Source organism: Arvicola amphibius, chromosome 9, assembly GCF_903992535.2.
Source record: "Arvicola amphibius chromosome 9, mArvAmp1.2, whole genome shotgun sequence".
NCBI classification, from domain to species: Eukaryota; Metazoa; Chordata; class Mammalia; order Rodentia; family Cricetidae; genus Arvicola; species Arvicola amphibius.
This window is the reverse complement of record NC_052055.2, coordinates 87,900,815-87,972,903: the sequence shown is the minus strand read 5'-3', so window position 1 is coordinate 87,972,903 and position 72,089 is coordinate 87,900,815.

Below are 72,089 nucleotides of genomic sequence, written 5' to 3'. Positions count from 1 at the left end.
CCCATGTTCCCATTTTTTGTCCGGCAATCTTGTCTGCTTCCAGTATCCAGGAGGATAACTATATGTTTTTCTTTGGGTTCACCTTCTTATAGCTTCTCTAGGATTTTTTACGAATTATAGGCTTGATGTCCTTTATTTATGGCTAGAAACCAATTATGAGTTAGTACATCCATGTTCATCCTTTTGGGCCTGGGTAACCTCACTCAGGATGGTGTTTTCTATTTCCATCCATTTGCATGCAAAATTCAAGATGTCATTGTTTTTTACCGCCGAGTAGCACTCTAATATGTATATATTCCACATTTTCTTCATACATTCTTCCACTGAAGGGCATCTAGGTTGTTTCCAGGTTCTGGCTATTACAAATAATGCTGCTATAAACATAGTTGAACAAATGCTTTTGTAATATGATTGGGCATCTCTTGGGTAAATTCCCAAGAGTGGGATTGCTGGGTCCTGGGGTAGGTTGATCCCAAATTTCCTGAGAAACCGCCACACTGCTTTCCAAAGTGGTTGCACAAGTTTGCATTCCCACCAGCAATGGATGAGTGTACCCCTTACTCCACATCCTCTCCAGCAAAGGCTATCATTGGTGTTTTTGATTTTAGCCATTCTGACAGGTATAAGATGGTATCTCAGCGTTGTTTTGATTTGCATTTCCCTGATTGCTAAGGAGGTTGAGCATGCCCTTAAGTGTCTTTTGGCCATTCGAACTTCTTCTATTGAGAAGTCTCTGTTCAGTTCAGTGCCCCATTTTTTAATTGGGTTCATTAGCATTTTAAAGTCTAGTCTCTTGAGTTCCTTATATATTTTGGAGATCAGACCTTTGTCTGTTGCGGGGTTGGTGAAGATCTTTTCCCAGTCAGTAGGCTGCCTTTTTGTCTTAGTGACAGTGTCCTTTGCTTTACAGAAGCTGTTCAGCTTCAGGAGGTCCCATTTATTCAATGTTGCCCTTAATGTCTGTGCTGCTGGGGCTATACGTAGGAAGCAGTCTCCTGTGCCCAAATGTTATAGAGTACTTCCCACTTTCTCCTCTAACAGGTTCAGTGTGTTCAGATTGATATTGAGGTCTTTAATCCATTTGGACTTGAGTTTTGTGCATGGTGATAGACACGGATCTACTTTCATTCTTCTACAGGTTGACATCCAGTTATGCCAGCACCATTTGTTGAAGATGCTTTCTTTCTTCCATTGTGTGCTTTTAGCTCCTTTATCAAAAATCAGGTGTTCCACCGCCACAGAGATACCGTCTCGAAAAACCAAAAAAAAAAAAAATCAGGTGTTCATAGGTTTGTGGGTTAAGATCTGGGTCTTCTATTCGATTCCATTGGTCGACTTCTCTATTTTTATGCCAATACCAAGCTGTTTTCAATACTGTAGCTCTGTAATAGAGTTTGAAGTCAGGGATGGTAATGCCTCCAGAAGTTCCTTTATTGTATAAGATTGTTTTGGCTATCCTGGGTTTCTTGTTCTTCCATATAAAGTTGTGGTTTGTACTTTTAAATAACAAATTTTTGCATGTTTTAGTGTACACCATTTTTATCTTTGCAGAAGCATTTTTCTTTCAATATCTGTCTACGCACTGTTGAACACTACATTTTTTTTTCATATTAGTGGACAAATATCAAAAGATTGAAGATATCTCTGATTTCACTACCTAGGATAATTTTCTAGACTCAAACACTACTTTTTTCATTGATACAGGTACAAGACACTCAAAGATACAGTTACCTTAATGCTTTCCAGTTTTCACAAAAGACTAATTCAAAGTATAAGTGATTTACACACAAGATTGAATGGTCACATGCCACCATCGTAGTGATGGTTTTAAATTGATATGAATATGATCTAACTCTCCAGGCAAGAGTCTTATGTTTCCATCTGTGTAGCAGTCCCAGATGAATCTTCAGTGTGAAGCATTACTTCAAGTGACCAGGAATCCTCCTTCAAATTAGTATATGAATCAATTAGTTATAATCATCCTCTAATGCTTGATTTCATGGAGACATCACTTTCATGACCTTTGATCATAAAGTACCAAAATAAAAATTATTCACTTCAGATCATTAGATAAAGGAGAAAATTAATCATTTTTTATCATAAAGTGACATTTTTATCTAAGTATTTTCAAATCCCTTTTGGAAATGTATTGGATTTAGCCGTTTGTCTTATGAAATAAATAACAAAATAAGAAATGACACAGAAAAAATGCCTTTACAATGTCTTATACAAAAGAATTTAACATTCACTTTCTAACAGAGTTGTGATTTGAGTTCAGTGATATTACTACTGGTACAAGGTCATCATTTAAACACAAATAAATGTATCTTAATTCATATCTTTATGTCTCCAAGGGAAACAATTTCATATATATATCACAGCCAAGTTCAATATTTTCAAAGGATTTAAATACCTACAAAAGGTAATTAATTCATCCGGCTAGTTATTCCAATTAAACATGCTAGTTAATCTGTTCATGTAAAAAAAATGGGTTTGTAGATGCATGTTTATTTTCCTAGGGCCAGGAAGGCAAAAATCTGTCACATCCCTGGCTGGGACTCACAAGCTATCCAGGCTAATTTAATCAATCAAGCTTCAGGCAAGTTTGAGACCCTGCCTCTGTAAATCAACATGGAAATGGCATTTGGGGACAACACCCAAAATTGACCATGGACGTCTGCATACACACATACAACTGTGCAACTACGCCTTCCACAGCGTACCCTCGCTAAACAGAAAAGGACCTTTCCTGAAATAAAATACATAAAGTCAAGTAAAATAGAGGGCATACATAACTGCCTATAATAAAAAAGAATTAATGTTAAAATTTATTATTACATTTCAAAATTTAGAACAATATTTATTTTTTAGTAATTTCTTGCCATGATAATCATGGCAATACACTTTAATATATCATTGATTATGCAATTTAGCTTGTTTTGTGAGAGCGTCATATTCAGTGAGAATGGTAGTAATGTTACTATGAGCAGGTTCAAGATGTTAATATTTGTTAATGTGTAAATCTTCTACCTCTTTAAGGAAGTAGATGATGTCATGCCCACAGCCTAAAGAAAGGAAACCTGGATGACATAGTGATGATGTAATCTGTCCTTGTTATAACTCTGGTTTAGAGAGATCAAGAAGAAAGCTAGACTACCCAGTTTCAGAGTGTACATTGTCAACCAACCCACAATATCATCTTCAAGTCATCATTGCATGTGAGATAAAACAACACGGATATTCTCTACCAAAGAATTCATTTAGGTGTTTATTTTGACAGTAGACATTTGACAAACTTCTATAAATAAACACTAGATTTTGTGGGGTCACATAGTCTCTCCTACACGCATATGCCCCTAGAACTGCAACTTAACTTTTACACTGTGAAAGGAGTGGCTCTGTTCCTAGCTTATTTTATTTACAAAATAGGCAATAGTTTGTATTTGGTCTATGAGCTTAAAGTTGCAGATAAAAATCAAGTAGACAAGTGAGTTGAGAAGGGAGAGGAGGAAGAGTAGGGAATTTTAAAGTAATTAAGGTAATTCTCAGGTGCATGGGAATTTTAAGGTAATTAAGGTAATCTTCACCTATGCAGAAAATTTCAGAACAGTCATCTCAAAGCAAATACACACAAACAAAATATTAATTAATAAACATAGCAGTAGTCGGAATGAGTGATTTGATGCATCTTGATGCTCCTATTCAAAATGCAGTGTGCCCCTAGAAAAATTAAGGTTTAAAGAATTGAGGGATCTGTCAATCTATGGAATGGGTTTAGTGTTGGAAACATCCTTCCTAATTCCTTGAGATTCCAGTGTTCCAAAAGATCTTTATCAAGCTGAAATTATCCCTTAAATTAGAAGCTTCTTAAGTTGGCATTATTTTCATGCAATTAACGTGAATACAGTTTAAGAACAATGTAATGTACCTAAAGAATGCATTCTGGGGAATTCTCACTAACTAAATACCAATATTCCTAGAATCAAGACATAAAATATTTATTTCACATCATAAAATTACTTTCTGCATCTTCTGCCTCCAGCACTGGACAATGACTGATTGTGCTATTTCCTGATCTCTTAGGCCTTTTCTTCATTTTCACACACACACACACACACGCACACACACACACACACACACAATCACACACACAATCACACACACAGATACACTCATACACACATAATGAATAACATATATATGAAATAAATTACATATACACGTATGAGTGCACATTCTTTTGCTTTCTTTCTGAATTATTTTAAATTTCATTTTATTTTAAATACAAATAATTATTTTTTCGGGAAATAAAATAAACAAATTGTATGAATAGAAAAGTTTATTTAGTAATTCCATCTTGAGATGAAAATTGGACTATTCTTAGTTGTGAATTTTGTAAGTAAAAGTGGTATTAATCTTCACACATAAATTGTTATGTGAATATATAAATCATCCCCTTAGGTGAAAACAAAATAACAAGAATTGACTGATGTTAAATTTAAAAGTAATTTCAACTCTTGTATATGTTGCTTCTTTCTCATTTTAATGAATTTTTTCAGAATTCCATAGGATGCGTTTTAAACACTCACCTGCCTCCCTCAACCCCTTTCAGAATCCTTTCTATACCTACCCTAGTAGTATCTTCTTTCAAAAACCACATTGAACACAGTGTGTGCTGGACACTTTCTGTTGCCTTCCACTGGGACAGTGTCAGCCCTATCCTAAAAGAAAATGACTTCTCCCCTCCTAGCAGTCATCAACGGCCATTTACATCCTCAGCTAGAAAAGGGACACCATGCCCTTGTCCACCGTCTACGGCAGTATTTTTGTCTTGCATGAGCTTGCGCAGATTTTGAGCCTGAGCCTGTGCAGCTTTTGTGAATACTATCCCAGGTGCTGTGAGTTCATGTGTCCAACTGCCCTGTGTGACTGGAAAATGCTCTTTCATTGCAGGCATCCACCTTTCTGCCTCTCTTCCAAGTAAAACATTCCCATCAGCTCCTCTGTATGCGTTTCAGCTTCAACTTCCCTCCTCACCAACCCTTTGGAACACACTCGGGTTTTTGTTTTGTTTTGTTTTGTTGAGGTAGGTTTTCTTTGTAACAGCCTTGTCTATCTGGAATTCACTCTGTAAACCAGCGATTCACGGGTCTCTGTCTCCCAGGTGCTGGGGTTAAAGGCTTGAGCCACCATCACCTGGATACTGTCAGCCCTTTTATTTTGCCTTTTTATAAAGTATGTGGAATTATCTTCACTTACCTTGACTTTAAGTTATTCTCACTCATTTTTTTTCCATTTGAGTATTTGTCCTTTACATATATGAATATTGTTTCAAACATTTCTGTATCTTAAGAATTAACTTTTAAAGAAGTTGAAATATGAAGGTTCGCCGATTTTCATGATTACCAAACCCATTTTGTTCGTATCTCCTAAGCCTCCCTTTTTTTTTTTTTTTTTTTTTTTTTTTTTTTTTTTTTTTTTTGGCTCTCAGGATCATGGCTTCAGAGTAACACAAGTTCTCTTTGCAAAAGCAAAATAACAGGAGGACTCATTTCTGGAACTCCAGCTTAGAACCTTTTTACAAATCTATGCTCTGGAGGCCCTCTGCATGTCCGCTGGAGTTTTGTTTTGTTTTCCTTCTTGCATACATTGGAGCACGGAAAAGGAATGCAAAATTGTATTTTCTTACCTAGTGGGACTCTAAAGTGACCGCAGGTTCCTCCTACCGAATGCTGTTTGCTTTCACCATCTCCTTCCAGATTACTTCAGAAGGGAAGACATGCTGTTCCCTGCTCTGTGTCTCTCTGTACAAAGAACATCTGCAACCCATTTTTATCCCGCTCTTGAGAAGAGCCAAATTTGAGTTTTATGTGCTTGCCATTGATAAATTTCAATAAATCTTTTTTATACAAAAAATTAACTGTTACAACATAACTGAGTTCTTTGAGGTCCTCTGTGCTCACTCCAGACCGTCTCCATAGACCTTTGCTTGTCAGGATCTTAGTTCAAATGTGCTGATAATATGTGATTTATTGGAAAGACTCTTCTCTTTTAGTTTTGGAAGGTATTATCTCTGAGTGGATAATTCTTGATGGAAAGTTGTTTCCCTTTCTCCAAGAAGCTGCCTCAGTATCTTTCCTCTTGTGTAGTTTCTCCCCCCCCCCAAACCTCTTATATCTCTGATCTTTGTTTATCTGCATATAATATTTTATAATCTACCTTCCTTTCTTTCCTTCCAGCTGATTTTATGGCTTTGTTTTTTACATTTGCCTTTTAGCTAACCGACTGTACCAAGGCTCTTGTGTGTGTAAGTGTACATGTGCGTTTGTGTATGTGTGGGTGTGTGGTGGTCATGATGGTGGTGCTTGTCTGTATGTGTGTGGTTTTCTCATTTACTTTTAGTTTCTATCATATTTGATCAGGATCTCTGATGTATTTCCAGGTTTGTATGAATTCTCGACTTTTATGATTTAATGTATTGAAATATTTTTCTTTCCTTTTCCAAACTTGGAATTTTATTTAAATTTGTAACTAACAGCTCAATACTCTTTTACAGCTCTTTTCTTCTATGTTCTTTGTGTGCCTCTGTCTCTCTTCTTCTTTCTACTTGACTAATGTGCATTAACTTAGAACATCCCCCCTTTTTAATCTAAGTGTCTCCTCTGCTGACGAAACTACAAATGCTATCCATGGTCTCTGTTGACATGCTTCCCTAGCATTTGTGTAAAATTACTTTTCCTGTAATTTTCTTCTATCATTTGATGCTACTTCTCTGCCATTGGCTGTTCTATCTTCTCTATGAGTGCCCTGGGAATATAAATCTTATTGATCTTAAGTTGTATGAATGATGGCCACAGCATCCAAGATATTTGTGGCATTGTGGGCACCCCTGTATACTTCTGTCTGTATTTCAGTATTATGTACACTGTGCTTTCTATTGTATTCATGAGAGTTGTGAATGGAAGTGGTTAGCTATTTTCTGATGAGGAAATATACACCACTTTATTTTTAAAATGTCATTAAAATATTTATAAATGTTTTCCCTGCATGTATGTCTGTATGTCACATGTGTGCTTGGTGTTCTCAGAGGCCAGAAGAGGGCCTTAGCAGCAGCCTTTAAGTTACCCACCTACTTGGGCATGGCCTCTTATACTATAAATGCTGATGTAAAGCTTGCCTCTGACCTCTCTCTGACTGCAGGATTTGGTTGCTGTTCCCGGTTTGAGCAGAGGACTGTGATCTGTGAATCTACCCCAAAATAAATAACCCTTTATTATACTCAATTCTGAGCTAGTGTGGGATTTCTTTTTAGCATCTGTCTTCATTAGACCCCTGAAACTGGACTTACATGTGTCTGTAAGTTGCCATGTTGATGCTGGAAATCAAACTTGGGTCTTCTGAAAGAGCAGAAAGCACACTGCTAAGGAATCTCCCTAGCTACCATATGTCGTTCTGTACTTGGCATCAAGGACAATAGATGGGTGACAGGTGACACTGCATCCACAAAACATGGGCTTCAATTTTGTTGTCTTCCTCCAGCTTCATGTTATTCTTTCCTTGCATTTAGCATAAGAACTTGTTTGCCAAGGGTTCTTGCTGCTATTCTATTCCTACTGCCTCATGTCCTGGCTCTAAGTTCTTGCTCTTCTCCAGCAAGAGGCAGATTATGATGGTTTTAATTGTCAACTTGACTCAATGGAGAATCACTCAGGAAGATAGTATCAATGAGGAATTTTCTAGGTCAGGCTAAGTTATGGGAGATTGTCTTAAACATATTAATTGATATGAGAAACCTGCCCATTGTGGGTGGCACTATTCCCAAAGTTTGAGTCCAGCAAAAAACCAAAAAGGAGAGAGAAAGCTTCTACTAGAATTCATGTATTCATTCCTTTTCTGCCCTCGATTGTGGACATTATATCAGTAGATGCTCAAGGTTTGCTGCCTTGGCCTCCCATTGGTGCTGGTCTGTAACATGGACATAGGAACCACAGTTAACCTTTAATTCCCTAGCTTTCTGTGTAAAGATATTTTATAACAGCAACGTAAATACAACTAATACACAAATAATGCTAATTCCTTGTGTTTTCCAGGCTGATTATGCAAAGCAGGTGAGGAGCTTTGTTATAGACACAGCCTCAGTCATAAAAACGCTCTTTCATCTTGATAAGTTTCAAAATGTATGGACTATTCAGCAGCCATCTGTCACATGGTGGTGATAGAAAGGAGAGGTTACAGTGAGAAAATAAGGTACAAATAAGTATGTTTCACATAAGTAAATTTATGTGAATATGTAAAGTAAGGAAACTGAGCTATATGAATATTAGTAGCCTTTGGCAGAGAGTAAGATACAGAGTGACAAAAATTTGAAGAGGCACTTTATATTATAATGATATTTCTTCCATGGAGATTTTGCTGGAAATTAAATAACATATATTTTCAAATGTTGAGCTCTTAAAATCATATATATTTAAATGTAGGTGTTAATAACTTTCATCAATAAAAAATAAAAGGATAGGTATAATTACATTAAATGATGACATTATTGTAAGGTCAATGGAGACTTTCACATCTACAACTATATATTTTGTTGTTGACACATTTTGAGATTGGGTCTTGATCAGCAGACCAGGCTTGTCCTTAAATTATTGTATATATTAAGTTCACCTGGGACTCATAATCTTTCTGCCTGAACACTGAGCACTAGGAATAATGACATATAGTACCATGTATAGCTTAATTTGAAAATGTTTTATTTTTAAGTGTGTGTGTATGTGTGTGTGTGTGTGTGTGTGTGTGTGTGTGTGTGTGTGTATGTGTGTGTGTGCTCACACATGTGTACCCACATGCTGGTCAGAGGACAACATTTAGGAGTTTGTTTTCTTCTTTTACTCTGAAATGTGGGGTTTCACATGGGACTAAAGTCAAACTTGGCACCCCAAATGACCCTAGTTTTAAAATATTTCACTGTGAACTACTCATTTAATCTTTACCATAAGAAGTATGTATGATTTCTTTTCTACTTTGCATATGATGATGTCTTCTGCCAAGCTTGGCAATGTGATAAAGTAGCTATAACATGAACCAGAAATGTTTCAAAGTTGAAAGAAATACCATGGTAACTTAACGCAATTTACAGACATCTGGGCAGCTTGCAACCATATGTGCATAACAGTAGAACTCCTCCCTTTCCTTCCATATCACAACGTGACAGTGAATCTCCCTGTCTTCCAAATGAACCAGTCTCTACTCTAAATTAATACACATTCTCTTTCTTTTAGTGTCTATAATGTAATGAATCATCATGTTTCCTCTATTCAAGTTAATGGGTAAGAGCATCTCTAGGCCATTCAACCTATCCAGGGTTTCCAGAATATATATGCAACAACGGTTCCATTATGTTAGTGGACAAAATGAAAGCTTTATTTTCTTGTTGCTGTGTTCTATTTTCACAGTGTTGCAATATTTTAATAGCACTGTTTCTTACAAATTATGAAAAGTCCTAAACCTATAATTTTTAGAATCACAGACCATAAAATGGAATGTATTATCAAATGAATAGGCTATGACGCTGGTCATAGAATATTTCATGTATGCAACAAATGCCATGCAGAATATTTACCATATAACAGATTTCATGGTATCTATGTCTGTGCCATCTTCTAGGACAAAATGTTATGAATGCTTACGTCACTTTTGATTCAATGTTGATACAGAATTCTGGTCTTTAATAATGATCTTAAATATAAGTGCAGTAAAATGACTGTTTGCAATTCTAAAGGTACAGAACCATATTCAAATTTCCATGTACTTACTGGAGCACATCTTGAATAACCTAAACTATGACCATTGCTGAGAAATTTTCACAAGTTTTACCTTTTTCCTTCCTACTCAAAGATACACTGTACTTAGAGGGGCAGCTTAATAACAGAAATGGCTCACATCACCATTCAGTGACTCATATTCAGATAGTGATGAAGGATATGTCTCCAGGATAACCAGAGAAGTTGGCTCAAAATGAGTTACTCATCTCCAGTTGCTATTCAAACTAGTCCTGGTTTGCACTGCTGTTATTTCTAAAGCATCATTTGCTTTGTATAGACTTCCTTTGCCATTTGCTCTTGTCTTTGCCTGGTGGAAAGATGGATCATTTGATGGGACAGCTCAAAGGGCTGTGAGCATTTGTTAAGTATCAGAATACTGACAACCTTCTGGTATGACATTATTTCAGAAGATTACTCTTGCATTCTGTAGTAAGTGTAGTCTCTAGAGTCAGTGGCAAATTATGTTTAGATAACTATATGGCTTTACCATCAAATTAAGGACTTATATATTAATTAGAAGATACCCTCAAATTTATGCAATAAAAATAAAATGTGTCTACAACTACCATATGAAAGCCTGTTGATTTGTAAGCTACTTTAAAGTACATAAATTATGGGTCTGAAAAAAGTGACCAAGCAGAGGTTGTTTTTTTCTCTGATGCTAATAATTGTATTTTAGCCATTTAAAAATCTGTCTTCTATTTTAGTCACATAATGGGAAAGAGAAATTTAAGGAAAGGATGTGATTCATGATCACAAAGTTGGTATTCCTAGCTCTAAAAATAAGTGGTCAGTGTTCACTTGAAGGCATAAGCCACTCTCTTGTGTCTGAATCAGAATCAGCTTACTGTGTTGTTCCTTTTCCTGCCTCTTCCCTAATCAGCAGAGTTCAGAGAGTACCATCCAGACAGTAAATCAAATAATAATATCCTTTCCTGATTTGTCTGTTTAGACTGTTAACTTCTAAAAGTCCCATTTTCTGGTGTTCTATATATAACCCGAGTTTCTTATTAACTCAAAGAAAGAAATTGAAGAGTCTGCAAGTAGCATACATGTCTCTTGAATTCTGTTTTTGAATTTTTGCCTCTGAGGCATCAACACATTCTCCCTTGACCACAAGTAGTAGCTACAAAACAGAATAAATTGGTTGTCTTCCAGAAATCACCACACATGTGACAGTCAACTTTGGTCTGGTTCTCATGTCAGTTATTGCTCTATTAAACCAGAAGTTGGAGGGGGAAAGGAAGGGACAAATATACATTGCATTATATACATATATGAAATTCTTAAGAATAAATAAATAAATCTTAATAAGTATTTCTTATATCTGCATATTTGTCTTTCTGGTTTGCTTTTGGTTTTGAGTCAAGGATACCTGCAAACTCATGGTCATCCTGTCTCAACCTCTCAAATGCTAGAATAAAAGTCATGTGCCATCACTCAGGGACATTGCCTTTATTCTCCTGTGTTTGTGTGTGTGTGTGTGTGTGTGTGTGTGTGTGTGTGTGTGAAAGTGCATGCTGATGTTTGGAAGAAAGGAACACAAAGCAGATAAAACTTACATCTTCCTCCATTGCTCTCCATCTCATATTTGGAGGCAGGGTCTATCATTTGAACCCACAACTTGCCAATGTAGCTTTTCTACACAGTTTTATGCTAACTTGACACAAACTAGAGGAGGTAACCTAAATCAAGGAAATGCCTTCATAAGATCTGGTGGTAAGATTTTCTTACTTAGTGATTGATGTGGGGGGGCCCTGTCTATTGTCAGTGGAAGCACCTCTGGGCTTAGATTCTATGAGAAAGCAGGCTGAGCAAGCCATTCGCAGTAAACTGGTAAGCATCCATCACTCAGTAACCCCTGCGTCAGTTTCTGCCTCTAGGTTTCTGAACTGTTTGAGCTCTCGTCCTGATTTTTCTCGATACAAGTGTAAACCAAATAACCCCTCTACACCCAATTTACTTTTGGGTTGTGGTGTTTCATTGCAGCAATAGAAACCCTAACTAAAACAAGTTAGTACAGGATGATAGGGAATCAGCTAGAACATGCTGATTTTGAGAGGACTGTGGATGGACTTTGAAACTTTGAGCAAGGAAAGTCATTAAGTGTCCAATGCTTGGAAAGTTGTTGAATAGGAGCTTGGAAGATAAGAATATTGAGGACAAAGAATATGGAGGTCTGTCTTGTGACGTTTCAGAAGGAAATTTAAAGACTTTATTGGGGCCAATTGTTATTTTGAGTTCAGAGATTAATTGTGCTGGGCAGTTTTATGTCAAAGCAAGCTAGAGTTATCTGAAAGTAGGGAGCCTTAATAGAAAAAAAAAATGGTTCCATAAGATCCCACTATAGAGCATTTTCTTAATTAGTGATTGATGGCAGAGGGCCCAGACCATTACGGGTGGTGCTATCCCTGGGCTGGTGTGCCTGTGTTTCTAAAGAACACAGGCTGAGCAAACCATGTGGAACATGCCAGTAACTAGCACCACTCCATGGTCTCTGCAACAGCTCCTGCCTTCAAGTTCTTGCCCTGCTTGAGTTTCTGTCCTGACTTCCTTTAGTTAACAAACAGTATTATAGAAATGACAGCTAAGTAGTTCTTTCATCCCCAAGTTTCCTTTTGGGTCATGACGTTTCATCACAGCAAGAGAAACCCTAAGACAGCAGCTATTCAAAACCAGCTTCCTTGGGTAATCCCCTCTTTCAGTTTCATGAGTGCTGGGATTATAGATGACCTCGAGGTCACCAGAAATTTACCCACGTTCTGGAAATCCTAGTTCTGATCCTGAATTGTGTGATGTGATGGTTGGTTTAATCTTCATCTTGATTTAATCCAGAATTTCCTAAGAAGAGACTCTCAATTAGAGATTTTGTACATTGGGTTACCCTGTGGCCATGTTTATGGAGGATTATCATGATTTTCTTAATTTTTCTGGGAAGATTCACCCTAAATCTGGACTTCGCCTTCTGGTAACAGCTCAGGCTAATAAGTAAAATAAAAGGATATGGAAAATGGAATTTTTTTAAAAACTATTTTTGCTTCTAAGCCTTCAGTCTTGCTAGATAGTTCTTCTAATACCCTTGGGTTTCTTATGATTTCTTTGTTGATGTTAAAAATCATCTTTTCCATCTTCCAACATACATTGAAGGCCAGTGGTTCTCCAGATGTTCTCTAAGCCTTGGGTGCTAGATTGGGGGCAGCTGAGACATCGAACTCATGGACTGAGCATCTATTGGCTTCTCAGTTTCTCCATGTGAGACAGCCATTTTATATTGGTCCAACCATACATTATAAGCCAATATAATAAATATCCTTTAAAATATTAATTTTATGGATACTGTTTCCCTAGAGATGATTGATAGGAGAAAAAAGTATATATCCACTGAGATATCTCCCAGTCCTTTTTTGATGATGAGTTTATATGAGTGTCTCCTCAGTGATACCAGTACATGCTTTTCAATGTCTTCAAAATTATATGCTCAAAACCAATATATTACATGCTTGTGAGAGTTCAAGCCCTATATCTGAGTTCGATTAAAGCATTAGTACATACTTACATCCTACCAGACTGCTTCCCTTTCATGCTATAGAAATGACTGGTATACTGGAACGTTTGAACTTGTGCTATGCTGGTTAGTTTTTGACAACTTTCCACAAACTAGAGTCATGTAGGAAGAGCAAACTTAACTGAGGAATCTCTTCCCTCAGATTGGCCTCTGAGCATGTCTAGGGCTAGAATTTTCCTAATGAATTCTTTAAGTGGGAGAGGCCGACCCGACCCACATGTGCAGTGTCATCTCTGTACAGTCCTGGGGTGTAGAAGAAAGATAGCTGAACAAGCCAAACACAACAAGCTAGTAAGTAAGCAGCATTTCTCCGTGATCTCTGCTTCAGTTTCTGCCACCAGGTTTCTTTGAATTTCTTCCTTGGCTCTCTTTGATCATGGACTATGACATTTTTGTCTCTGTGGTATAGAATAAAGTGACCAGTGTGAATGAATCTCAGTCCCTTCCTTATCAAATGCAAAATATCTACCTCACCTGGTTATTTGGAATGCTGAATGATGAAGAAAACTGTAGTTTGAAATTAGTTATATATTACTTATATATAAAGTGTATTAAAATGGGATTTAATTTACAAACAATCTTATAATAAAAGAGTTTCCACTGCAGCTACAAGAATTTGACTGATCATGCAACTTATACTATGTTTATGCATTTTTCTTTATAAGCAAAGAACTGTCTGAACTCTCAGTACAAAATACATCTGCCTTATTTTTTGCTTTTTTATTAAATTTATAGTGCTGATTCAATATGAACACCCCAAATATCCACTGCTGATTACAAACCACTCCTTCATCAGGAGAGGATGGTCCAACGGAGCTCCACTTCTCGCTGCAGTGAGCCGTCAGCTCAGGATGTGTTGCCGGCAGTAATTTAAGATGGTGTCACTCCCCCAGTGCCTTTTCTTAGAAAATTATAAGATGTTATGTTTCACTTCTGTCAAGAGATGGCATAGATGTGAGTGTTGCCCCCGGAAAACTAATTTTCTACCACGTGGCAACGAGAAAGCCAACCCTGCTCCCCAAGGGTATTTGTGTAGCAGTGAGAAAATGTCAATCTAAAAAGTTAAGAGACTATTCAAAGCCCAAACCTGGTGTATTTTTCTCACTTTGATTATAACTTTTAAAGACTTTCCTTTGCTTAACTCATAGTGTGGTTCTTTGTAAAAACTCACCTTAGTTGAAATAAACTTTTAAATTTACTATCACAAAGTATTTCTAATAAGAGAGTTACAACATAGAGAGCAATCATTTAAGAGACTTCATGGGAAACAACTAGTACAATGTCTATATTTTGTAATTATACAGCTCCTTCCTTGTTTTTCTCAGGAGGTTTTTATATGAGATAATAACTTAGAGAATGATATTAATATACCTAATGCCAGAACTCCTACCAATCTTAATTCACACCTTTTCTGCCAGTTTGAATATTTTATTTGTGCTTAAATATCAATTATGCAACTGAAAATGTGCTCAAAGGGGTATTAGCCATCCATCTCTTTAGAAAGAATTTCAAATTAATCCCTGACTGTATTAAGTGAGCAAAGAGATACACTTGCATTCATTTCATGTCTGAAGATGATTAGAAAAACAAAAATCCCACAGGTTCCTTCATATATCCCTGAAACAAAATTACTCTTGTCAAAGTGTATTTAGGATGGTAAGATTGCTCATTAGATAAAGAAATATGACCTAAGGATTCTCTGGATTTCTTACATGTCTATTGTTATGTCCCCCTTTTCATTTCTGATTTGGTTAATTTGGATATTCACTGAATATCCTTTTTGTTAGTTTGGATAAAAGTTTGTCTAATTTTTTTTATTTTCTCAAAGAACCAACTCTTTGTCTCATTGGTTTTTTTGTATTGTTTTCTTTGTTTCTATTTTTTTGTATCTGTTAAGGTTTGTTTTGTTACCTAGTATGTGGTCAGTTTTTGAGAAAGTTCCATGAGGTGCTGAGAAGAAGGAATATTCTTTTATGTTTGGATAAAATGTTCTATAGATGTTTATTAAGTCCATGTGAGTTATAGCATGTGTTAATTCCCTTATTTCTCTGTTATTTTTTTTTATCTGACAGACCTGTCCAGCGCTGAGTGGAGTGTTGAAGTCTCCCACTATTAATATGTGGGATTTAATGTGTGGTTTAAGCTTTAGAAGTGTTGAGAATTTCTTTAAAATTCTTGATGGCGTACAATATACTAAGCTAGTTACATTCTCTACAGACTTTTAATTTGCTAATGATAAAATAGAATAAACACTAGTATCATTGATCATTCTTTGAAAGATTTAGATTAACTGTACAATATGGCTAATACCAACACTGATTTATGTTTTTACTACTGATTCTTAATATGTAGATCAATAAGAAAATATGCACATGTGATTACCTCAAAATATTAAAAATTTTTATATCTCACAAAATTTTCCATAGTCTCTAAAACTACCCAAGCAAATTAATCAAGACTTCTTTGACCTAAGAGATGATGTAATGCTTCAGTTTACTGTATTGATGCTCATGTCTGTGCCTGTGAGACAAATGCAAAACATTTTGTGTTTGGATTAAAATAATTATCTGAGATTTTAAAAAAGCACCAGTGCATCGAAAGCCATTTACTGAAACTTTAGTATACTCTGCATTTATTTATTAGGATCAACAAGCAGAAACCAAAAATAATTGTTACATGCCCTCTGGTATTACAAATTAGTTATCATCATGAAGCAATAGATGTTAACAAGAACCACATTCCAAGCTGAATCATGAATTATAAATTCAAACATTGATTTTCCTCTACATCTCTACTGACTTGAAACTTAAGAACACACCATTGATTATGCAAGTATTCTATTGTATATGATGATGAGAAAGCTAACATAGCTGAAACAAAAAAATAGTGATTAATTTATCCCAGTAGGAACTATTAGTGGGGAAATCTATTCTCATTTTTTCCACCAATCAAATTATTGAAATTCTTTATTTCTACCATGCTTCAATATATGGCAGGCTCCTAGAGACCTGGGGAAGCAGAAGAAGCCTAAGACCTTAGCATGAACTGTAAATTTATCCCTTTTCTTTGCAAAGGTTACAGACAAGGGCACTGCTTAAAAACCTTCTTTATAAGAACTCTGTGTGAGGTATAGCTGTGCCTCACTTTCTCCCTCTGTATCCACACCATTTCCCCATTCTTTCATTTATGCCCTATTCAAAAATGAGCTGAATTGTAATACAATACCTCAAAGCATGCTGTCTGTTCAATAATCAGAGATGAATACATAATAATAGCTCCTTTCAATGAATCTATAAGCTATTAGAGAAAAAGTGATAAGAAAATAAATTATTGGAACAATACATACACAGTGCTAAAATTAAAGAAATGCACAGTGAGAACAGAAGAAGATAGTGTATTTTTCTCAGGTAATGTCTTAGTGAAAGGAACGTATATCCCAGACATTGTTAATAAATACCCAAGAGTTAAAAAAATACTCTAGATACTTAGAGAAAATCATGTTCCCGCATTATAATATAAAATGAATATATAGAAGCTGAACCTGGCTGGTATCGGATGGGAATAACAGAAAAGCATATGCATATCAGTTACCATCTGATGTTCTGATAAAACACCATGATCATGTACAACTTGAAGAAGAAGGAGTTTATTTTATCTTGTGGTTACAAAGGGCTAAGAGTCCATTGTGTTGAGAAAACATGGCCAAACGTGGCAGACATGAAACCAGGAAAAGAAAGTTTAAAGATCACATCCTCAAGAGAATAAATTGTGTGATACAAGACTTTAAACCTTTAAAGGCTTTCCACAATGATGTACTTCCTCTAGCAAGGCCACACAATCTATACCTTACCAAACAACAATGACATCCAAGGACCAAGTGTTCAAATATTTAGCCTCACTGAACTACATTAGATGCCAGGAAATCTACTTAAGAATAGAGCATGCTATATGATGAAAGCAAACCTAGATATAAGATAGGTCAGGAAGTAAAATAAGCAAGGCGATGTAATTGATGTGAATTCTTGAGAGCTCAAAGGTTGTATCCTGTCCTTGTCAAATTCATCTTTTAGTTTGCATGGTGTATTTGTTTTATTTACTCACTTGAAATTCAAATAAAAACAAGGAACTATTTTTCATAAAGGAATCTCCCACCAGGTACTAATATTTTTTTCTTTTTTTTTTGACACTTCATGATAAAAACCATGATTCTTCTATCTACACTCTGTTAGCACCAGAATTAGAGGCACAGCAGCTGTCTGACTTGGTGTTTATTTGGCAAACACTTCTTCTTCACTTCTCTATGATCTGAAGGAAGAGACACAAAATATGGGCATTGTCATTACAGAGACCCCCTGAGGATCTACTATGTTGTTTAACGTAAATGGCTGGTGATATTGCATTGAATTGAAGGGTATATATTTTTAGAGAAACAGAGAAATAATTGTTCTGACAACAGAATTAAATTTAATGATTACTAAGAAGATTCCAGTTAGAACACATCCATTTTATTATTCTTTTATGCAGAGAACTGGAAGTTTCCAAAATGTTGATCAATACCTTTTATATAGGTACAACACAGTAGCTTGAAAAAGGCCTGATTGAAAATTGAATTTCATGAATTTTCCTCTTTTTTTTTTTTTTTTTTTTTTTTGGTTTTTTGAGACAGGGTTTCTCTGCAGCTTTAGAGCCTGTCCTGGAACTAGCTCTTGTAGACCAGGCTGGTCTCGAACTCACAGAGATTCGCCTGCCTCTGCCTCCCGAGTGCTGGGATTAAAGGCGTGCGCCACCACCGCCCGGCGAATTTTCCTCTTTTACAAGAATTCAGATACCACTTTTCATAAGTACTTCTTACAACATGTAATTTTATTTGAATTAAAGGCATAGTGCTTAATTAATGCAGAATGATTCATATGCAATTTAAAATGTAGGTTCCCTCTAAAGTAGGATATAAAAGAGACAGAATATTCCAGTAAGTAATTTAAGCAAGTATTTGTTTCTTCTATATTTATGTAATGTTTAAAAATATTTTAAATTTTAAAAGTTCACCTTAATGTTGAGCAAAAGGTAAAGTAGATATAAATGCTGAATATTTAGGAAGAGTAACAGTTTGTCACTTGGCAATAGAATCAATGCAATTGTATGGATTTTTCTTAAAACTAATATTTTGCAATGAGTATTCATTTTCTCTAAAATTATTAACTTGAAAGAATTCTAGCTGTAGTTCTTATGCACATTATTTCTGCTTTCTCATTTAACAAGTGGCGTGGATATACTGATATGAAGAGATGTTATTCCTGTCTAAATAGAATATTTTCAGCTATTGAAGTACCTCTATATCTGTCAGAAAAAAGCTCAAAACAAAGTAAAGTTAAAGTGAAATTCATAAAAGAATTTAATAAAAAGCAATACTAGATAAAAGAAGTGATCATTAACAATAGTATCTTTGTGATCCTAAGCATCCTGAAATTTACTTCTTACAAAAGTTAATTTGCAATTTTATGAGTTATTATTTCACTTCAATGGCCTACCATTAAATCAAAACAAATTCAAAAGGTAAAAAATTATTTGTTTATTGAGATCTACACTTTTCTCTTCTCATCTCCCTGTCTCTTCTACTCTCTTCAACCACCTCCTCCAGCAAGGTCCCCAGGCTCCCAATTTACTCAGGAGATCTTTTTGTTTTCTGTTTCTCATGTAGATTAGTTCTGTGTAAGTCTCTCTTAATGTCCTCATTGTTATCTAAGTAAATACCCCTTGACTGAAGAATGGATAAGGAAAATGTGGTACATTTACATGGTGGAGTACTACACAGCAGAAAAAATAATGGCATTTTGAATTTTGCAGAAGCTAGACAACATTATTTTGAGTGAGGTAACACAGACAATTATCACATGTATTCAGTCATAGGTGGTTTTTAAACATAAAGCAAACAAGCCTACAAACCACAACCCTAGAGAACTTAGGAAAAAATTCTAACAGTTTATATAAGACTCATCTTTTAAAAATACCGTATACATGTACCTAAAAAGCCCATCTCGAAGACATTGCTTGCCACATGCATTTAGTATAGATTACATTTGTATTTAAGTCTTGTTGCACTTTTACATTACAAGAAACAGCTCACGAATGAGAAAACAAGAGCTATCAATTTCCTCATACACCAGGCACATCTGCATCTGTGATGATATGGTCTCTCTCTGAGTAGCAAGCCTTTCCATCCCCTTGAGAGTGTGCAGAAATCACCAGGAGTGCCACTACTTCTGTTCCTGGGATATCTCTAATCTGATTTATTCTCTTATTGTCATTACCGGTTCTGCTACTAGTCCTTTAAAAAAGAATAGACATTTAGTCCCATAGAAACTGTAATAGTCTTTTGTGATTTGAATATGAAATATACATCACAGGCCCCTTTGTTCAATTACACTGTCTCTAAATGATAACCTATTTTGGGAGGCTGTGGAACCGTTAGCAATTCTTTAAGTGCTGAGTGGTGAAAGCAGAACACTTGGGAAAGGTTTTGGAAGCGTATAGCCAGCACTGTTTGCCCTCTGGCTTTATATGTCAAGAGTAAAATAATTATGATGTCAGCTCCAGCTTCCACAATCCATGCCTTCCTTACCTTGAGGGATGGTACCTTCTGATACCAGGCACCAAAATAAGGCCACAGCCATCCTAGAGTTACATCTGTCAGCCAATAAGTCTGTTTCTAAGGCTTCCCTGTAGAATGATGAATTTCTAGCACTTGGAATACTTTTCCAAGGTACATAATTAAATAGTTAGTCACGCTTTCCCCTCTTACTACACTTGGGATTATCCTTACCTGCACATGACAAACTAATGTCCCAAGTATTTTAGCTCCATCTTGCCTAAGGCTGATTATCTTTCTGACATTCCCTTGGACTACTAAGTAACAGAGCTTTAATTAACCTTATTTCTTTATGAATTTTAGCAATTATATATGGAATATATTCATGCCAAAGTCTTATACTGGAAGTACATTTATTGACATCCTTATACTTTGTCTTTATGGTTGAATCTTTCTTTTTAAAAAATATTTTTACTTTTTTTGAGAATTCTATACATTTTGATCATATTGCTTTCCTCCCAAATTCTTCTCAGATTCTCTTCTCTCCCTCTTCACTCAACTTCATGCTGTTTCTTTCTAAAGCACACACACACACACACACACACACACACACACACACACACACACACGTGTGTGTGTACAAGCACAGACACATGCACATATGTAGATGAATGAAACTGATAATAACTTTTCTTTTTTTGCTGGCAATATTAGCACCTTATATATAAGAGCAATACTTGGTAGTGGTGAAACTTCCAATTGGTAATCAGTTCTCTTTCTCCATGTTTTATGACATAAGTATGTGATATGTTCAGCAACAGGATCTTACTGTCAGGTTTTGGAAGGTAAATAATAGCTTTGGAAATAGCTGCAATATTAGGTGGAGGACTCTATGATCTATTATCTACATTTAAAATTATGTGTTTTAGTTGGTAAATTTGCTGTTATACCTAGAATTAATTGTATAAGCAATCAGCATAGTCCAGTCCTAGAAGCAAGGTCAGAGAGGAAAAGATGACTACTACAATGGTATAATCTAAGGCTGTTGGCTTCAGTGGAGCCGTGAAAGATCATTGATACTGGTCTCAATATCAAAATGCCTAAAATAACCAAACCACACACAATAAACTCATCAAAAACAGGAATTCTAATGTCTAAGAGCAGGAAAGTAACAACGTCTGACTCCAGAAGAGAGGTACTTCTCCCTTATTCTATTTATTTATTCCATCTGGAACCACAACCAACTGGATTATTTCTAAATATATTGACATGCATTATCCACTATATCATTTTTCTTTAAATCAACATAACAAGCTACCCACTGGCAGAGGCTTACAGCCATCTGGGCTCCATCTATGTATTCAAGTTGACACCTAGTGCTGATCATCTCGTGGGAATAGGCACACAAATTTAAAAACGGTGTATTTTAGCTATTTCCATTTTGTTCCATTTTTATGTAACCAGACACAAAATTCCATTTCAACCCAGGAACCTCTTGGCACAAGTAACTTTATTGTCTATGAGATGAGACTCCATAACAGTTCTTTAGCTATCAGTAAAGTGGGTGACTAGGAGCTCTATTTCATGCCTTTGCTCCTACCTTCAGAAAGAGAACAGTGGTCAACAGCAAAATATCCCTGGGATTATAGTCTTAGGCCTAGAATATAGTAAACCACACCACGCCAATGGAGTACAAAACCTGCAGATAGCTTTACAGAAAGAGTAGGAAAATTTTTACCTGTGACACCCCAAACCCAAGGCATACCTACATCAAAGTTAAGAAGAGCTACCAGGACAAAGAGCCATCAGGGTTCCCTTCACTATGTTAAGTCCAAGGTCCTACCAGCTCCTCCTAAGTCCAGGAAGGTGAGCAACCAAACTGACAAGGCTCACAGTGAGCCCGTCCATGCTGTTTGTCTTGGAGAGGGGAGGAATGGGGGTATGGGTGGAAGGGAGGGGAGGGATGGGGGAGGAGGAGGGGAGAAGATGGAAATTTTTAATAAAAAAAAATGAGAAAAAAAAGAAGAGCTACCAGCTTCATAGGGGGAAAGAATACTCTGGTAGTTTTAATTAGCAAAGAACCCATCCCTCTTCAGTTTTGCTGCTTATTGCCATGCATCTTACACCCAAAGACTTAAAAGGCCTTTAGTAATGCAAACCTGTAATGCCACAGCTACCTTCTAGACAGCACCAACATATCTCACTCCATGAACCCCAGCCTTATATGCCAACCATTTTAAACCTGGTAATACACTGAACCCTCTTAATCTCATGCTCCTAAAGGACTCCCAGGGACTCAAAAATATGGCTCATCATACTTCCTCATGTCTACTTTGAGGTGAAGACTTTTAGCAGATGAAATACAGTTTATAAAATATGGAATAGGAGAACTGTTTTTCAAACATACAATGATATGCTACTATCAAACACAACATTGTAATTATAGAGAGCTGCAGAAATGAATTAATAGATAACAAAGTATGCTGTTCTTTAAGAGTACCCAATTTCAACACCAGCACTATGTTACATAGTTCACAACTTCCTCTAACTCCAGCAAAAGGGAATCAGAAGCCTGTGATATTTGAGGGCATGTGCAATCACATATATGGGCCCACCTGTATATGTATAGATGCTCACATAATTAAAAATAAAAGAATTTTTAAAGCAATAACAATTCAAATAGTAAAAAAAAATAAGAAGAAAAAGATTCAGTGGATATTCAGCATGAGACCGTGATAAAAAAATGATAAGCTTGACGAAAAGATGTATACTACTAAATAGAAATAAATATACTTATAATACATAAAATATATAATATATATCACTGATCATTACCTGTACTTCAAGAAGGAAGTAAATCTTCCAGTTTATGTCTATCTGGATTAGCGGTTCTCAACCTGAAGTTTGTGACTCCTTTGGAAAGCCTCTATGTCCAAAAATATTTACATTACAATTCATAACATTAGCAAAATTACAGTTATGAAGTAACAATAAAAATAATTTTATGGTTGGTCATCAGCACATCATGAAGAACTGCATTAAAGGCTCCTAGCTTTAGGAAGGTTGAGAACCACTGAATTCTGGATGAACTGGAGCACCGTGTTAGGAGAATAAATCATTCAGGGAACAATTAACATGAACTGATTTAGAGGTCATTCATTTGTGGACTGAAAAAACTCACAGAAAATGATAATAGAAAATTATTTTTCAATTGAGTCAGAGAGATGGAGAAATACTGGGTAAGTACAATTTTTATAAATATAGATAAATCATGAATATTTAATGTATAAGCCAGTGTTCAATTAGCAATACTGTACTATATACCTGGATTTTTTAAACAACATCTTTTATATATCCTCGTCAGAAAGGTAAAAGACATTGATGAGATTAATGTATGGTGATTAACTTAACTTGAGTAATCATCACAGAGTGTATGTATATTTATCATAATGTTCTGAAACATAGAATCTTCTCTGATGAGGGTTTAAATGGTCAATATGTGGGTATAAAGATAATAAATTGGGTCAGATTAATAATATGTTCAGAATGATGATATTAGGTTCATCTCTATGATCTAGCTAACTGTTGGCACAATTAACTGTACCAAGCATGAGTTTAATCTTGTTTGGCAGACCAGGTAATTTTCTCATGCTACTTTTTAAAGCTAAATTCTGTTTTGTTATTTTCTATGAAAGAAAATGTAAACTCTTCCTAGAGACAGTCTTCTTTTGACCACATGGGCATGTGTTGTAGGAGGCTGCTAGTTCATTTCTTTACTTCCCAGACTCCTGAAATAACCACACAGAAACAGTATTAATTAAATTAATGCTTGGCCCATTAGCTCTAGCTTCTTATTGACTAACTCTTACATCTTAATTTAACCCATTTCTATTAATCTGTGTATTGCCACGAGGCTATGGCTTACTGGGTAATGTTCTAGCTGGCTCCAGCAGGTCTACATGCCTTCTTTCTGACTCTGCCTTCTTCTCCCAGCATTCAGTTTAGTTTTTCTTGTCTGGCTAAGTTCTGCTTTGTTATAGGCCAAAGCAGTTTTCTTTATGCATTAACCAATAAAAGCACACATAGACAGAAGGACCTGGTCTGTCAGTTACTCTAGGCCTTAGCTAAAGTTGGTTGCTCCAGCATTGCTAATGAGTCTTTGGGTGATTGCCCAGGTAGCCAATTGTCTCTGTCATTTGTTGCACATTTTAGAAGTTGCTTGATTGCAGTTCCTGCTTATTCAAGTAATATTATTTCCCTTCTTGGGCCTCTGGGTTGAAGACTAGATAGTAATAATTACTTTCCTCTGTTGACTTGGCCCAGTTATTTTTTTTTTTTTCGAGACAGGGTTTCTCTGTGGCTTTATGGCCCAGTTATTTTTAATACAAGACTTAGAATACTTAGGATAGGATAATTATTGAAACATTTATCACATGTTTCTTGCTTGATATTGTTTATGCTGGTTGTAATTCTAATTTTTATACCTGATATTTGTCCTTATTGTTTATAATTTTGTATTAGTCTTAGAACTCTATTATTTAAACAAAAGAAGGGGTGCTGTAGGAATTTCTTTGGCCAGTAACCTTTAAGTTACCTGCCCACTTAGGCATAGCCTCTTATACTATAAATCCCGGTATAAAGCACGGACTCACTTTCTCTCTGGCTGCTGGATTCCATGTTCGAGCAGAGGACTGTGATCTGTGAGTCTACCCCTAAATAAATAAGCCTTTATTATGCTCAATTCTGAGCTAGTGTCGGATTTCTTTTTAGTGTCCCTCTTCATGTGTGGTCTCTTAAAGACGTTTGGCTGAAGAAGCTCCCACAGCACCTCTATACCTGGGCCAATGTAATATCTCATATAAATTGTGTTAGTTAGAGTAATTCATTATTGAGTAAAATACTGTTCAAAATGTGGTAACTATATCTATCAGCCTAAAATTTAAGTGGCATTATTCTTTATAAAATTGACATGCATTCACTTTTGATTAGTAGGACAGTCTCCCAAGCAATGGATTTTTAAGTAGGAGAAATGCACAAAATTTTGAAGTTAGTAATGATTAAACATTTCTGAAATCAAGCAACAAAATGTCAGGGCTGAGAATAATGGTATACCCACACAGCTGAAATAGGCTCTAGGAGACATGGATAGATGTTAGTGTTTGTCCACTTAAGAGTTTAAGATAGGAATATGAGAAAGCGAAAGTATAGCTATATCATGGATAAGTATCCTGAGCACTCTAATGCCAGAAGCACATTTATTAGACATATTTTTATATAGATGAATTGTATATGACAATATAAGATGGCTTTATATTTAGTGCTTTCACGCATACAAATGTAATGACAATGCAAAAAGCCAGAGCTTCAGGTTGAATGATGCTATTACAGGAAAAGTCCAAAATAAAAGAACAACATAGAACAGAAATGATTGAAACTGTCATCCAAAAATTAAAAAGAAGTGTATTTCAACCTGTAAATTTTAAAGATGTAAGAAAAATTGAAAAACTTAATTATATGAAAAATTTCCTGAATATATGACACTCATAAAGAGCATATTCTAATATCAGAAACTGTATCACATGCCGGGAATACCATTAACTATCATTTGTGTATTTATTGATAGGTATTTTCAAAAACATTTGAACATTTTTCCATTGCTAGTAGTAATAATACAAAATATTCATTTATTTCTATTTTGCAAATAATGTCTCACTGAGGTTAAAAAAAACACCTGACACTATAAAGCTAATCGTTGACTAGAAAAATTGGTGTAAATTTTATTATTTTAGTGGTCTTAAAATTTTAATTTGAACCCACAATAAAGGAAAATATCAATGATTATTAGGATATTTCTCTGCAATAAACTCTTGTATCCACATCTCTGCATCTACCCTATAAGCAAATTTTGTTAAGAGTTTAAATAAATTCATCCCATTTACAGTTAAATTTCTTACTCAGTTAGTTACATTAACTTCCTTCAAATAGTGTTTCCACAGCTTAATTTACTGATTATACTACAATTATTTACTTTATGTTTGAGAATCCTAGAAAACACTACATATACTCACACCCACTATACACATATGTGTATGCATATTTCAGAAATTTATGTTGCTACTACTAATATGTTAATATTGCAGTTCATTGCTGTTTTATAACTTCTTGCTAGTTTTGTTATAAATAAAAACATTTTATTTATTTTCATCTATCATTTTTAAAATGTGAAACAAATATTATTCATTCATTGAGTTAATTTGAATATTTATTTAATGGACGTGCATTTGGTGTCTATCTTTCCAAATCAACTAACAAAAAGGATAATTTCATACAGACAGCCTACAGACCAACTCATTCTAAACTATTCTTCACTGAGATTGCTTTTTTTCAGTTAACCCAAGTTTGGTTAAATTGGCAATAAAAACTAGCCAGCAGAAACTTCTAAATCTGTGATAGCAGGATTACTTCTGTATGAATGAATATTCATGACATGAGCATGGCCATATCAAGACTCCCAAATCTCAGGCTCATGGAAATGGCAAGGCCTTCCACTGTTCTATGTACAGTTGTTGGCTCCTTGGCCTGGAGAGGGAGGGAGGGGCGGTTTGGGTGGAGGGGAGGGAAGGGGAAGGAGGAGGGGAAGAGATGGAAATTTTTAAATATAAAAAAATAAACCATATAAAAAAAGGAAGGCCACAGGTTTGTGGCTAATTCCCACAAATGCAAGCTTTTATATTTATATTGACATGTTTAGCATATGAATTCTGTCTCTGGAGCCTACTAGATTCTTCTGCTTTTTTCCCATCTTATTGCCAATGTAAAAGTCAAAGAGGAACTAAAAAACAATTGTCTTCTTTTAAAACTGTGACCTAAAATTTACAGATAAGATTCTGAGAACAGCCGGGCGGTGGTGGCGCACGCCTTTAATCCCAGCACTCGGGAGGCAGAGGCAGGCGGATCTCTGTGAGTTCGAGACCAGCCTGGTCTACAAGAGCTAGTTCCAGGACAGGCTCCAAAGCCACAGAGAAACCCTGTCTCGAAAAAAAAAAAAAAAAAAAAAAAAGATTCTGAGAACATTTCACTGATATTAAGTTAGTCACAAGGATGAGTTTAAACACAAGAGACCCTCATCCCTTGACAGACATATTCTTTATTAAAGATGGAAGGCTGGATGCCAGTGTGTTATAAACCGGAAGGCAAGTAGAAGAGATGGGGGTAGCTGTTTCCACTACAAAGAGCTCCTTTTTCAGAAGGAAGATATCCTGTCTATCAGATTCAATAAAACATTTTTTTTACTGTAATTTGTCAATGTTTCTCTATAGCATTTGTGTGGAAGTTTTATAGAAATCTTTCAATAATTATATAACTCTTATTACTCCTCTTATTTGTTTATATTTTAAAAATATGTTATTTTAATTAGAGGAAATACTTAGTACTAGTTTTAAGTCTGGGTTGTTAAATCTGCAAATTTTAATGTCTTAGTCTAGACAACATTTATAAAATTTCCTTTAAGGAAAACTTTTAGTATTATTCAAATACAGTAAAGGACTTCTGTTAATGATTAAAATATAAGCCATTAAAACACATTCTAATACATTGTGTGTGACATTGACGGCTCAGGATTATCTGTCTATTCACTTGAGGTAGGATACTAGTGGCAGACTGAAGAAACAATTCCACACATCTATCATGGTGCATGATTAACTTATTGGTTTACATACAGAAGCATGGGTGAAAATTCCTTACAAGAATATGGGTGACTCATGGGTAATTGCCTCACCAAACAAAACTGTTAGTGTGGCTGACTCAAAAAAGCTACATCTCTGGAACTTCCTGCCAAAATTGTTGCGGCACTGTCTGCATCATGGTGTGCAATTACACATTGCAGACATACAGACACAACATATATGTGTATGTGTGCACAATTTATGTTTTCTAATAATTTTAAATTTGTCTCCTCCTGCATTTATTCTCTCTCTCTCTTTCTCTCTCTCTCTCTCTCCCTCTCTCTCTCTCTCTCTCTCTCTCTCTCTCTCTCTCTCTCTCTCTCTCTCTCTCTCTCTCTCTCTCTCTCTCTCTCTCTGTGTGTGTGTGTGTGTGTGTATGACTTCTCTCTGTGTAGGTTATTGTACTTGTAAGCCCCTGATTTGTGAACAGTATAGAGGCCATGATCAATTCCTTAGAGTCAGTATGACTTCCATTTCTTGAAGCTTTAATTGTGTGTGTGTTGCAGAACACACTATCTTATCCTTTGCCTGGCAATTTCAGATTGTCCTGTAGATAATCTGTTTAGTAGGTTAAGGCTTAGCGGGGGAGTTTATGAGGCCTGCCTTTCCTGATCTCACTCAGTTCCAGGGTCCCTTTGATAAGGTTCGCTAAAAATGTACCTTTTGCCTCAACTGAAACCAAACCTTCTGTCTGTTAACCTGGCTTTTGTTTTTTTTTTTTTTTTTTTTGTTTGTTTTGCTTCTGTGCTCCTATTTTGAATCTGCCTATTTTAGCTTGTAAGACAAATGCTATTATTACCCTGGAAACAAATCTCTACTTATTGTAGTAAAGTTGCTACTTTTCATAGAAATTCTCATATGCCTCTGGTGAAACTAGGTTTTTACCTGGTGAGTAACAGGGGAGTTGGAGGTAAAAAGGCCTGAGACTCCAGATCATTCTCGCTGTACGCTATTCTAGCTTAAGGAAACACATTTCTCTTGTGCTGCTGCCACTGAGCTCTGATTCATTCCTTGAAATAGTTGCTTTAGACAACCTTGTTTATTTTCAGGCTTTTCTTCTGTAGTAGAAAATTGTTCAATTTTCTCAGGACTCCATTCCTAGACATATGTTATCCTGATCATAGTTGGGTTAGGTTCTCTATATATGAGCTTACATAATGAGAAAATGAGATGAAAATGCTGTAAGCAGAAGGAGAGGCTGACTGGGAAATATTTAGGAAAAGGCCCAAAGAGATGAAAAATGGCTCTCTATGTGCTATATAATGTCTAAACATTTTAAATGTAATAACCAAGACTTATAATCCACAGTATACATAGATAAATTGGTCTTTCTTCAAACAGGCCTTCCCTGTTTCTGGCTCCTGGAAGGCCTTGTCTAAACTCTTAGAATCATCTAAGGGATGAAAATGTTTTGTTATTCATTATGAAGACTTTGATTACTGGTGTACAATCAAGGAATTAATCACATCCTCAAGATGTAATGTCAATAGAATCTTTGACAGTGGGTTTGGTGTGAATTTCTTCCAATGATAAGGTTCTACTCATATCACTAAAATTACTGCACAAACTATTTGTCAGGGCAGCAAAATATTCAGAATATGGCACGTGTATGTTTCACTGCATGCTTTTGAGCAAATTTCTAGGGATCGTCATGAGCAAAAGAGACATGGCAGAAGATCAGGAAAATGTTGCTTGTTTAAAACCTGGATCATATAAAGGCACCATGGAAGTTTTAGTTCTTTAGAGTGTTTGCTAAATAGAACCTGGGAAGGTTCAATAACATAGCAAGAAAATATTCTCCTGACATCTCACAAATCAACAAGACCTCTTGCATCACAGGCTCAAAACCAGAGACATGCAGCTGTCACAGGAACACAGAATCGTTTTCAGGTTTCTCAGAGAATGACTCCAGAGGCCAAAATTGTATATGGATTTGGGTTCCCTGAAGGTAGTTCACGATTTTGGGGAGACATAGAGCTGTGGGAGTAAAATTACATCTTCAGTGGAGACCTCAAGTGGCAATATATACCGTTCATCTTATGCAGGTTACATAGAGTAGGTATGTTAAGGATCAGTTCTTATATTTCTCATTAGAGCGCCCTCAGATGTCAATTTGTAGAAAGAGATCATCTCTGTAAAAGGTATCTACTGAGGCTCAAATTCCACATATCTATAAGAGATGTCTGTGAGAGTAATTGCTCAGGACCCGCGAGACCAAATTCTCAGCTTAAAGGAGATTTATTTGCCTCAGAGGGACAGAGGGCAGAAAATAAGAACTTCATATTAATTACTGACAGAAATTTTTATCTGATTGTCTTCAAACAAGTAAACAATATCAAAAGCATGCATTTTTAGAAAAATGAGACTATAGCTTAAGAAACACAGTGAAATTCTTGCAAGTCTTAATTAACATGATCAAAAGAAATTTAATTTAGATGTACTCCACAAAGATTCATCATATATTTGCATACTATTAATGAACAAATTGAGGTTTATTTTAAATTTACATTGATTAACATTCAGAAAATTAGACTAACTATAAAATAGGATAAATAATTACAATAATGTTCTCATTACACTTACGTTTTTAAAGTTCTGTAGGATCCCAATTTAGTAATCATTCATTAAAATGCAATAGTATTTACCTCACAGTATTCAAAATCTATCAGTCTTGGATTAATTAAAAAAAAATAAAGTACTTCCCCTTGGAATAGTTTGACCAAGGACAAATCAAAATTTGAATTCTCTACTGTCTATGTCTTCTGTTTCTCCAGCCTGCTTGTAGCTTATGGGTTCTATTATCAGATCTGTGTCTATCTGACATCTAAGTGTCTTGTCTTGTTCCTCTGTCTTTGTCCCTAACAAATGGATTTTACTCTGTATTTATTGACTAACACAGAAAGCACCATATGGGGAAGCAATGAGGGATCCTTTACAGAGATCTTTAGATGGGTTTTAAGAGGGATTGAGTCACTCACGTCAATTGATCCCAACAACATAACAGAAAACATACTGCCATTAAGTAACAGCTTTATTCTCTTCCCAACATTGATGGAGGATATTTATTGCATAAAGTTGTTTTCCATTTATTTGCTTGAGTTCACCATTTGCTACCACTACACACACACACACACACACACACACACACACACACACACACACACACACTGTTTTATAAGAGAGCATTGGAAAGCACATAAGATTGTAACTGTGTATTTAGCCGAGGTTGTAAAAATTGGTTACATGGGAAATCCAAGGCAAGTGAGATAGGAATCAGCAAGTTTTGCTCTCTTAAAGGCAGGTTATACTAGCAGGCTAAGCACACAGTAGACTAGCCATCTTAAGTCTTAGGTGACCTCAGGCGTATTATTCACGCTATGAGATCCAACACAAGTTCTAGTGTCTTTGAATGTAAGAGATGTGTTTATAACACTATGTCATCACACAATTGTTTTTAATCTGAGATTTACAGCGGCATTACAAATGAACTGAACATTGAGTTGTCTTGAAATATCAGGGTTTCAAAATAAAAGAACACGCTGATTGCAGATACCACCAGGAATGAGCTTGCAGGTATTTACAAGGGAATCTTGTGGGAAATGAAGATGAAATTATGTATTTGCCTGCAGTCTCATGTAACTCTAACTGGACACTCGCCACTGAGAAGTCAATTTCTTTAAACTGAAAAGAATAAGTTTTATTTCAGAAACCAACTTTACCTTCTATATGTTAAATTGCAAAGAATAAAAAAAAATCTAAATTGAGTTTTATTGAGCGTTTCCTGAATGCATCTTAGTTTTGAAATGACTCTACTGTGTATTGAGATAGACCAACAGAAGTATGCACTTCCTTCTTCTTATCTCTTTATTCACTTTAATTTGAGGAAAATGCTAGTTGTTGGCTTTATCTGATAAAGCTTACATTAACTAATTTTAAAATAAGTGATTTTAGAAAATGAGCTGAGGTATTCGTCCAATTAAAATATTGTAGATCTGGTTGAAATATAAAGGTATTGCATGTGAATATTTTGTAAATTCCAGTATTATGTCTCAGAAGAAAAACCAGTGGAATAATTTTCCCTTGGTAAAAATATCTGAATTAGCATAAAATATGAATCAACAACATAATAAATGAAACAAACTTTTTGCTGTGATTTATTTTATGTTTAGAGTAAAAATATCATTAATCTAGCATTTTAATTAAAAAGAGGGAAATAAGGTGCATCATATACACTATTATTCAAGTTAAGTATAAGTGAACCAATTCAGGTAATTTAATACTTCTCATTCCTTTAAAATTTTAAAGTATTTTTTTAAAAATACTATTCAGTTTACACAGAGTAAATGACATATAAATTGAAATAAATACAGGACTGCTTTGCAAATGTAGTTGATTAATCCTAACAACATATTTAATACATTAGGTAGTGAAAATGCTTCAGATAGACTTTTATGAAAACTATAATTAATGAATAATTAATACAAGCAATCATGCTCAAGTTTACTGTCATAATTCATTAATATAATCCATTTGCCACATCAACAATTTTACTTAAATACAAGGATAAGCAATACACTATAAACTGTTTGGAGCAAAATTATTTGACATTACTTGCAAAATTAAATGATGAAATTTAGAAGTTTTATTTTTAAAATGCATTCATACAACTATAAGCTGACAGCATGTATTTCATGATGGTAATGTCGTCAGGTAATAAATCAGGATTTGAAAATCCTGGAACAATAGAGTGAACTATTTAAAGACTGTGTTTTTCTAGGTATATTATTGTTTTTATTTACATTTTCCATTCTAACAATGACATTACTGCTTTACCATAAAGCATGTTTATAAAGAAATATCAGGGAAACATCAATAGAAAATAAAATTCCAAAGTCCTATTTTATTCTTGTCCTAACATTAAAAGTAATTACTGTATATTTACCTTATAATTTTCAAATAATAAATAGAGGTATACTTATGTACACACAGACAGACAGATGGACAGACAGATAGACACACACACACAGAGAGAGAGAGAGAGAGAGAGAGAGAGAGAGAGAGAGAGAGAGAGAGAGAGAGAGAGAGAGAGAGAGATCTGTGCATAAATGACAAATTCAGATAAAGGAAAAAGTTACCATATATATTCTGTTCTATAATATTTTAAAAGTTCATAATTTCTTAATATGAATTGAAGAACTTTTTAAAACTCTGAGTATGAATGTTGCATATGTGTGAATTTGTATGTATGTATGTGTATTCCAGCATGTGTGAAGTTCCATGGCACTTGTGTGGTGGTCAGAGGACAACTTCAACTGAGTTTTCATCTTCCACCTTGTTTGACATAAAGTCTCTTTGTTGTTCTCCAGTGCATGTGTGAACTGTCCCCCAGACTTCCAGAGCTTCCTTCTTCACCTCCCATCTCTCTGTAGCTAGCAGCAATGGGATTTCAGATGTGTACTACTAGTGCAGCCTCACATGATTCTCGGGATCTGAACTCATGTTGTCTTGAATACACTGCAAGCACTTTCCTCTAAGTTTCCCCTAAGTTGAGTCTTCCCTCTTGTAACACCCGATTCTGTGTTACCCCTCGGTACAGTTCGCGCGCCACTGTACCTTACGCGAGTCGGACAAGGGCCTGGAGATTGAAAGAACACACAAGAGACCTGGGTCATTCGAAAGGAGATCAGCCGAATGCCCTTTATTTAGCCTTGGGGAAAATCTTAAATACCCCACTCCTGCCCAAGGAATTCCACCCCGGCAGGTGGGAAATTACCATATCTAACTGCTGCACAAGGACTCCCACCTAGGCAGGTGGGAAATTACCATACCAACAACAGAGTCAACAATGCCCTACAACAAATCACCAGGCGGGGCAGAGGGAGCACAGGAACAAACAGGATGCTTAGTCATCTGACCAGAAACCGTCCTCAAGGTGAGCCCCAGGAACAAGGGCAGACCCGGGCCCTACACCCTCTAAGCTCGAAAATATTCTTTAACAATCCCAGTTATCTTTGCCTCCTCTTTTTCTAATAGTTTTGCATAAATCTGGCTAGACACTCTTCTCTAATTTTCATACACCCGGTTTTGCTCCTCCAGTTATACTTGAATGCCTCCATCCGCACGATCCATGTGGTTTACAGATTTGACAAGTGATGTGCTGACAGGAGTTTGAGGAAGCAGCTTATTTTTATCCCAAGTCAAGCCCAAAGGGTTTAAGGAATCTTCATAAACAAAAGGGCAAAACTTAAATAAATACCACTACAAAAGAAAATTGGAATCAGAAAAAGGAACAAACAGGTGTAATGTGGTTGATAACACTGAGGCATGACTTCCTGTGGGATGCTTCTAGAATCCAAGCAAAAGGGACACTTTGTTAGGTATAAGGGTCTCATTATTTATGAGAAAGTGTGCCAGGATTTTAAGAGAAGAAAAGTTCCTTCCAGAATACATTTTTTCCTATGTATACTGGAAACACAAGTTTTGGCTTAGAACTTTAGTTTGTGACTGGGAAAAAAAAAAAGTCTTTTGTGTGTACACTAAGTGCCACCATATCAGATCAACAATTTGCCATCCCTTTTAGAGACATGGCATAGCTTTGTTTATAGTACACATTTCAAATTCAAAGGCAGGTTTTGTTTTTCATTTTCCTTTAACCTTTCTTAGAGGGAGGTCTTCATCTAATTCACAGAGCTCAGTCATGTCTGGAACCCCAGGTTAAGAGATGGGTTCTGCTGAAGAGGCATCTCCGTGGAGATTGGAGCACAAACCAAACAGAAGAAACTGGAAAAATACTAGATAAGCTTTGAACAGCCAAGAATTACTAAATGCTTAGTTGAGTAAAATTGTAACTTTGACCTTGTAAGAGCATAAAAGGAAGCCTACATCAAACACAAAATAAAAGTATGCTAATTCAAATATTTTCGTGACATTTCTTACATTTTATACCCACATAATATTTACTAAGGTAAATATCAGATAAATGAATTATAATGATTTTAAACAGAAAATGATGGCATATTTTAAATACACTATGACCTGTACTCCTCCATAAAGACACTTAAGAAATAGCCATGAAGAAACGAGTGTTTTAGACCCTGCCTGCCCTCCAGAAACTTACTTTCTGTTCCCCTTTACTTTTTTTTTTTTTTTTAAACATATTTCAGGTTTTGAAACAGAGGTATAAATCTTTGGAAACTTTCTCACATTATTAGTTGCCTCTGACATTTAATGAAGAAAATCAAACAGTACCCACCAGTGTCCAATAAATTTATCTTTACAACATACAAAGGGTTAGAAGTCCACAATTTAAATCTAGGTAGAATTTAAAAAGGGAAATAAGCCAAGGTCTGAACTCAATGTGGGAAGTAAAGTGGTTGGTCCTCTGCCAGAAACTTCCCACCTGATAGTATTGAGACTGCAGCTTTCTGTGTCTCCTACAATTTTGAGAAATTAATGCCAATGCAATTGAAGGGGACTATTACTATTGAGAACAACCACCAACCATGTAGAAGAAGTAGTCTGGTAAGTCAGTGCTTGCCAATAGGAAAATAGACAAGATCTAAATAAGTGAGTTGAAAGTTTCTGGACGTATCTCAGTAAGTGTAGCAAAACATTCCTGACAATTAGAGTCATTATAAATGTAAGGAAGTCACCAATGAAGTCATGATTTGGAAGTTTTCAGAGATAAGACATTTAGCAAGTAGGATGACTTTTATACAGTGTGAAAAGCTGGGTTTACCTGTCTTTTTTGTCACAGGTAAAGGGTGAATGACTAGAAACAAAACATCTATTCCTCTGTTGATAACTAACCATGGTTTAGCAATAACAAGACATGAATAATACATATGGTAAACCAGAAAGTAAACTAATTTAATTAAAAATCACATGCAATTTGTAACATTCATTTTCTTTTTGTGTTGCTTACTGTTGTACAAAGACAACGGGGTCTTGATTAAAATTTTTCTCTGCACAAGATCAGAATCTCAACCTTAATGAAATTTAGGCAAGGCTCCGGGCAATCTCCCGTGGCAGTAGGTTTAATATTTAACCTCCTGTGATGCTCCTTAAGAAAGGGAATAGTTCCTTTCCATATTCTGGTAATTTTCAAATGCCTGTCAAAGAGATCACAAAGGGAAGGCCTTTGTTGAATACTCTGTGAGTTTTCTGGAGTAAGGAATATTGTTGTCCCAACTGTAGGTTTCCATAAGATGGTTACCATGTTGAAGAAGCTGTCACTAGGTGGATTCTAGTCTATTTTTTTTTTTTTTGTTTTGGGTTTTTGTTTGTTTGTTTGTTTCTCAAGACAGTTTCTCTGAATCTTTGGAACCTTTCCTAGAACTAGCTCTTGTAGACCAGGCTGTCCTCAAACTTACAGAGATCTGCTTGCTTATGCCTCCTGCATCCTGGGATTAAAGGCAAATGCCACCACTGCCCATCTATTTCCTGGTTTTATAGAGCAATAGACTTCTCTCATTAATGAGTGCATCTCTCATTAGAGTGGGGATAAAGTACTTGGCTGTTCTGCCTAGCAACCTTGTTGTCTATCATGGAGCTCCACCCACATCTCCACTGATCTTGTAGTGAAGCATCTCCATCTCTATCTCGTTCTCTCTCTACTGTGGAGTAGTGGAAGAACAACAGAGTGGCAAGGGCCCCTGGAGCTGCAGTGATACTCCTTGTGGATTCGGGCAGCTGCAGTGTGCCACTGCTAACAGCTACTTCATGGCTAGATATTCTACCTTCCTTTTTTTAAATGTTCAATCTCATTTCCTTTTATTAAAGTCCAAATTACTACTGCATGATTTGATGCTCAAATAAAACATTTTCAAGCGGCAGTTTCAATCAAGGAACAATAGCAGCAAGGTTTTTTTTTTCAGTTTTTTTACTTTTTTTTTTTTACTTCATTGTTTAAAAAGGAAAACAAACTATGTTTTTTTTTTTCATTTTACATACCAATTCCAGTTCCCACTCCCTCCCCTCCTCCCATTCCTTCCGCCTTATGCCCCACCCCAACTCCCCACCCACTCCCCAGAGATGGTAAGGCACATTGCACCAAGGAAGGACCAAGGCCCTCTGCATTATATCCAGGCTGAACAAGGTATCCATTCAAGGAGAATGGGTTCCAAAAAGCCAGTACTAGCAGCAGGGATAAAGCCTGGTGCCATTGCCAGTGGCCCTGCAGTCTGCCCCAGCCATACAACTGTCACCCACATTCAGAGGTCTAGCTTTGGCCTATGCTAGTTCCTTCCCTGTCTGGCTGGAGTTGGTGAGCTTCCATTAGCTCAGGTTAGCTGTTTCAGTGGATGTCTCCATTATGGTCTTAACCTTGGCTCATATTCTCACTCTTCCCAATCTTCACCTGGACTTTCGGAGCTCAGCCCAGCGCTCCTCTGTGGATCTCTGCCCGTCTCCATCATTTGTTTGATGAAGGTTCTATGGTGACATTGAAGGTATTCATAAATCTGACTAAAGGGAAAGGCCAGTTCTCTCCTCTATTGCTTAGGGTCTTAGCTGGGGTGATCTTTTCAGGTTCCTGGGGATTTCTCTAGTGCCAGGTTTCTTGAAAGTCCCATATGTCTCCCTCAACCAGAACATCCCTTTCCTCGCTCTCTGTCTCTGTCCTTCCCTGATATTGATTATCCTGGTCCCTCAAGATCTTCTCCCCTGTTCCCTTCTGTCCTCCCTTCTCCACATACCCCCATGCTCCCAATTTTGACAGGAAATGTGTCTATTTCTTTTTCTCCAGTGGAATCTATATATGTTTTCTTAGGGTTCATTTTGTTATTTAGCTTCTCTAGGGTCATCGAGTATAGGCTCATTATCCTTTGCTTACAGCTAGTATCCACTTATGAGTGAGTACATACCAAGTTCATCTTTCTGGATCTGGGTTACCTCACTCAATATGTTTTTTTCTAGTTCCACACATTTGCATGCAAAATTTAAGATGTCATTGTTTTATACTGCTTATTAATACTCCATTGTGTAAATGTACTGCATTTTCTTTATCCATTCTTTGGTTGCGGGGCATCTAGGTTGTTTCCAGTTTCTGGGTATTACAAATAATGTTACTATTGGGAAGCCCATCAAGGCCCATTTCCTCTGGAGTGGAGATTGCAAGTTGATTTAAAAAGTTGGTCTCCTAGATGACACAAGGGATAGATTCCCTTATGTAGTCCTGCTTTGTCCTGAACCACCGCCAAGATGTGAACAGCACTAGCAAAACCATTTATTTGTCTACATGATTGCAAAACAGCCTCAGTGATTGGGGACTCAGGCACCAGATCATAGCCATCAATGTTTTCAAACCTTTACACAATTCCCAGACACCAATGTCTGATTCATTGACATATGTCACCAGTGAACATCAAACTCTTCATTTGTCTCATGTGACCAATGAGATAGTAGCAGCGGATGGACTGGACAGCAGTAGGGCTGGGGGCAGAGATTGGGTGTTGGAAGCCTCCAGGAGCCTGAGGTACGGCAAGGGAAGGCAGCATGAGTATGGATGTCACATCAGCACAGTGGCTGGGATTGAAGAGAAGCCTTTGTGAGCTCACAGACAGCTCAATATTTTCCATTCTTGAAGTCACCCTGGCTCCTCTTGCATTACCTTTTTCATTCTTTTCTTTTTCCCTTCATCCCCCACAGCTTTCCTTTTCTATCTATGTCCTTACTTCTTCATCATTTTATTCCTCCTCCTTCACCAATGTAGTTCTCTTTCCTTTGGTAAGTAGGTTGTTTTTATTGCTGTGATAGAATTCCATTACCATAAACAACTTGGAGAGGAAAGTTTATTTCAGCACAGAAGGAAGTCAGAACAGTAAGTCAAGGTAAGTAGTGAAGCAGACATCTTAGAGAATTGTGGCTTGCTGGCTTATTCCACATAGCCTGCTATGTCTGCTTTCTTACCCAACTCAGGACCACCTGTTCAGGGTTGGTGTCACTAAGAATGGGCTGGCCTCATCTGTATCAGGCACCTATTAAGAAAATACCCTACAAGCTTGCCTGCAGGAAACTGTTATGGAAGCATTTTTTCCAGTTGTGGTTCCCTCTTCTCATACATCTCTAGCTGTTGTCAAGTTGACAAAAACAGAACAAATAAGAATCAGGATACAGGATTACAGACTTATTAGCTTTAATACATGTACAGCCTCTAATAACCACCAACACCACAATGATTCTGAGCAATCCAGCATCCTCTAAATTCTTTCATCCTAACACATTTTAGTCACATCTACTTTCTAAATATAATCCCAAGTAGTCACTAAACTGATTTTTTATACATGAAATTTTCTTTTTACAAGAATCCCATGGGTGTTCTGGAAACATATCTCTATTGGCATATATTAATTGTACGTAATATTGGGTTTCTTAAAGGTGTCTTCATGGAGGGGTGTAATATATTTGACCATGCTTCTCCATTATTTTGTTAAAGGTTTCTCTGTTTCAAATTGTGAAAAATGGATGTCTGAAGCATTACTTTTCTATAAAAACAATTTTTGCTTGGTAGTAATTTCTAGATTCAGACTTATTTACACAGAGGACATGTTTTTTAATACTTCCAAGCATGTTTCCCATTGCTATGCAAGAATGTGTCTCAACCTTTGCCTCTTCCATTAGAAGCCCAGGCTGTCCTCCATATAGACACTCTGTTATCTTTGGTTGAAAATATGACAGATAAAAATTTTATTTGCTTACTACTTTTCATTTTCTGTTTGCTGAACCTCTTCCTAAGCACAGTAGTTGCCCTGCCCATTTTTCTTTTTCTGGTTATTGTGTTGCATGTCTCTGTGCACAGGTGTGGAGAACCTGTGACGCCTGTGAAGAAGGTGTTTAGTTGTAGAAGGCAAAGGGCAAAGAGCTGACTCTCTCTTTCAACTTTTATAAAGAATCTGGACACCAAATTCAGGGTATCAAGCTTTAACCACAGAATCCTTTACCTGATGACCTATATCACTGGCTCAGTTTTTCTAGGAATCTATCCCTCATGTCTCATTTTCTAGGATAGTAGCATAATGTTGCCTTATAACTTGAATAAATTCCTTCAAAGATGATCAATCATGTGCCTGTTTTATTTGTTACAAAATGCTTTTCAGATTTTTTTGCTGAATTTTTAAATATATATTGAATTGGGAAATCAAAAGTTGATTATCAGACCGGAAGACATGGTCAGTAGGTGAAGGTGCTTGTTACAAACCCTGAAAACATGAGTTTGGCCCCCTGGTACCTACATGAAGGAAGCAGGTATTTGACTCCAGAACATTGTTCTCTGATCTCCAAACATGCTTTGATGCACACACACACACACACACACACACACACACACAGAGAGAGAGAGAGGGGGGGGGCATAATTGCACAGGTACATGTGTGTATGTGCATGCATACATACAGAGATATCAAAGCTAGATTGTTGGTTAGTTCCTTTAATTTGTTTTATTCCTTGCCCAATTCTGTTTGTAGATGTTGATTTTGGTATTATTTTCAGGGTAAGGTTTAACACTGTAGCCCAGCTCAGTTCAACCTAATTATCTTTATGTCTTAGCCAATGCTGAGATTGTAGGAGCAGGTCATCATGTATGGTTGGTAGATGCAAGTCCGGGCAGTGGGTCAAAGTACATGGTGCTCAGACCCCTGGAATTGACCCTCTGTTGTTGTGTGATATCCTTCCGTATATTTATTAGTTTATTAATAAAACTGTTTTGGCCAATGGCTTAGCAGAGTAAAGCCAAGCAGGAAATCTGAACAGAGATACACAGAGAGAGTAGGCAGAGTCAAAAAGATGCCATGTAGCTCCCTCCCAAAGGAGGGAGACACTGGAACCTTCTCAGTAGGCCATAGCCTTGTGGTGATACATAGATTAATAAAAATGGGTTAATTTAAGATGTAATAATTACTTAATAAAAGAAGCCTGAGCTAAAGGAGCAAGCAGTGTAGTAGTTAAGGTATTTTCTGTGTGATTATTTGGATTTGGGCTGCTGGGAAACAAGCAAACAGTCTCCAACTACAAATTGTGTCTACCATCTGGGGCATAGATCCCATAAGACCTAAAAAAAAAGTTTAAGAAAAAAAAGAACTTCTAGACCCACAAAAATGGGAGTCAAACACAGCATTTTGGTAGCCACATTTTTTTTCCAGATAGGTTCTGTTTGCTGGCAGTGAGCAGAGAAGTGTCTCCTTTAAAAGGTTTCCCAACTCAGTATTAGCAACAAAAACTGTGTGACTTCTTTGAGAGACAACTTACTAGTTCAAATAGCAGCACAAATAGCTCTGGCTCTTTCAGGAGGCCAAGCACTTGAATGGGGCTTGTGAGCAGCATGTGGCAGATTGCTTATGGGTGGCAACATACACCGACTATATTGTTAGAGCTGGAGTGGTAAGCATAGCATAGAGAGGCGATGAACATACCTCCACCATGTTGGACAGGGTGGAGCCAACAGGATCATGGAACTTTTCCTAGTCATTCCCACATAGCATTTTTTTGTTTTTTTCGAGACAGGGTTTCCCTGTAGTTTCTAGAGCCTGTTCTGGATCTAGCTCTTGTAGACCAGGCTGGTCTCGAACTCAGAGATCCGCCTGCCTCTGCCTCCTAGTGCTGGGATTAAAGGTGTGTGCCACCACCGCCCGGCTCCCACATAGCATTTTTTAAAAGGTGTTCCTGCTCAGAAAATGATAACAGCTGCACAATAAAGACATATTTAGACAAAAATAAACCTCTGAATGCATCACAGTGTGTTTCAAAAATCTATGTAGGTTTGGGAGAGAGAGGAAAAGAGTATAGAGATATAAAAAGAAATAGTTTTAAAAAAAATCAAAGTCTTTAAAGAGGCAATAAAAGTAATATAAAATAGTTCAGACAGTCCATAGATTAAAGGAGAAAAGAAAAATAAGTCAAGTAAAGATATATATATATATATATATATATATATATATATATATATATATATAATTACTTAATATATATATTATTGGGAACTTTTTTTAATTTTTATACTATAGAGAGATATTTGATTCTGGGGGCTGCTAAGTTAAACCAGCATAAAAGTATCTTGACTTCAAAATTTGAGTCTAAAGATGTGTTTCTTTGGAAAAGAGGTTCTGCTTTTGTTTCCACAGAAGATGAGAACCTGTGAATTCCTTCCAGGCTAATGAGGTTTAATGGAACAAGACCACCTAAAAGGTCACCATGAACCCAACAAACAGCAGGAAGCAGTTTGGAGAACAGAATGCCCAAATTGCCAAAATGATAGTTTATAAATGTTAGTTTTAATTTAAAGAGGGTTGATTATAAATGATTAAATGGTAACAGTCAATCTCTTTAAAAAAAACAAGGGAGGAGGATATGATATAGAGATGTATACTTTGCATTGGTATGGATGTTGATCTATTTAAGGTCAATTTTATTATAATATATATATATGCTTAAATTATTATACTTATGCAGCTCATTAAAAATGTAACATATAGTTAAATAATGCAGATTAATAGATAGTCATTTTGATAGTAAAACTGAAGTCATGTTAGTTAGGTTTTCTAGATATATAGAGATATACTTCAGATGGATGGTTATTTTTCAAATCTTTCAAAGATCTACAGGATATGGCAATAACGAAAATTTAAGAACTTAAGCTTTTCTCAACAGTGAGACATGTTTGCTTCTGGCAGCTCAATTACTTCAGAGAGGTTGACAGGCATCAAAGAAACTTGTTATGAAGTTTGCCTTCAATGTGACAAGGCTAGTCATTTGGGTCAGAAACTGCTCTTGCCTGGACTGCAAGATGGTATGCTGTGTAAAATGGACATGCAGGCTCCACAGAAAAATGACTGCTAAATTTCCTAAAGAAGGTGAGACAGTCCTTCAGGGTTTCTGCTTCATAAAAAAGTTGCCAGACATTCTGTAAGACACAGAAGAAAGTGATCGAAAAACTGCCAATATAGTCACACAAGTCTTTCAAATTTCCTGATTCATGAAAAAGTCAGAAAGATACTATGGGCCTTTAGGCTGAAGATGGATGCCCTGACATTACAAAAAAATTTTAGGAGACTGTCTAGGCTGCAAAATGTCTCTGTCAATTCTAGAGTAAGTTGCTTACAATGCATTTCCTCTTTGCTTAGGCAATATTATATCCTTCTAGGATCTTTGAAAAGTTTAAGACAGTTACAGTTTTCTTTAGTTATGATTAAAGATAAATTAGATATGAAAATTTAGACTCACAAAAATACTATAACTCTAATTATTGCTTGATAGCTGTTTTGTTATCAGTAATTTTACTATATTAAAGTTAAAACTTTCCTTTTTAATTAGACAGAAAAGGGGAGATGAAGTGGGATATCCTTTTGCATTTGGGTTGCTTTTATAGGTTGATGAATAAACCTGTTTTGGCCAATGGTTTAGCAGAGTAAAGCCAGACAGGAAATCTGAACATATACATATATATGTATATCTGAGCAGAGAGAGAGTATGCAGTCAGAAACATGCCATCTAGCTGGAAAAGGAGGTAGACATTGGAACATTACCAGTAGGCCACAGTCTAATGGTGATATATAGATTCATAGAAATGGATTAAGATGTAATAGTTACTTAATAAGAAGCCTGAGCTAATAGGCTAAGCATTGTTGTAATCAATATAGTTTCTGTATGATTTGGGTCTGGGCTGCCAGGAAAAAAACAACCAGTCTCAGACTACAATCTATTGCATTTCAGTTTGCAGAACCAACATTTACAAACCCAAGGCTTCTGACACTTGCTGTTATCAGCCTTTTGTTCCTTGCTTATATTTTTTTATTGGAAATGTAGGTTAAGGTTAGGGCTAGAGTCAGGGTTACGGTTAGGGTTAAGGGTTAGAGTCAAGGTTAGGGTTTCTGTTGTCTTTTTTTCTCAGACAGGTTTTCTATTCAGTCCTATATGATGAATCATGACTGGCTTGAAATAGTCATGTCTGACGTATAAAAAGTAGTTATATAACCAGTAAGGGTTGACAGATATAGTACAAGGCTTAATATATGGACAATTTTCCTGTACCAAATATTGAAATAGATGTAATTCAAGGATGATTCACAATTTATCCTAAATTCTAACAAATTTTTTGCTTTACTTCTGTTTTTAAAATCTGTTACAAACTCAGACTAAATTTGTATCAGTGAAGCAGAGTAGTAAGACTTCTTGTATAATCCAAACGAATTGCTAATATTTATATTTTTTAGTATCATATTGTTCTTCCTTCTACTTCCAGAGCACACTATTTATAGTGCTAAGAGATGTATTTACTCAAGTTTTCTCTCAGCATTTCTTACACTGACTTCCTACTCAAGAAGTAGTGATTTATTTACTATACCACTCCCCAGCCTATCTCTCAATTACATTACAGGACAGAACAAAATGTAGAAAGTTACAATCTTCAAAAAATGAGCCTCATACAAGGGGTACTGATGTAGTGCTTTTATGTGGGGTTCAAGGATTCGAGTCCTCAGAGTTTATCATGCATCTTCCTCTTTCACTCACAGCTTAGATCTTTGACATGAACTAAATGCATGTGGCTGTTGCTAACTTTCTCAGTCTATTACATTTGCTCTTACAAGAAACAAAATCTTTCCTAGAAACTTGATAAAAAAATATGTTTTGCATTTTGACATGTCTCCATCACGAACCTCTTCCAGTGTCATCCACATTCTTCCTGGAGTTTACAAGAGCTGTAGAAAATGCTATTTAATATTTACAACCATGTCCTAGGAAAACAAGACACCACTGTTTTCTACTTGTTTGTTGTCTAGAAATCAGCAAGCTTCTCCAAGCTATAGGCTTCATGCTTTGCTCTGAGTTGGAAGAATTGGAAATAGTTAACCAAGGACACATACAGAAAAGATCTCTTCAGCCCGAATCAGTACATTGCCTAAAAACAAAATTAGAATGTTGATTCTGTAAATATTTTGAGTACTACTTTTAAAATATATTTCCAGTTTATTTAGATCTCTCTCAGTGACTTATATAGCTCATGTGGTTATAACAAAATATTTTATGCTGTGTTTAAAAATATTAAAATTATACTTGACAAAATCATAGATGATGGAAATTCCCAAGATCAAGGCAGCAGCTTCCAGCTGAAGGCCTCTATGCAGATATGACTCTTCCTTCTTGTGTTTTGACAGAACACAGGTAAAGAGTATCTCAGTGATTATTTGTAATACCTTTGAACCCATCCACAAGGCCTGTGACCTCCTAAATGCCTCATTTCCTATCACCATTGCTGGGTCCTGACAGATTTATTCATCTGTGCTTGGGGGTAAGAGTGTGGATTAAGGGATTAAGAAAGAAATGGACAAGAGACAACAAATAGAATAGAGTCAGGAGGGCAACTAGGAAGTAGTAAGATTTGCCTTATGTTTATTTCTCATAGCCTTTGTATACCTCAGTGCAGAAAGGAGTGGGATGGTGAAAGACTTGGTTACCAAGCTACAAAGAACAAACAAAGTGATTACCATCTTAATACACAAAATATCTAATAAGCACACCATAGGTCAAAATATCCTGTTAGATTAAACCTCCTGTCATATAAGCTTGGAGGACAAGAATAGGTCTGCATTCTCTGACCTTTAGTAAAGGTGGAAGGGATCCACTTCTGTGGCTCCCACAAACCATCAATTCTGCTTGAGGATGTCAAACAAGGACATTAAGGGGACACAATAATTCTGATAATATCAACTACAATTTCTCTAAAACCAATGAAGAAAATCTTTCATAATTGAGATATATCGATGGCAAATAAAACTATTTATGTTTTATATCAGATTGGTTTTCTGAATATTTGATTAGTAAGGAAATAAATGTATCATTGATTTGTTGATTTCAAGATCTACGCTATAAAAATAAATTTTCTAAAAAATTTTGTTAGTTTTTATTCACAACATAAAAAAGTGGAGTGGAATGAATAATGACCTCCCTCCAAAGATTCTCAGGACCCGTGAATGTAATCTTCACAATAGGGTGAGAATAAGGTAATGAGTTATTGTCCTGTTCTGGATAGTGTGGTATACTTTATAAAATCCCGAATCCTCCTACAAGAAAAAACATGGGTCAGATGAAAAGAAATTGACGTGAATATACAAACAGAAACAAATTTGGGATGCATTTTATTTTGGTTTCTGTTGCTGGGAGTTGGGAGGACCTTGGTCTTAACATAGAGTAGAGAACCCTGATGGATCCTTGGCCTGGAGAGGGAGGGAGGGGGGTATGGATGGAGGGAGGGGAGGGAAGGAGGAGGAGGGGGGAGGAGATGGAAATTAAAAATAAAAAAAACAAAAAAACACCATAGTCAAAGCTAGACAGTGGTGGCACATGCATTTAATTTCAGCTCCCGGAAGGCAGAGACAAGCAGATTTCTTGAGTTTGAGGCCTGCCTAGTCTACAAGATTTAGTTCCAGGACAGGCTCCAAAGCTATAGAGAAACCCTGTGTAAAAAAACAAAACAACAAACAAAACAAAAAAAACAAACATCAACAAAAAAATAAAAGCCACCATAGTCATAAGTAACTTGGAGAAGGAAAGACTTTATGATAACTTACAACTCTGCTTCTACTTGTGTTCCTTCACTGACTTCCCTCAATGAAGCTGAGTGTTCTAAAGTCTCTCACTCTCTGAATAATGTCTGTCTGTTGGTCTCTATATTTGTTCCTATCTGCTACAGGAGGAAGCTTCTTTGATAATGGTTGAGCAAGGTACTGATGTCTGAGCGCAGCAGAATGTAGTTAGGAGTTGTTTCATTGTTGTGTCTCTTTAACAGAACAGTAATCTTTGGTTTTCTCTTAGGTCCCTGGCCTATCTAGTCTCAGGTTCTTGGTCACCAAAGTAGTGACCTGTACAGGTTCCAGGTCATGGAAGTAGGCTTTAATTTTACCAGATGTTGGTTGGTTACTCCTACAAACTTTATGCTATTATTGTATCAATAAATCTTGCACATCAAAGGTTTGCAGGTGGATTGGTCTGGTTGGGACTAACCCAACCCCTATTATTTCCTCTATATTGGCTTCACATATGTATGCATTTTAGGAAACTTCCATACTCCCCTCTGAATGGCCCTTACCATACTAAAGCTGTCCTTCATCGTATTTCATCCCTCAGCCTTGCCTTTTCTCTCCCTCCCAGTCCTTTTATCCCCCATTCCAGTCCTTCCCAATCTCATATATCCATAAATATTTATTCTGTTTCCTCCTCAGAGGGAGATCATCCCTTCCCACTAGGCCCTTACTCTATACCTAAACTCTATGGTTATAGGAATTGTAGCTTGCCTATCATTGACTTCATAGCTGATATCTACATATAAATGAATAGATGCCATATTTGTCTTCCTGTGTCTAGGTTTCTCAAGATGAATTCTAACAATTGACCAGTTAATTTAGTTTTTTAGCTAACTGGATAATAGTCTTTATTAATTAATTCATGGACAGATATCTAAACAACATAAGCCGACTAAGCAAAAGGAGCAGTCTAAGCAGACAGCCTCTATTTCCTCCCATTTTATATTCCATATAATGCTGGAATTAAAGGTGTGTGACTCCCTAGTATTGGGATTATAGGTGTGAGCCACCACCATCTGGATTTGTCTTTGCATTGATCTTGTATAACCCAGAGTGGCCTTGAACTCACAGAGATCATTCTGCCTGTTTCCCAAATCCTGGGATTAAAGGTGTACGCCACCACTGTCTGACCTCTAGTGGCTTAGCTTTGCTCTTCTGATCCTCAGGCAAGCTTTGTTTATTAAAACATGAGTAAAATATCACTGCATTAAATAACTCTCAAATCATAACTTTCTATCACATAATTTAAGCCCAACTGGTAAATACCAGCATGTAACTGCAAAAGTAAAAGCTACCCACACAAAATAAATGAAAAAAGATTAAAAATAAAAAAACCAAAACCAGATAATTCTTAAAGCTAAACACAACATTGATCAGCCATAATACTTCCTTAGTGCAATATTTCAAAGTGTAATTTTATAGAATAGTTTTATAATATTAAATTGTTAATGTGTTTTTCCCTAAGGAATAATGTAGTTTTGTCTTTACTAATAGACTTGCTTCTTCATTTAAAGAAAAGGTAAAATTCTTTGCATTTTTTTACATCTATCTATTATGTGTTGTTGTGTGGGCAGGTGAGTGCTCACATGCCACAACAGACATGTGGGATTCAGAGGACAACTTTGTGAAGTAGGTTCTCTTTTTCTACCATAGGAATTTGGGGAACTGCATTTAGGTTACCCGTGAACCATCATGCTAGCCCTTAAATTCTTTATACTGTTGTCATTTGATTTTTGAGAACTCTAATAAAACTTATATTTCCTTAAACTTGTTTTTTGTTCATAAATAAGATAAAAAAAATTCCTTGTTACCCAGAAGGAAGTGGGAACATTAGGTATATTTCAAGTTCTTTTTTAAAAAAATTTTAATGCTTAGAAATTGTACCTCTGTAGAATGTTAGATCGCTTTCTTATGACAGGTTTTTGAAACTAATAAAAACGAAAGACTGAGAAACCAAAACAGTACTAAATGTGAACAGAAGAATTTTTGAAGTTTTCAGGAATTTTTGTAACAGAATTAGTTGGGGTGATGAGAGTGGCTGTTGAGCCTATCCCATTGGGTTGTAAAGTGGTAAGAAAAACATTTTACCTAACATTCTCACTGCTTCTCTTCAGCTTGTATTTCATGATTTTAACTTTGAAGCCTGACTTTTGAAAGAAAATTAAATCCAGGTATTTTTCAGTACCACTTAAGACAAAATCAAATAGTCTGAATCATTTTCTGCATCTCAGACTCACAGGAGAATAATGTTACTAGAGAATCTTGTCTCTCATTTCCTTTTGTAAATATTTCTCAAATCTATCATTTTTCTATAAATATCAGCACCCTGTTTTATTATCTAATCAAAAGGAAATTCATGTTAAAATTGTTATGAGTTGCCTCAATTCTATGTAATTCATGTTATTATTGTTATTATTGTCTCTTCAATATCTTATTGGGCCTACTTTCTGGTAAGAGACTCCTCCCATGTTAAACACGGTTGGCATCACTGTTGCCTGCATTCTCTGCAGATAATGCCCAGACAAAGTGACCACCTGAGATTGAGGAATAACCTGAAAGTCATTCCAGCATAGGGGTTTTCTCAGAACATCTTATAACACAGCTTTCCAAGCTGGTTTTGGTATTGTGTGAAATTGCCTCTAACCACATTCCCTGCCCACGGAGAAACAAGACCCAAGGAAACAAGTGGAAATGCAAAGAGGAATAGAGAAGAGAGGAAGAAAATTCTACTTGCTTAAATTCTCAGGCCACATTTGAGGAACGGTAAAGAGCTACACCCAAGTCTGCTGTAGAGGAAATGAAATCAGCCTTTACAGGAAGATGTGTGCCTGAATTTAGCCCTTCATGTTTTGTATTTGGGAAACAGTGACCACCGTTGAATAAATGGGTGACAAATACAAACTCAGGACATATTTGTAGTTTCTTTTGTGGAAAAGAAATGTGTGTATTTCTGTATGCAAGAGTACGCCTTCTAGTTTATCCTATGCAAAAAAATGTAGAAGTATCAATTTTGGATCCTCAATGTGCCCCAATTTTTATTCCCCAGACATTTATGCCTCAAATCTAAGATGAAAGCAAACTAGTTGAACCAAGATGAGTCAGTCCAACTATTTCTAACGCTTAGCTGAAACGAATGGCTTAGGGCTGCAATTCTAGCAAATTCAGAACATTTGGAGAAATTTTAAGAACAGGCAGTATTAAGGCCAGACTTCTTTGAACTATACTACATAAGTACATAAATATGCCATATGTAGAGCCTGCAGGTAAATTAGGAGAAGTTCTTCATTTACGAAAGGTCTTGTGGGCCAGCACTCAGCCCCTTGTTATTCCTATCCATAAGAAGGTGCATTCCCCAACAAGATTCACCTCATTAAAACTGATTTTCTATTACAGTTCTTCTCAGCTCTGAAAAACCCACACAAATGTGTTTCAGTAGGTTCATTTAATATTAAGTGTACTCAGATTAATAATTTTATATTCTCAGTTTCCTTAAGACTCACAGAACGTCATTCATTTTACTGGAAAGATACTTTGTCTCAAAAACTTTAAAATATCTGAATCTGTTTGTTAGTTTATCTTTGGGTAATATGTGAAGTCATAAAATTTTATGTATGATTTAATACACCAATACAATGTATAATGTCTAGACCAGGTAAAACATATCACCTCAAATCTTCATGAATTTTTTTTTTATTTTGAACATGATTTTAAAGGTTTCCAAATTAATAACCGAAGTAGGCATCTTAAGTTTAAAATTTAGAAATTAATCTTCTAAATCTTATGGGAATAATAAAATTAACAACAGTAAATAGTATTAATGAATTACTGGGAATCTAGGTCTTGAGCATTTTTATAACCTAAAATGATATGCATATAAAGTGATAAATATGTCGATTAGCTGGATTTAAACATTCCACAATGCATACATATATCAAAACCTTGTTTCACATAAAAACACATGTTTTTGTCAATTACATTTTAGATTTTCAGTTAAAATCAGAACTATGCAATACAAATTAAATATACAATGGAAAAATAGTCATTTAAACCAAAATCAATTTCATAGAAAACTTTAATTAAAAAAACTGAAGAGATGTGTGCAGTTCGTGATCCACTTGATTCTCCTTAAAGAAGCATGGCTCCTCATGGAAACTATGCTACTGTGAACATTTGTTCATAAGGGATCATATATTTTCTCATAATAGTAAACTTGTCCTTTTCTTTTTTCTTTTCTTTTTTTTTTTTTTTTTTGATTTTTGTCAGGTATTTTACTACAGCAAAAGCATATGTTAGTAATGTAGCCACCTGGATTTTCTTTTTTTTTCCCTCATTTTTTTTATTAAAGATTTCCATCTCCTTCCCTACCCCTCCCCTCCCCTCCCTTCCACCCATACCCCCTCTCCACCCCTCTCCAAGACAAAGAGCCATCAGGGTTCCCTTCACTATGTTAAATCCAAGGTCCTCCCAGCTCCCCTATGTCCTTTTCTTTTCTTTTTTTTTTTTTGTTTTTTTTTTGTTGTTGTTTTTTTTTGTTTTTTTTGTTTTTCGAGACGGGTTTCTCTGCAGCTTTAGAGCCTGTCCTGGAGCTAGCTCTTGTAGACCCGGCTGGCCTCGAACTCACAGAGATCCGCCTGCCTCTGCCTTCCGAGTGCTGGGATTAAAGGTGTGCGCCACCACCGCCCGGCTCCCTATGTCCTTTTCAACCCCAAATGATGGTGAAAAAAAACTCTTCAGTTAGAAGCTATTTCCTCATCTGCTAGGATATCCCATAACCAGACATTGATTAGCACTTTGTCAAAAGGAAATCTAACACTCTGGTGCCATTTCTAATCCAAATCAACCCCACAAACAAGAAAAGTAAGTTTCTGGCATATTGAGGTCTGGGGAGAATACATATTATAGGATTGTGAGTTAGGATGACTATTGCTAAGAAATTGGTAGAAATAAAAGTGATAGACAAAGATATATTAATGAGAGAGTTTTTAAAAGTTTGAAAATTGTGTGATTCCTTGACATTATTTAAAGTAACTTTCAGCTCCGGAAATCATCTGGAAGCAGAGGAAGCCCAGCGTGGATGTTTATCATGAAAGCCAATTAATCACAGAAAGATGATATTTATATGAGAAAGGAATAAAAACTTAATTTCACTTCATATAAATAATTGTAATTAATGAAAATGTATATTTTATTTTATTGATGTATAGTTTATATGCAATGAACTGCTTATATTTAATGTGTGCAATTACAAAAGTTCAGAAGTCTACATCAGCAAAATTCTCTAATTCAAGGTAATAAGTATATTTATCACATCACCAAAATTTCTAAATATGTCTTTGTATCCCTTCCCCCCTGTCTGTTCCTGGGATACAAAAATAACTGCTGTTATTATAAAATTAATATACTAGTAGGTACTTATCTATAAGTAAGTATAAGTTTGTCACTGAATATTGCTCATAAATGTGGTGGGTTTTTTTCAGTTTCTAATGCAAATAAGAAAGATTTAAGAAATAAGAGAAAGAGTGAAGGGAACAAATTGAATATTTATTGGAGTATTTTCTGATGGTTTACTTTCAATTGTCAACTAGCTACAACTTAGAATCACTTAGAATTTTAGGAAGAAAATCTTAATGATGAATTTTCTGCATAGGATTGTGGCATTTGTGTGGGAGTTTTCTTAAGTTAATTAATGTGGGAAGACCCAGGCCACAGTGAGAGGCACCTTTCCCTAGACATGGTGCATTAGAATGAAAAAAAATCAAGCTGCGCACACTCAAACAAGCATGCAGCCTGCATGAATTTATTCTGTCTGTCCCTGATGGTGAAATGTAATATGCGAAGTCATCTCAAGTTCCTACCCTTCTGATTTCCCTGTAGTAATGGACTATAAGCTAGAATTGTGACCAAAATAAATCCTTTCTCCTGTAATTTTTTGCTAATATATTTTATTATAGCAACAGAAATAAAACTAGAGAACATGTTATATTAGTAGCCAAGAATTGATTTCTAGACAATAGTCTGAGGAGACTGGGTTAGACAGAAAGGTACCATAAAATATAATTGATATGGGAAAGGAAGACATCAAGTATTGCTAAGCATCAAAGGGAAGCTCCTTACTTACCTAGGACTGGCTCTGATGATGGAAAAACGTTCACGATATCACTGCACCTTTCTTACCCACAGCCATCCTGTTATGCAACAACATACCAGAACAACTCGCACATAATTAAATATTATATAGTTCCTATTGATAAACTTCCTCAATCCTCACCACACTTTGTAGTCTCTTGCAATCACCATTCTATTCTCAGCTTTTTAAGATGTTAAAAGGGTCATGCATGTGTTGCTGCTTTCTTAACACAGGGCCTGACTTTTGTGAAATGTGATGTCATATACTCAGTTTACTCCATACTGTTCTGATTCCAAGGTAATTTAGCCACATCACCAGAGCCAGCAATTTCCAGTTAAGCTGGTCCTTGCAGAATGTATATTTCCTTCTCAGTAGCAATGTCTTCTCTAGCTTGACTCAATTTCCTCTCAAAATTACTCCAACTTTCTGCTTAAACCATTAGATATGAGAGTTTCACTCATAGTCATACTATTAGTACTAATAAGTGTTAGCAGTAGCTTGTGGCTAAAGGTGACACAAGTTGTAACTTAGTTTGTGAATAACTCTGTGTAGAAATTCAGAAATAAACAAAAGTGATGGTGATTTCATGAGCATAAGAACTCGCAGGGCACAAAGCACCTTCTTTAGCACCAAGCTGACAAACGAAGTGTGAGTCACTAGGTGTCAGGGAACAAAATCATATAGGTCAATCAAATGGTGTCTGTAATATAAATGGGGACTGGAGTGATGACTTATTGGATAACAGCACTGTCTGACCTTTGACAAGGCATGGATTCTATTCCTAGCACTCATGCGGCAGATTACAGCTATCTATAATTCCATATGCAGAAAATTGTCACCCTATTCTGGTCTTTTATGTCACCAGGAGCACAAATGGTGCTCACACATATATGTGGGTAATCACCATATGCATAAAATATAATCAAAATGATTTAAGTATATGCATAAGATGTGTAAATAAACATAAATAACAATAAAATCTATGAGTTTTGCAATGGCCTTATATCACCAAATTTGTCTCTCTAAAATACAATCAAAATTATATTGACTTTCAACCTTGAATGGAATTTCCAGCTGAAGCATGGAACAAGCTCACTTCTTCAACTTTGTTATCCAGTGTCAAAGGATGACAGGATGCAAATGATACAATAAATGGAAACCTTTCTTGAAAGTAAGAAAGAAAAGGATACAGCCAATTGCAGACTCTATTCCCATTCTAGTAAAGTAAAACACAGATGAGAAATAATTCTTAAAGGGCTTGCCTACTGGACCAACTTTCAGGCAGAGAGGCTAAGATATTGCCTCTTAAAGCCAAAGGACTTCACTGAGGTACAAAGTCAGTGATATCTTACTTAGAAAACCACATTGATTTAGACAGTAACAGTGGTTATCAAAACATTTTTCAGATTATTTTATTTGGAACATTGAAAAGGAAGCAATAATAGCCATAGAAGTTTGTCATTTCTACAATTGTATGCCGAAGTGAAGTATAACTTTGGTGAGAGGCACGTTTCAGGCAAGAAAAAAATTGGTATCTAGGGTAAAAATTTATTGTTTACATCTTGAAGAAGAAGTAAAGGTTATGCACTTGATTAAATGTCAAAAGGAAAAGCTGAAGAAGAAACAAGAATTATGCAATCATCTACATAGTATGCATAATGGGATTTCAGTGGAGGAAAAAGCATGCCTGATCATTTTACATCTCATGCAGAGGAAAATCAATAAGCGAAGGTAGAGAAACAAACTTATTCCACTGAGTAAATTACAGCTAAAACATCCACAAAACTTCAAAAGAGTGTACACTTTTAAGTTATTAAACTAAGCATATAAAATAAAGGACACTCTGATCTTACCGAGAAGGAAAATAAGATGAATGCTCTAAAACCAGCATTAAGATGGAAAAAGTAAAGCAAAGCACTCCTTTCATCTCATAAATATATATTATATTTACTTATATATTAACAGAAAGATTCTTGTGTTAAAATTCAGTGAAAACCAAGTGAATATTATATTGAGGAAACTGGAATTTTAAGTGACTTAGAAAATTTGAAAGTAATTAGTGAGAAAAAAGTAGAAAAAAATTGAGTTAAAATTTTGAGTGCAGTAAATATGCTATACTATACTATACTATACAGTATAATATAATATGTAATGTTGGTGTCTTAGGGTTTCTATTGCTATGAAGACACATCATGACCATGGAAACTCTTATAAAAATAAATTTTAGTGGAGTTTTATTAAAGATTCAGAGGTTTAGTTCTAGTCCATTGTCATCCTTTTGGGACATAGTTGCATACAAGTAAACATACTTCTGGGGACGGAGCTCTACATCTTGTTTCACAAGCAACAGGTAGTGAACTTTGTCACACTGGGCACAGCTTGAACAAAACCTGCCTCCATAGTGACACACTTTCTCCAGCAAGGTCATGCTTACTTCAATAATGCCACACCTCTTAATAGTATGACCTCTATGTCCCAAACAATCAAACATATGAGTCTATAGTATCCAGAGCTATTCAAACCACCACAGTTGACTTATAAAGTAGAATCAAAAATAAGGGTGGTGTTGCAAAAGTGTGACCAGAAAATTGTACTGTCAGGTTCTATATACAATTACATAAAAAATTCATTACTATATGATGTTTTATTCAAAATATAAAAGGTTTGAATATTATGATATTCAAACTTTATTATTATAATACCAAACTTTATTGCTTGTAGTAATATAATTTTAGAAATATAGTTGAACACACAGATTGTAGTTTGCAAATATTCACAAAATAATCAAAATTTGCTGAACTGCCCTGAAAATTAAAATCTGTAAGATTAGAAATAGTAGTCCTGAGAGTAGGCTTACACAAAACCCATACACATCCACTGGGGCCCACCAAACTCCTAGTCCCTTCCCTCCCCCAAACCCACCTATCCTCTTGAAGCCTTGGTGGTACTCTGAAACACAGTTTGCTCCAATACTGACAGGACTGAAGAGGTAAGTGAACAGCCACGCAGCAGGACACCCCACTCTCTAGGACCTCCACAGTGGGACAAAACCCTAGGCCCCTCCTTCAACTCCCTTGGCTTTTTTAGAAATCCAGCAAGGAGTTTCCTGCTGGTTGGCTACCCCCAAACCTATCCATTGGTCCCTCCAAACTACTAGCCCTACCCTGCCTAAGAGCTGAGAGCTTGCTACAACACTGAGGGGACCAAGAGACACAGCCAAGAAAGTGAACCAGGAGAGAAAACCAAGAGAGCAGGCTTATAGAGACTTCAGAGGCTTCCCAAGACACAGGCACAGACATTGACAGTACCACAAGGATCAGACCAAGACACAAAGATACTGCTGGCTTCATTTCAAGGAAGAGATGGGTAGGCACCAATGTAAGAATTCACCTAACAACCTGAAAAGTAACATGGTAACACCAGAACCCAGTGGTCACACGACAGGAAGACTTATCATTCTAACCCAGAAGAAGTAGAAGAAAACAACTTCAAACATAACTTTATGAAAATGAAGGAGATATTTGAAAAGAAAATGAAAAACTCCCTTAAAGAAATGGAGAAAAAAACAAAAATTTGGAAGAAATGAATAAATCACTCAAGGAAACCCAAGAAAACAAAGGAAAAACAATAAAAAAGATGAAACAAACAGTTCAAAACGTGAAGACTGAAATAGAGGTAACAAAGAAATCATAAACTGAGGGAATTCTGGATATGGAAAATCTAGGTAAAATAACGGGAACTACAGAGACAAGTATAACCAACAGAATACAGAGATAGAAGAAAGAATCTCAGGTATAGAAGATACTTTAGAGGAAATAGACTCATTGGCCAAATAAAAGATTAAATCCAGCATCTTCTTAACACAAAACACTCTGGAAATCTGGGACTCCATGAAAGGACCAAAGCAAAGCAAAATAGGGGTAGAAGAAGGAGAAGAACTCCAGCTCAAAGGCAGAGAAAATATATTCAACAAAATCATAGAAGAAAACATTCTCAAACTAAAGAAAGCTATCCCTATGAAGGTACAAGAAGCTTACAGAACACAAAATAGACTGGATAAAAAAGTCTCCTTATAATAATCAAAATTCAAAACATACAGAATAAAGAAAGAATATTAAGAGATACAAGGAAAAATGTCAAGTAACATACAAAGTTAGACCTATCAGAATTACACCTGACTTTTCAGTGGAAATCATGAAAGCCAGAAGGTCCTGGACAGATGTGCTGCTGACACTAAGAGACCACAGATGCAAGCCCAGACTATTATACCCAGAAAAGCTTTCAATCACCATTGAAGGAGAAAACAAGATATTCCATGATAAAAACAGATTTAAACAATATATATCCACAAACCCAGCCCTACAGAAAGTCCTAGAATACCCTAACACAAGGAAGCTGACTGCACCCACAAAAACACAGGAAACTAGTAACCCCCACCAGCATAACTCAAAGAAGGGAAACACAAACACTACTACTGAAAAATAGCTGGAATTAACAACCACTGGTCATTAAAATTGCTTAATATCAATGGTCTCAATTTACCTATAAAACACAGGCTAAGAAAATGGATATAAAAACAGTATTCAGCCTTCTGTTATTACAAGAAACTTACCTCAACCTCAAAGGCAGACACTACCTCAGAATAAAGGGTTGGGAAAAGGTTTACCATTCAAATGGACCTAAGAAACAAGCAGGTGTGGCTATCTTAATATCTAACAAAATAGATTTCAAACTAAAATCGATCAGAAGAGATGGAGAAGGACACTTTATACTCATAACAGGAACAATCCATCAAGATTTCATCTCAATCATGAAAATCTATGCTCCTAAAACAAGAGCACTGACATGTGTAAAGGAAGCATTACTAAAATTTAAATCACACATAAAACCCCACACACTAATAGTAGGAGACTTCAACAGTCCACTCTCACAAGTGGACAGGTCAAACAGACAGAAACCTAACAGAGAAATAAGAGAACTAACAGATGTCATGAATCAAATGGACTTAAGAGACATTTATAGGACATTCCACCCAAACCCAAAAAATATACCTCTGCTCAGCACCTCATGGAACCTTCTCTAAAACTTATCACATACTCAGTAACAAAGCAAACCTCCACAGATACAAATAAAGTGGAGTAACCCCCTGTGTCTTATCGGATCACCATGGATTAAAGTTAGAATTTAACAACAATACTACTCTCAGAAAGCCTACAAACTCATGGAAATTGAATAGTGAACTACTGAACCACCCCTGAATCAAGGAAAAAAGAAAGAAAGAAATGAAATCCTTCCTTGAATTCAACAAAAATGAAGATACAACATATCCAAAACTATGGGACACTCTGAAAGCAGTGATAAGAGGAAAGTTCATAGCACTAAGTGCCCACATAAAGAAATTGGCAAATGCCCACATTAGGGACTTAGCAGCACATGTGAAAGCTCTAGAAAAATAAAGAAGTAGACTCACACAGGAGGAATAGAAGACAGGAAGTATTCAAATTGGTGGCTGAAATCAACAAAATAGAAACAAAGAAAACAATACAAGAATCAATGAAACAAAGATCTGGTTCTTTGGGAAAATCAACAAGATATATTATCCAAACTAATCAAAAGGCAGAGAGGGAATATCCAAATTAACAAATCAGAAACTAAAAGGGGGCATAACAGCAGACACTGAGAAATTCAGAGAATCTTTAGGTCATACAACAAAAGCTTGTACTCTACAAAATTGGAAAATGTAAAAGAAATGGACAATTTTCTAGATAGCTACCATATATTAAAAATAAATTGAGACCAGATTTTTTCTTACAGTTTATAAATCTATTTAAAGAGCAATTTAAGTAGATTTATAAACTGTAAGAAAGTAGAAGCTGTGGTCAAAAATCTCCCAACTAATAAAAGCCCAGGACTGGATGGTTTTCATGCAGAGTTCTACCAGAACTTCCAAGAAGAGCTAATACCTATACTTCTCAAAGTGTTTCACATAATAGAAAAAAAGGAACATTGTCAAATTCTTTTTATGTGGCTACAGTTACCCTGAAACCAAAATAACAAAATAACCATACAGTAACTCTACCAAGAAAGAGAAGTACAGACAAATCTCACTCATGAACATGAATGCAAAAATACTCAATAAAATACTGGCAAACTGAATTCAAGAACACATCACAAAAATCATCCACAAGGATCAGGTCAGATTCATCCCAGAGATGCGGGAGTTGGAGGGAGCAGGCTGCTTGTTTGTCTAGGCTGCCTGGATAGCTTAGCCCCTAAATAAACACACAAAACTGCATTCATTAAATCACTGCTTGGTTCATTAACTCAACCTTCTTATTGGCTAATTCTTGCATCTTAATTTAACCCATTTCTATTAATCTGTATATTGCCATGTGGCAGTAGCTTACCAGATGAAATTTAGTACATCTATTGATGAGGGCAAATCCATGGCATTCCCCTCACTCTGCTTTTCCCTCCCAGAATTCAGCTCTGTCTTTTCCATCTACCTAAGTTCTGCTCAATCAGGCCAAAGCAGTTTCTTTATTCATTAAGCAATACAAGAAACACACAGAGGGGATTCCCTCATCTTGCAGGGATGGTTCAACATACAAAAATCTATCTATGTAATCCACCATATATATACATACATATATATATGTATGTATATATATATGCGTGTATATATATATATATGCTGAAAGAAAAAAAACTATACGATCATTTCATTAGATGCTGAAAAAGCATTCAACAAAATCCAACACTCCTTCATAATAAACGTCTTGGAGAGATCAGGGATACAAGGAACATACCTAAATATAATAAAAGCAATATAGAGCAAGCCGACAGCCAGCATCAAATTAATGGAGAGAAACTTAAAGAAATTCCACTAAAATCAGGAATAAGACAAGGCTGTCTACTTATCTCTATATCTCTTCAACATAGTTCTTGATGTTTTTGCTACAGCAATAAGATGACAAAAGGAGATCAAGGGGATTCAAATTGGAAAGAAGAAGCCAAACTTTTGTTATTTGCAGATGATATGATAGTATATATAAGTGACCCCAAAAACTCTACCAGAGAACTCCTACAACTGATAAATACCTTCAATAATATGGCAGGATATAAGATCAACTCAAAAAAAATCAGTAGCCCTCCTATACATAAATAATAAAGAAGCCAAAAGGTAAATCAGAAAAACATCACCTCTCACAATAGCCACAAATAACAAAAAATATCTTGGGGTAACACTAACCAAAGAAGTGGAAGACTTATTTGACAAGAACTTTAAAATTTGAAGAAAGAAATTGAAGAAGATACCAGAAAATGTAAGATCTCCCATGATCTTGGATAGGTAGGATCAACATAGTAAAGATGGCAATCCTACCAAAAGTAATCTATAGATTCAATGCAGCCCCCCTTAAAATCCCAACACAATTCTTCACAGACCTTGAAAGAACAATAATCAGCTTGATAGGTAAAAACAACAACAACAACAACAACAAAAAAACAGGATAACCAATACTATCCTTGGACAATAAAGAAAATTTTGAAGGGATCACCGTCAATGACATCAAGCTCTATTACAGACTACAGTAATGAAAACAGCTTGGTACTGGCATAAAAACAGAGAGGTTGACCAATGGAATTGGATCAAAGACCCATATATTAACCGAAAACCTATGAACACCTGATTTTTTGACAGAGAAGCTAAAATTATGCAATGTTAATAAGCAAGTTTCTTCAGCAAATGATGCTGGCATAACTGGATGTTAACATGTAGAAGAATGAAAATAGATCCATATCTATCCCCATGCACAAAACTCAAGATTAAATGGATTAAAGACCTTAATATAAATCTGACCACATTGAACCTGGTAGAAGAGAAAGTGGGAAGTAGTCTTCAGTGCATAGGCATAGGTGACTACTTCCTGAATATAACCCGAGTAGCAGAGACACTGAGAGTAACAATATATAAATGGCACCACCTGAAACTGAGAAGCATCTGTAAAGCAAAGGATACAATCAGTAAGACAAAAAAGCAGCCGAGTGAATGGGAAAAAATCTTCACCAACCCCATATCAGAAAAAGGACTGATCTCCAAAATATATACAAAACTCAAGAAATTAGACATGGAAATTCTAAATAACCCAATTGAATAATGGGGTATGGAACTAAACAGAGAATTCTCAACAGAAGACTCTCAAATAGCCAAGAGATACTTGAGGAAATGTTTAGCATCCTTAGCTATAAGGGAAATGCAAATCAAAAGAAATCTGAGATACCATCTTACATCTGTCAGAAAGGCTAAGATCATAAACAATAATGATAGCTTATGCTGGAGAGGATGTGGAGTAAGGGGAACACTCATCCATTGTTGTTGGGAATGTAAACTTGTACAACGACTTTAGAAATCAGTATGGAGCTTTCAGGGTACAGCAATACCACTCTTGGGCATTTACCAAAAAGATGCTCAAGCATACTATAAAGGCATTTGTTCAGTTATATTCATAGTAGCATTATTTGTAATAGCCAGAATCTGGAAATAACCTAGATGTTCCTCAACTAAAGAATTGATAAAGAAAATGTGGCAAATTTGCACATTAAAATACTACTCAGCAATAAAAAACAACGACATCTTGAATTTTGCATGCAAATGGATGGAATTAGAAAACACTATCCTAAGTGTGGCAATCCAAACCCAAAAAGATGAGTATGTATGTACTTACTCATAAGTGGATACTAGCTATAAACAAAGGATATTGATCCTAAAGAAGCTAAGTAATAAGGTGAAACCAAAGAACAACATAATTAGATCCACCTGATAATTGGAAACAGACAAGACACCTGACAAAACTGTGAGCATGGGGGTTGGGGGAAAGATGGGGTGCAAGTGGAAGTGGAAGGGACAAGGGTGGGTTGAGGAGAACTTAAGGGAGTGGGATATTCATGATGGAAGTAGAACAGATATGAGAGCAAGGAAAGAGATATCTTGATTGAGGAAGCCATTATATGGTTAGCAGAAACTTGGCTCTAGAGAAATTCTCAGGAATCCACAAGGATGACCACAGCTAAGATCCTAAGCAATAGAGGATAGAGGACCTGATCTTGACTTGCCCTGCAGCCAGATTGATAAATATATTAAATATCAGCATAGAACCTTCAACCAGCAACTGATGTAAACAGAGGTAGAGACCCATGTTGGATCATTGCACAGTGCTCCTAAAGTCCAGTTGAAGAGTGAGAGGAATGAGCCTATGAGCAAAGAGTTCAAGACCATGATGGGGACACCCACTGAAGCAGCTTACACGAAATAATGGGAGCTTACCCACTCCAGATGGACAGGGAAAGAACCAGCATAAGACCAAACTAGTTTCTCTAAATTTGGTTAACAGTTGTATGGCTTGGACAGACTGATGGGCCACTGGCAGTGGCACTGGGATTGATCCCTATTGCATGTATTGGCTTTTTGGGAACCTATACTCTTTGGATGGATACCTTGCTCAGTCTAGATATATTGGGGGGGCTTGGACTTTCCCCAAAGCAATGTGCCTTACCCTCTCTGAGGAGTGGATGGGAGTGGAGTGGGAGGGTAAGTGGAGGAAATGGGAGGAGGAGAGGAAGTAGGATCTTTGATTGGAATGTATAATGAAAAAAGTTTGTTTTCTTTTTTAAAAAAAGATTAGAAATAGTATGCTTTATTTATTATATAACACAACAAATAAATTTTAAGGCAAACAGAAATTCACGACCTACATGTTTATCTGACTACTGTTCTCTTTACTTAGGGACATCTTTTATCTAGTAAATGTATGATCTCTTTATTATTTGCAAAATATAGTACAATGTTGTGTTCTATGCAACAATATATGTTCATCTATGTCCCTTTATATGTATAACTATTATCAAAATTATATTTCCACATGTGATTTTTGAATGGTGACCTTAGAATATGGAAACAGTAAAAAGATTTGTTTCCTCTGTATCTTTTAGCAAATGCTTGTAAACCTGTGGAATTGTTGATTAGTTCTGAAAGGGTCTATGACATGATGTTGTGTTCTATAAAATAAGTTCCCACCTGAGTACTTTTGCACACCAAAAGTTGGGTATATATTTATGTCTAGTAGGACTACAGAAATTATTGATTGATAGATATGGTTTATGTTAAGTATTTTGTTAACCAAAAATATATCAGTAAAAATACCTATAAAAGTTCTTTTCATCTGCCCCTTCCCAACAAAACAAAACAAAAATAGCACCATACTAATATATTCTCCTTTGGCTTTGATATTTTCTTAATATCTTCAGGTATTATTCAAGGCTTGTTATGAGGTCCATTTTACTCTATTCAATGAGAATTCACATTTGTCAATTCTCACAGTTCATTGTTACCTCCATTTCTTTTTTCACTTTGTTCCTTCCATATACAACAAATGACCTTTTCTTTATAAACTAACAAACTTTTTCATTCTAAAATTTAATATGCATATTAGAGTGAAATACGTCATATGTGATGTGTCTATAATATACCTGCATATGTGTGTTGGACAAAACACAAGACAGAAAAAGGATAAAATGAATGAACCTCTGTCTTTAACATATCATATTAATAATTCCCCAAGACTGGACCAACTCATTTTTCAACTGTTCCAACTCAGGAACAATTTTGATGGCCAATCAGATTTTCTCATAGTTTATCAATGACTTCTGGCTGTCATTGTGTAAACTGGACATTTTCCTGGGAAATAAAACTATGGAAATAAGCTGATTTTTGCCTGTGCTGTGGGTATTGCATGTGTATAGATGGGCATATGAATGGAGGCCAGAGATTGGCATTGGTTATCTTCTGTTATTGTGTGAATACCTGTGTAAGGCTCTGAGTGAATGATGTCTTAACTGGGTGAGTGTTGTTGACATGAATGACTATGTCAAGAACGTCAGACCCATGGGAAAATGCCAGAGTTTTACCCTTAAGGGGATCTAATAAAGATGGCAGAACCTTCTTAGAGTCCATGGAGATGTTGTTACTATGCACAGAAAATGTCCACCATAGCTTTCTTTTGTGGCCTGAAGCATGCTCCTTTAGTGATATTGATCCTATTGAATTCATCTATGCCTGCTTTCTTTTCTTCAGCTGTATATAATGACTCTGCCTCATTGTTTATCTCTATGTAATAACCCTTCTCTTTTGTCCATTACTATGCTGATATGGAATGTCCTGTATATGTGTTGCTTTTATTGGTTGATAAATAAAGCTGTTCAGCCAATGATTTAGCAGACTAAATTCAGGCAGAAAATCTGAACAGAGATATTTAGAAAGAGTAGGCAGAGTCAAGGAGACACTATGTAGCTGCTGAAGGAGTAAGATGCCCATGACCGTTCCAGTAAACCACAGCTTTGGGGCAATACACAGATTAATAGAAATGGGTTAATTAAAGATATAAGAGCTAGCTAGAAATATGCCTAAGCCATTGGCCAAACAGTGCTGTGATTAATATTGTTTTTGTGTGTGTGTGTGTGTGTGTGTGTGTGTGTGTGTGTGTGTGTGATTATTCAGGCCTGGGAAGCCAGGAAACTAACATACAACTTCCGTTTACAGTATGTAACACCTTTACTTTTCCTTTCAACTCCATAATAAACTTGCTGAACTTCCAGAGTGCTTCACTTTCTTCATCAGAGATCCAAGCCTATCTGTTCTCAGCTTTTCTTTCTGTCTCTCTGTGTCTTTTCTTTATTTCCTCCCCATCTCTGTCATGCTTATCTATGCAAAGGTTCTGCACTATTCTCTTCTCAGGTTATACATTGTGGCAGGTTCTCTCACCTGAACCCAGAGTTCAGCATTCTACTAGTCTATAAGACAACTTGCTTATGGGAGCCCTTTATCCTCCTCCAAATGGCTGAGTCTACAGATGTTTGTGCCTGCCTGGCATTTATTCAGATTCTGGGCACCTGAGTTATGGTTCTCATACTACACACAAGTCAAGCCATTGACCAATGAGCTATTTCCCTAACCTTAGTGTTTTTTAACAATACTTTATTTGCTGATACAAAGTAAATCAGTTTAAAAATCCAAATATAGAAATTTTTTATTCAAATAAACCATAATTAATTCTAAAATTTGTTTACTATAATTGGCCCTAGAAATGTATGTTGATGAATTGTATCCTTAATACATTCATTTTGATAGTAATAATACAAGAATAAAAAGGCTGACTTAAATTATTGGCTGGGTAAACTGAATTCAGAAGAATAACAGCTTTTCCCCTGTAAGATAGTGTACTTTAGATTACCATTTGTGTGCTTTGACCTCTATTGCATTCTCATGGAACTTATGTTCTTTCTTACTCATCATCTATTAATTATGAAGATTTTTGGAATCAATGTGAATTATAATTTTATGGTGTACTTTAGTTAAAATAAATATGGTTGGGAAAGGGAAGGGGTAAATGATGTAAATACATTATAATCTCAAAATTGAAGAAATATAACATTTAAATTTAAAATAAGTGTAGTTACATTTCAAACATAAATATTTTCTTATCTTTTAGTAAATTTTAAAGGTTTAAGGTGTTTTGGATTTGTGAATTAATCGTTTTTTTAATAGGGTCTAGAAATATTTTGACCTTGGGAAAAGTAGTAAACTATTGATTCCTAATGACACATCATTAAGATAATAATACTTAGTTCATGTAATTGTTAATAATCCAAAATAGAGAATATACAATGTGTAATAATTGCCTTTGTCTTAACTTCTATTTTATTATTGAAAGATAAAAAAATCTGACAATAATTTTTATTATTTTAAATGTAAGCTGTATTAGTTCTTTTTCTGTTGCTGTGATACAATATGATAACCAAAAGTGATTTATGATAGAGGGGTGAATTTTGGTTTATTGTTACAGAATAACTTTTGCAATGTCTTTGCATGGTGAGTATTTCGTGTCTCAAACTGAAACATGTACAAGAAGAACTGAAATAATAATTGTTGACAGTTTTTCAAAATTGTGTAAGATTTATCCTCTTATAGATGGCAATTAAAAACTATATTGGGGAATCAGAGTAGTGAAAATAAAAACTGACCTTAAGAGAAAACAAAATAAATCAGTCATATCTAGACAGTAAATGTTCCTTAAAATTTTCCATTGTGTGATAATGAATTTATACATTTATTTCTTTTAATACAGATTAAAGAAGCCTGAACCAATACTCCTCACCTTTATTGAAAAACTGGGACCTGAATAAATGTTACCAAAGTAAAATAACAGGAGGTTATTGCGCTGTACTGGAGTGAAGGTATAGGACAGTTCTCACGTTTATGCATAAACTTTGTCTATATTGTTTGTTATCCCATTGGGACATTATGAAATTGTATTTAAAACAACAAAGAATGGAAGGTAAAAGAGTTGAGCAGAAATTTCAATTCATTCTTCCCTAAGGACGAGGCAGATTTCAAAGTTTAAGTCCAGACAAATGAGAAGCTTCAGAGAACAAATCCAACATTTCCAGAAGAATAAACAGAACCAAGAGTCTCTACAGCATAGTATTCACATAGTCTAGGAACCTTACCTTACCCCAAACATTAGAACTAGGATGGAAGAAAAAGTGGTTAACAACAATCAAACCTAAAACTGAGGTCAGAACAGAGGTAAGAATAGAGATTGAAAGAATGAAAAAAAAAAAAAAAAACCAAAATGGCACAAATGCAATCAGTTGACCACACTGACTTAGAATAATTTAATATTTTCTTATTCTATTATTCTATGCAATAATCTTTACATATGTTTGAAGTTATATAAAAGTGATGAGAACCAAAACGTTTTTAAGTGAATTCCCATGCAATTTTTCTTTTTTTTCAACTAAAGAATCTTTTAAACATTTGATTCACCTATATAAAAGCTAACACTCTTGGGCTATTTTTAATAAGATACATTTATAAGAAGAGCATTTACAGTGATAGTTAAAATTCCAATTAAGGAAAACTATAATATGCATATAATGAATGATAGCAAAACTAGTTAGTCACATTCATGATAATACTAAAGACCATTCTTTCCATAACTTTATTTCCAAAGGCACTGTATTATCAAAAAACAAAGGCAAAGACTTAATTAACTCTTAAAATAGAGTCTGAAAAATTAATTGCATTTGCTAATTAATTTGCAAGTCAAACAACTGAGTGATAATATATTAAAGTAAATACAGTTTCGGTGTGTCAATGGCCTAAAGCCCTTCTTTGTCCAAATTTAATGCAGCCTGTTCCTGAGAGTTCCATTAATTTCAAAGTAGGCTAATGGTCTGAAATTTGGGTCAGCATGCTTACGGATCTTACTAAGCAGAGTCCTTTGCTCATCTTGAAATTTGTGGCTTAGGCAGAGTCATGCCCTCTTACTCACTTACACAAAGGAAAATGAAGAGCTGCTGAACAGAAAGCTTATGTTGTTCTGACATAGAAAAATGGTTTTCTCTAAATTGGAGACCTAATTTTCTGAGACCATATTAAGAAAAATTAAACCTTTCAAGTGATAATAATTTCCTCTAATTTAGGCAGCCATATTTTCAAGAAGATATCATCATATCAATATATGAAGTATTTATATAAATTACATGCAATTTATTAATGTAAGATAGTAGTATGAAAGCAGAATAGTGAAATTATGCAGCAATAATGCTGATACATGCATTACTTTAGATTGATGTGTATGTATGACATATATCTTAATTATTCACCTGTTTCTTCTCAGTTCTGATTTCTGTCATATACACCATCGTCTTTGTTCTTTGCTTCAAAACCATTTCTCTTGTGAAATGAGAGACTGGCTCTTAAAATAATGCAGAAAACTGCTGGAACTATCTGTAGACCAAGAAACAAAGAATGCTGGTGAGGAGGAATGGTGGGGTAAGGGTGCTTGCTACCAAAATGATGACCTGCGTGCAATTCCTGGGACCCACGTGTTGGAACAGATGCTAAATAAATAAGCAAGGATGGAATAAAACAAAAGGCTTTATTTTATGTTTTCAAGCAATAGCAAAAGCTCAAATGAAAAAACGTGGATATAAAAAAGCATTACAATTAAAACAACACTATGCTGAAACCACATAAGAATAAAACATGTCAGTAAAATCTGAACAAATAAAAATCTAATAGCATATTAAAAAGATTATTCATAGTGATCAGGTGAAATTTAGCTCAAGGAGACAGTTTAAAATAGGCAGATTGAGACAGTGCTATTTATATGCAGATTAAAACTTCATTATTATCTATCACCCTCTACAAAACTCAAATTAGAACAATATTCTAAAAGAAAATGGAAACTACAGAAAAATATATAAGAAAATTTCTTTAAGACACCAGTATAGGAAATTGGGTGGAAGAGTGGTAAGAAGTCAAAAGCACAGAGAACCAAAAACTAATAAATGGCTTTAAATCAGATTACAAAGCACCTGCACAGGAAAAAGTAGGGTAGCTCTTGCATAAAATTCATTTTACCAATCCATGATTGTGGGAATGGAAGAAGTTCCATTTTCTTGTATCTTCTACAATTTCTTTCTTCATTGTCTTAGAGTTTATAAACTTGTAAAACTATTTTACTTACATAGTTAGGCTCTGTTGGGGATTCTTAGTTGTTTGCTTGGTCTTGGTTTTTGGTTTGTTTGTTTGTTTGATGCTATTGTGAATGGCATTGCTTTCCTGCTTCCTTTCTTAATAAGTTTCTATGGTAGCTACTGACTCTGGCATGGTAATTTTGCATCCTGCCACCTGCTGGAAGTGTTTGCCAGGTCTCAAAGTTTTCCTGTGGAATCTGGACAAACTCCCACGTAAAGAATAGTGTCCTCACTGGACTTTAGTTTCTTTCCCCCTGTGTTTAGTCCTTTCATTTCCCTCTCATGCTTTTTGTTCTAACATGTCAAGAACTATATTAAATAGGAAGGTAAAAGCATACACTTCATTTTTCCTCATGTTAGTGAGAATGTATGAATTTTACTGCATTTAACATGATATGGGCTATAAGTTTATTATACATATTTTAATATGCTGAGATATGTTCTCTCCATTCTAAGCCTCTTAGAGTTTTTATGTTTTTTTTTTTTTTATCATGAATAGATTCAGATTTTGACAAAGGCTTTCTGGCAGCATTTGAAATGACCATGAGATTTATGATTTTATTTCCATTTATGTGGATTTGATCATGGTTTAATGATAAATTTTATGCTTGTTCTCGAATTTGCCTTACATTTGTTTTATTGAGCATTCATCAAGAAATTTAGTCTATAATTTTTTGCTTTTTGTTGCTAGTTGAAAACATGTTTTGATAGCAGGTTAATGCTGGTGTCAGAAATGTTTTGGAGTGATTTTTCACTTTTTTATATTAATTTAAAAAGTACTGTATTAGTTCTTCTTTTAAGGTTTGAAATTCCGTGCCAGTCTCCTCTTGCTTTGACTTCCTTTGTAGTTGTATGTTGTAGGATTGCTTGGCCCATTAGCTCTAGCTTCTTATTGGCTAACTCTTACATCTCGGTTTAACCCATTTCTATGAAACTGTGCATCACCATGTAGTCATGGCTTTTCTGGTAAAGTTCTGGTGTCTGTCTCTGCGGGGCTATATGGCTTCTCCTGACACCACTCTCTTTCTCCTAGCATACAGGCTAGCTTTCCCTGCCTAGTTCTGTTCTTCCCTGCCATAGGCTCAAAACAGTTCTTTATTAATCAATGCTAAACACAGCATACAGAGGAAACTACCACATCACCTTCTCTTTTAATAAAAGGAATTTTTTAACATAGTAAAATTTCATATAACAAAACAGGTATCAAGTAAGAATTACAGTTACAACATTTATATTTATGTTACCTTTTATCATGACTAAGAAAACTATAACTATAGCTATTCTTCAACTTCATCAAAGACTCCAGAAGGATATAATATTACTTAAGTAAACACAAAGTGCATTGTAAACAACTTTCAAAACTCTAGAATTGACTACCTGAGCCATTTGATCTATTTCATTTGTTTCTAGTGTATTTTTACTTACTTTTTCTACACTTATTCTAAATAAGGGCATGAATAGGATATAAAGTCTATCAATATTACTCTGCTGGTGTTATTCTATGATTTTATATCTAGGTGTGCTTTTCTTTATGAAACACATATTGGCTGTGCCTACATTTGTTCAGTACACATATTTATAATTATGATTTCCCTTTTCTGGAGTTCTCCACTTATTAGTAAGAAGTACCTCTCTTTACATCATCTGGAAGGATTAGGTTTGAAGCCTATTTTATTAAATAAAATAGCATCATCTCTTTTTTACCTGGTCCTATTTGTTTGGAATGCATTTTTCCATTCCCTTCACCATAAGGTAGTATTTATCTTTGATGGCAAGGATTCTTTGAAATAGTGCAAAGACAGATTACGTTTTCTAATCTAATTCTACTACTCTGTGTCTTTTGACTTGAAAGTTGAGATCATTAGTATGCAGATTATTATTGAAAGATTTATGTTGTTCCCTGTCATTTTGCTGATTTTTTTACAGTGTTTAGGAAATTTTGGATTTCATTTGTCTAATGGCAATCAGCATAGTTTATTTTTTCCTTTCTTGTGTTTGTGCTTATTCTCATCTTTAGTCAGAAGAATTCTTTCCAGTATCCTCTGGAGGGTTGGTTTGGTAGTTGTGGGTTTTTTAAAGCCATTTTTATCATAGAAAGTTTTTCTTTCAGTTATGAAAGATAGCTTTGAGAAGGATATTAGACTAGGTTTTCAGCGGTGACTTTCAAGGTTTGAATGGCATCAGTCCAAGCCCTCCTTGGTTTTATTGTTTGCTATGAAAAGTCTAGTTATTCTCTTGAGATTGTCTTTATGTGTAATTAGTACTTTCTCTTTTGCAGCCCTCAGTATATTCTCTTTGTGTGTATTCCACTTTTTAACTATAATATGAGTAGGGAAGTTTTGGCCCTATCCTTTTGGTGTTCTTTTTAGTTCTTACATGTGGATGTCCTTCTGCTTCCCAATATTTGGGAAAATTTTCTTATTTTATTGAAATTATTCTTTGTGATTTTATGATCTTCTCTTTCTTGTATGCCTATAAAATATTGGAACCAAATTCATCAGCTTTACTCACTCCCTCAAGATTTAATATATCCCTTTCCTACTCAACTTTATATACTTTTTAATAATCCCATCAATTAGAGTTGGTGACTGTCCATATGTTCTTGAATATGTGACTGTCCTATAAATCATAGTCAATCCACAGGGTTGAACTCTTAAAGAAAATTAACTCTCTCCCAGCCTCATGAGTTGCCAATAGAATATCAGGAATGGATGGCTGTTCATACTCACCACCCCCCTTGATGCTAGAATTTTGTCCAGTGTGAACTTGTGCAGGTCTTGTGCATGTTATCTCATATAACATATTCTTGAATTCTACTATTTCTTAAAAACACTGTTTCCTTACACCATATTTATTTCTCCATGTTATATGACTCAAGTCTGAAGTTTCTTCAGAAGTAGGATTTTCATAAAGGTATAGAAGATAATTGGTAATACACTATAATATTTGGGTGGTCTATGGGAGCCTACTGGCCAACATCATTCTAGTACTGGGCATTGTGTTTGTTTTTCTATGGCCTCTAATAGTGGCAACATTAGTATCTGTGAGGTATACAAATTGCAGTTTAGAGCTTCACTTAGTTCCCAGGTGTCTTAGTTACTGTTTTTTTTTTGTTTGTTTGTTTTTTTGCTGTGAAGAGACAATATGATTGTAGCAACTCTTTTAAAGGGAGACATTTAATTGCGGTGGCTTATAGTTTCAGAAGTTTAGTCCATTATTATCATGGCAGAACATGATAGTAAACAGGCAGATGTTGTGCTGAGAAGAAGCTGAGAGTTCTACATCTTGATCTCTAGGCAACAAGAAGAAAATTGTCACTGGGCATAACATGAGCATAGAATACCTTAAAGTTCACCTCTGCAGTGATATACTGCTCCAACAAAGCACATCTCTGAATAGTGCCACTGCCAATGAGGGTAATTTACCTTCAAACCACAACATTTCACTCACTGGCCTCTGTAGACTTGTAGACATACCATAATGCAAAAATACATTCAGTCCAAGTTTATAAGCCCACATAGTCTGTAGCAGTCTCAAACTTACTTAAAAGTTTAAAGTTCAAAGATTCTTCTGAGATTTATACAATCTCTTTAAGTATAATCCTCTGTAAAACCAAAATAAGAGCAGATCACATACTTCTAACACAATGCCATAAAGGATATATATTACAACTCCAAAATGTAGGGAGGGGAGCATAGTAAGAAAATACTGAACCAAACCAAGACTGAAAATCATCTAGGAAAACTCCAAAATCTGAATCTCCATGTCTGATGATGAAATGCTCTTCAGAGCTCCAGTTCCTTTCAGTTTTGTTAAGTGAAACATACTTCTTTCTCTTGGGATGGTTCCACTTTCTGTTACTAGCTTTCCTTGACAGGTATCCCATGACTCTAACTCCAAGGCAGTACAGGTTTCAACTTCACATCTTCATACAATGGCCTCTCTAGGCCTCCATTCAAGAACACCCCTGACACATGCATGGCCTCAGCAGCTTTTCTTAGTCAGGGAGGAAGATTCCATAACCCTTTTCTTCTATCCTTGACTCTAAAGCTAGAGCAGCATGGCTGCTGCTGGAACATGTCTGGAACATGACCCAC